This window comes from Nicotiana sylvestris, chromosome 1 (assembly GCF_000393655.2).
Source record: "Nicotiana sylvestris chromosome 1, ASM39365v2, whole genome shotgun sequence".
Classification (NCBI taxonomy): Eukaryota; Viridiplantae; Streptophyta; class Magnoliopsida; order Solanales; family Solanaceae; genus Nicotiana; species Nicotiana sylvestris.
Genome location: NC_091057.1, coordinates 138,391,789 through 138,463,337, shown reverse-complemented (window position 1 = coordinate 138,463,337; position 71,549 = coordinate 138,391,789). Strand labels below are relative to the sequence as shown.

Genomic DNA, 71,549 nt, shown 5'->3' with positions numbered 1-71,549 from the left:
GAATGGTGGCCGATGAGAAAGTTAATCCCGGAGCAGAGTTTTATTAATAGGGACTTGCTACCTCACAACCCCAACATGAGGAAGTAGTTTAGGACAAGAGTGGGCTGGGAACATTTTCTAGATAAGTTTGGGGATGCCAATGAACACTTGGTCAATGAATTTTACAGCAACGTAGCCCACATCAAAAAGGGCTCCAAAGTGACCAAGGCTCGAAATCTAAAGGCGTTGTTCGACGGGAAGACAATCAATGACTATATTGGGTTTAATGAGGAAGATGAGACCCTGCACATGGAAAAACTGGAAATGGGCGAGGAGGTTCATCCCTGGCTAGCACAATACCTGGCAATCCTAGGTACTACCCCCGACTGGTTGACTGCTGGAGTCAAGATCTTGAGACGGAGTTTGAAATTTGAGGCATGGGGGTGGGAGACCTTTGTATGTAGTAGGTTGGACCCAACGACACATGACAACTCCCTCCCTCTCCATCGGGCTGTGTTAGTGTCTTCGATCATGGTGGAGTACCCAATCAATGTGGGGAATGTGATGTCGTGAATTATTACTATTGTGGATGCCGAGCATGACAGAAACTACTCGTTCCCCAATTTTCTCACTATGTACTTCTGGTACCTGAAAGTGGAGAAGAGGTCATTTGACATCAAAGTCAAAGCGAAGGCCCCTTTCTCCTGGTACATCATGCAGGGGGATGACAACCCCAAGAGCAAGAACTTCAAGAGTACACTTACTGCTCCAACTGGCCAGTTTGGAGAGCCAGTTATGGTAGTTACTCCAGCTGAGCCTACATCTACTTCCACTGCTGCCCCTCCTAGTCCATCCACCTCAGCGGACCCGGAGATTTCATCTTCTCGGGCCCATCCTATTACTGCCCACCGACTGAGCCAGGCACTTCTGAGTATCAACAACTAGATGCAGACTGCCTCATCAAAGTTGTCCATTCTGACTACCACAGTAGAGGATCAGTCGGCACCTCCATCCCCACAAGTTTCCCAGTCGATAGAGGATGCTTTGAAAGAGATTTTAGACAACCAGAAGAAAATCCTCAACACTCAGAAGGTACTGACTGGGGCAGTTGATTCACATAGCAAAGCCCTCAAGGAGCTTGCTCGGGAACACAAAAAGCTGAGGAAGACACGGGCCTCCAAGGAGTCCTTGAAGGCGTTAAGAGCTGATGTTGACAGACTGAAGGCAGATCAGCTGCTTTTAGACTTACTGCTCCAGGACCCAGTACCCGCAGCTCATTCCCAGCCAGAGCAGTCACAGAAGCCTCCCAAGAGGAACAGGATGATTCCTAGAACGGATGATGCAGTCATCTAGTTGGCCGACCCACTAGAGGTCTCCTCCAGTCAGCCTTAGGATGCACTTCATGAGCCTGTCCAGGTCCAGTCCTAGGTCCCAGCAGCACATCAGCAGGCCACCGGGAACCAGTCTAAGGTTCCCGAGCATATTGAGGACCTTGGGACCACTCAAGAGCCTATGCAGACAGGCAAGCCATAGGGAGTCCCTATATCCTTTTTCCTTTCTCTTTTGATGTTTTATTTGGTTTAATTGGCATTAGGGACAATGCCAGCTTTTATTTGAGGGGGTAGGCCCTACATTCAGATGATTGTATATATTTGACATTTACATTTTTTATGCTTTCTTTATCTTTTCATCTTTAGGTTGTATATAATTTTAACATTTCGTTACATTTATCGCACTTTTACTTTACTTTGGGTCTGTATATAAAGTTATGCTACATTGTACATATTCATCTCATCTATTGTATATTCAAATCCCCTCTTGTATATAGTCATTCTACTTTTCTCAAATTTTTCGTTCTTAGCTTCTTATTTGTGATTCGTAGCTTCTTGTTTTGAAAGTTTTCTATAAGCCTTTGGTTTTCTTAATGCCACAATTCTTTCCAAAGGTGGAGTTTTATGTGAACCGGGTGGCTCTTCCCAATGATGGATAGCGTGACAACCTTCTTAAGGTTGAATCCGTTTCTCTTTTTGTTTGTTTAGTAGTTAGTAGTTAAGAGTGCCTCAAGCAAAGCTTCACTTGGGCCTAGCACATTTGCCTTTGATCTTATGGTCACAAACAAATTGTTGTGTTTAGGATGGTGAAAGTAGTGGCCTTGAGACTCTTGTGTTGACCGATAATCATCAAGTGGTTTTTCGGGACCATTGTGTGCTCAAATCTTATCTAAGGTCGTTGTGGCCCCCCGACTCTGTGTCTTTAGCAATCCCATAGCTTATGTGGTGAGTAATCGTATTGCAAGTCCATGTCCCGAGCCATTGGTCTAGAACTTGCCCTGAATGTTTGTTGAGGCAAAATCCTAAGTGAATTTTGACTTGAGACATGATTATAGGCTCTCCTTGGTCCAAATGATTGCTTGAACACTTCCATAACCTACCAATGATAAGATCCCTAGTCAACCCTTTTGAGCCTTAGACTTTCTTCCTTTAAGAAACATGATACAAGCCTATACCCATTCTAAAAGATACCCTCTCTTGGCACTCGATCTTTCTTTTAGTACTTGGCAAAAGTATAAGTTTGGGGGCAGAGACGAGGATTGCAACAAAGTGGTAAAGGCACAAAAATGAAGAAAAGAAAAGGTAATGAAAAAGAAAGAAAATCAAAAAAACAAAAAGAATGTTCAATGTGAAAAAGAATAAAAATGGATTCAAGAAAAGCAAAGAATGAAAGGTGTGGAAAGTTAAAAAAGGAGAAAAGGTTTGAAATGCATAAGAAAGAGTGACAGGGTGTCTCTCTAACCCCTTAGAAAGAAGTGAAATAACTCAAAGAGTCAAGTGAATGTGTACCAAATGAAACAAAAGAAGTGCTTAAGGGAAGATGGAACTTACTTAGACCAAAAAATTTCCTACCCCGAACCAAAAGCCTTCACAATGTCTCCAAAAAAGCCCTATATGATCTTGAGTTGAATGAAGTTTACATTAGTGGATACTCACATAAGGGGCAAGCATATGGTACCTAGAGCCGGACTTGTGGCTTTTTCTTGAGAGAGATGAGTGAACTTCCATTAACCTCGTTTTGAGTGCCACTATTCTAAAGGTGAGGTTTGCTTAGGGAGAGTTGAGGATGTGTGAGTTTGGGTTCCACAATGACCAAAGTAATAGAAAGAGTCCTTTTATGTGTTGAGGGAACTCTTGATACTCTTGTGTCGCACTTAATCCATGGTGTTTCAAAGAGTAAAAGTTGTTAATGATTCATTTGTATTGAGGGAAATTGTTAGTCCCAATTGATACTAGATGAGGTTACTTTAGGTCAGCTGAAAACTTCTTGGATTTTCCCTTAAGGGGTGGGTCTTATTTTGTTTACTTGAGGACAAGCAAAATCTTAAGTTTGGGGGAGTTGATAACTAGGAATTTTATTTTTATACTCCTTCTTGCTTATGCTTTGATTAGAAATTCATACAAAATAGTCCCAAAAGGCTAATAAGTTGTGCTTGATTGAAGGTTTGATCAACAAAGTGACGAGATGCCAAAGATCAGCTCAAAAGAAGTGAAACTTGCACAAGTACCAAGACAAGACAAAGCTCAGGCAAAGGAAGGCCAGTGCGGCCACACTACATTCTGTGCGGTCCGCACTGTGAGGTTCAGAGAGCATGACTTTCAAGGCACAAAGGAAATGCGGTCGCACTAGGATTTGTGCGTTCCACACTGAAGGCAATGCGGCCGCACTCAATTTAGTGCGATCCGCAGAACTCAAGATCAGAGAAGTGCCAGTTTCAAGGATTCAAGTCAATGCAGTCCGCATTTCATTTTGTGCGAACCACACTAGAAGCCTTCGCGGCCGCAGTCCATTCTCTAAGGTCCGCAGTGCCTGAGGTCAAAGAGTCAGATCTTCAGATTCAGAGCCCTAGTGCAGTCGCACACCATTTTGTGCGGTCCGCACTAACCCCGCATGGGCATTTTTGTCCAGAATTTTTAGGTTAGTATAAATAGCTTCTTTTTCCATTTTTTAAGTTATCAGATATTGTAATTAAGCAGTTGCACTTGTGGGTTCGAGATTCTTACCTATTTTGGGCAATTTTATCTACTTTTCATCATTGAATCTTATTATTTAGCTTAGCAGTTAATTAATATGAGTTGTTCTTCATCTATTTCTTGCTTTACTTCTTGAATTATAAGTATCTAGACCCATAAGTTAGGGTTGTGGATCAACCCTAGTATGGGAAATTGATGGGTCTTGTATTTTAGGGCTAAATTGACTGTGGGTGTTTGATATTTGGACCTATTTCATGGTTAATTTCTGAATTAGTGGTTGCAAACACTAGTTTGTGTTTAGTTGACTTGAGTTCTTCTTGAGAAAGAGAGCCTAAGTCTCCGAAATTGGTCTAACAAGGAATTGGAGCGTACTCAAGAGATTGATAGCCCCAATTAAAGGGTTAAACCTCGAGAGAGTAATACCCGACTTGAACCTTAGTTGCTTGTGCAAATTTGCATACCCAATTGGTCTTGAGAACTCGAACCACCGAGAGGTGTAGAGTGGGTAAAATAGTGCAATGGTTATATCATACTCCTCAATCATGTCAATTGTGCCCTAGACTCAAGTGCCCGTCAATTGACCACCTAGGTGGAAGTCACTACCCTAGTGCCTTTTAAACCATTTGAACAACCTGTAGCATTAACTCTTAGCTTAATGTAGTTGCATTTACCATTTGTAGTTTGATAATAGTAGAAGTAAAACGAAAATCCCAAAAATGATCAGAAGTGTAATTTGGAACACATACGCAATCCTAAACTAGATAGATACTCGATTCCAATTTCTAGCTCTCTGTGGAAATCGATCCCGATCCTAAATCGGGTAAAAGCTGCTCTGACCCTCTCTCGCTACTCAATAGTAGTGCGGAGTAGGCCGTGATCAGTAACTCATGAAACGACCGGTCGGGTCGTTACATAGAGTTGTGTTGAACTATTCCTATGAGATTCTTTACTATGCAAAACGTGAGTTAGCAATTACGAATTCTCAAAACATATGATTTTTCTTACTATTTGAAAATCGAATTCTTATTGGGAAAAAAATATAATTATTGTCAAATATTTCAAAATTAGAATAAGCTAATATATAGAAATTAAATTAATAAAAATTAAGTTATTTCTTTTAATGTTGAGAGTAACTAATTAATTTATTGAATTAACTAATTAGCAAATCCAATTCAATTATTTTACAAATTTATCATATAAGAAAATTTATTTTTTAAATTGACAAAACACTTAATTTATTTTTATAATTTTAAGAGTATCGATGGTGAAAGAAATCATAAAATATAGCAAAATATATTATAGTATAAAATTAAGATTTAAATCGGTAAAAGTACAAATTAGCAATAACATAAAATTGTAGAAGGCAACTAAATTATAAATGAGTTGTCATTTGTTTCTTTCTTGCATTTAATCCAACAAATGAAAACGTCTCGCTAAATATTTATACTAACTTTTTTCTTGTAAAATATTGGTTCAATATTAGTCATTATTCAAATTTAACATTGTCACTATCAAATTTTTCGAAGATATAATGCCAACTTTTTTTTTTATTTTTAATTTGTGGTATTTGTCAAATCTAAAAAAAAACTGTGATAAAAAATATTTTTATATTTTATTTTCAGTATTAGGTCACATAAAAACAACAATTATAAGTTTCGATATAAATCCGGTATTTATTATTTTAAAAAAATTCTTAAATTTTATTTTATAAAATAAATTATCTAATAATATGTATGTAATTCTAAAATTTGTATATTTAATGTATAGGTACACGTGCAAAGCGCGTACCCTAGCACTAGTATACAAAATTAATGCATACATTATTTTCTCTAATACACTCTATCAAACGAGGAAAAGACGAAGAAAAGAAGTAACAGAAAAGAGGAAAATAAAAAATAAAGGGGGGGAGGGGACTGTTGGTTTTGGGGGGGGGGGGTTCCTTCTTCCATTTGGAAACGTGGAGACAAGTTAACGTTAATTGGCCATTATTGTCTTTCCTTTTTGATAAGAAGTTCATTGGAGACTCTCTCTCTAATCTATTTCTTTCTCTTTCAGTTTGGTTTTTGCCTTCTTGGACACTGTTCCAAGTTCCACGTGCTTTATTTCTCCCATTATTTAATGCTTACAGTTACATATAGTACTCCATCCATTCATTTTTAATTGTTCATTTTGAACTTTTTACGCCCTTAACGAACAATAAATGAAATATGAATTTTATAATTTTACATATTTTCAAAAGTCTTGGGAAATGATTTGAAAAATGAATAGTTAATGATAAGGGTAAAACAGAAAAAAAAGATTGTCTTTCTCTTGATTTAGTATAATGGACAAGTACAAATAAAAATATATTTTTAGTATGATGGACAAGTAAAAGTAAACGAAGGCAGCAATACGCATAATATTAAGTTTGAGGAGGTCCATTGTCACAAAAAATGAAAATAAAAAGGTCGATTGTTTATGTCATTGTATAAAATTCTCATCTCTAATTGTTCTTTGTTACCTCTTTGCTATTACATAAACTTTTACATGAAGGTTAAACTGTGGACCAAACAAATCATAGATGTGAAAAGCCTACGGACCTAGGATTTGAAGGAACCGAAGGCAGATGAGTGGATTTCTCAATTATAATCTTCATCGGACTTTGATCTAAGAGTTCTAAGCAAAATGTATGATCGTTTTCAATATAAACGGACATATATATCCAAAAATTTACTGAGGTTAACAGGGTCCGATGATCCTGTCCTGGGTACATATAGGCCTCCGGAAACAATAAAGCTGAAAAATCCTTGATAATGTAGAAGAGAGTCACAAGGGGTTGGCAATCAGCCATGCAAAATTTGACAAGTAACTACAGCAGCATTAAATGTTGTAGCCTTTTGGGTGCCAACAATCAATATTTTCGGGAAGCGGCTGTTTGTGATCATACTCATATATGACATTAATAAGTAGCAACCGCTTTAGACCTCATAGTTGTGGGGGCCCTTTTTTGTTATACCTAATAGACTCTGTATAACTTTAAAGAAGAGTTATGTAAAGTGAAAAAGTTTGATTTCTTTTTTAACAAATATAGAGAAGAAGGATTTGCAACTGCTATAATTTCTATCAAGGAAATTGCACTTGAAATGAATATCGAACCCGAATTTCGTAAGAAATATATGATATATAGGAAGTAAAAATTTGATACGAATGTTGATAATAAAATCTCAAAATCTTTCTAATTGTCCATTAGAGTTGATTACTTTTATGCATAATAGACAAGACTATTTTTTCACTTCAAAATAGATTTGAACAATTCGAAGTATATGAAATTATCTATTTGACAGTAAAAACTAAGATCACTAGTTGTTGGAAATTTAAAAAAATATTGTCTTAATCTTGAATGTTCCTTAAAGCATAATAATCAATTCGATATTGATGATTTAGATTTATTTTCAAAATTAAAAAGTATTAAGGAAAATAGTACAATTAGAAGATAGCAGTTTAAATGATATACTGAATCAAATAAAAAGATTTAATGCTTTTTCAAATGCCTAATTTGCTTATGAAATAATGTTCATAACTCATGTTACCGTTTTTTCAGCGGAAAGAAGTTTTCAAAATTAAAATTGATAAAATCATACCTAAGAACAACAATGTCACAAGAAAGGTTAAATGGATTAGTTATATTGTCAATTGGGAAATACTTATTAGGAGTTATTGATTATAAAAAAATTATGAATAACTTTGCATATAAGAAAAGCTAAAAAAAAAAGACTTCAAATAAATAATAATAATAATAAATTTAAAAATTTAAGGTCACTCATAAAGTTTGATTTTAGGCCACAAAATTCATCGGGCCGCCCCTGCTTAGCCGCTTGCATTATGGTCGTCCTCGTCTTGCCTATTAAATTATGATCTTCGATTTTTCTAAACACCACCTATCATTATATATACTAACATTTACCTAATGCTTAAATTATCGTTTAAGCTTAATCCCAAAATAATTGAGGTTATCCATTGTCATTTACCTCTATTTGACAATTTCATACTATAATATAATTACTCATGAATAGTTTGTCTATTAGGACAAATTTTGAGTTCTCTAAAGCTGGAGATTCTTTAATCTCACACACTTATGCATACATTGACCTACAAATTTCTAACACAAACAACGAATCTAATGTAAGTTTATTAACAACGACTAAACTAATTCCCCCTAAGTGTAGTGTCGCTTGTATATATAGTTTGCTTGTGTTATATGTTATGTTCTTTGCTAGCTAAAATCCTCATGGAGGAATATAAGTTCTTTTTCTAGATTAATTAATTGCAACTTTACTCCATGTGATTTTAAGTCGACTTCTTTGCTCTTAATACCTTCAAGTTATCATCGTGGCGCACTTTATGCAGATGCATTGTATTTGGATGTTTATATAAGAGGTAGTCCAGCAATCTTGGGCCACATTCTCTCATTTTATCTTTTATGTATTACGTAGAGAACAAAGATATATATTTTTCTAAAAGATTATCGTATAATCCTTAAGTTTAATACCACGATGAATTAAGAATATCGCCTTTGTTCTTATATATTAGAATCGAGGTGCTCCTTCTCCACTCATTGGCATATTTCATCTCCTAATTAATATAACATTAACTAATAATCTCGGAGAGCCATACTATCTCAATCTTTCCAAGTTGCTTTTAATTAGACCTCTATTAATTATACTATTTGGAGTACAAATTTTGCTAAACCCTCATTTTTTTCATCATTTCATGATCCTTTATTTCCCTATATATAGTTCTATGCGTGCATGTAACGCTCCTGTCTTGCACAAATGTAAACGTGCAAATCTATATAATTAATCTCATAATTGAAAGTACACGTATTTCTACAAAATAGAATTGTTTCTAACTCTAGCAAAATTATAGATAGGAGAGTAACCCCTAATTCAGACTTATTTAATCAAAAGTTAGTCCATAGTTAGGTTCATAGGTTGGGTAGTGAAACTCGAATTGAGTGAACCATTACTTATAAGATTGTTATCCCTAAAAATGTCACTAGCAAATAGCAACGGGCAGAAGTATATCATGTATGGAAAGCTAGAAATTGGAAGGATTTCAAGGCGGCAACTCTAAGTATAGAGGTTATGATCACACAGATACAAAAGGAATTATAGGAAAGGATAGAGTTTAGTACTCTACTAGAAATTCGATAATTAGCGATCATAAAAACCGATCAACGTTGGTCGATTTTGGCAAATTACCGATCAAAATGCGTCCAAACACACTTGGTTGCTATTTTGGTGGTCGTTTTAGTATACCGACCAAGGTTGATCGCTAATACCGACCAAGGTTGGTCGCAAAGGTAAAAGACCAAGGTTGGTCGCAAAAAAAAAATCGACCAAAGTTGGTCGGTATTTTAATTATGTAATCAAAAGATTCACCATCTGGGAATCGAACCGGGGTGTGTACTGTGGCAGGATACTATTCTACCACTAAACCATTGGTGCATTTTGTTTTAAGATTGTCTTATTTTTTATTTATACTTTTTAATTGTATTTTCGCATGAAAATAACCGACCAAAGTTCATTAGTTTTATTAAAAAATAAAATTACCGACCAAAGTTGGTCGGTTTTTTTAATATTAATTTTTATTTATTTTAATTGCAAAAACCGACCAAAGTTGGTCGGTTTCTTGCAAAAATAAATTTCGCGGGACTCAAAAATAGTTTCCCGCATTTTTGCGCCAAAGAAAACCTTAAAAATTAAAATATTTTGAAAAACCAACCAAAGTTGGTCGGTTTTTGGCCTGTTTTTTGACCGACCAAAGTTGGTCGATTTTTCTTAGTCGATTCTTGCCGAATTTCTAGCGGTGGCAAGAGCTCCAAAAAAGCACGTAGGTGTAGGTTTTTTCTGCAAAGATTTTGTAATTAGCCGTTGAGGTTTTTGAGGCTGGAAGAGATCACACTTCAAGCCAGTGGTTGTAGTAATTCCAGTGCTCTTTAGGTGTATTATTTGTAAGTAATGGTAATATTTTACAGTTATTGCCAAAATAATAATAATAATAATAATAGCAATGGGCTCTACAATCATATCAAATAGTACGACACCTATCTTCTGGTGAAAATTGTTACGTAATTCATTATTCATCATTCAAGTAAAATTTAATGCTGAACTACTTATATTGAGATCCATCATTGACATCAACCGATTTTTCTATATATTTTACTACTCCGTACTATATATCTTTGACAAAGACTCCTGCATTTTTTTTTCTTATGAGTTATGGGCCCTTAAAATAATACTGCAACAAAAAGAAATAAGCAAAAGGTAGATAAGGATAGATGCACATATCTCATTAATGTGATATTGCGGAAAAAAAACTAAATCTTTCAAATGATATATCTTTATTATTTTTTTTCGTGTAAACATTAGCTGATGGTGAGTATTTTCATATGTTGTGTTCCACTACTCGTACCTTTATTTGGCCTGTGATTTTATGAAAGTCATTATCAACTCCTTAATTAAGGTAATAATCTTTTCTTTCGGCACAATAAATAAAAGGAAGATATATATAGAGAGCAAGTAAATATGGGAAGAAGGCCAATGTGCAATTTTCCAAAGAAGAACAAGCCTAGAGACAAAAGAAACCTAACTTTAAGAAGACTATGGAAGAAAAAAAAAGATAATTTAATCCAAATCTAGCAAAGTTATTAATAGTAATATTTAACATCATTTGAAAGTTCAAACTATCAATTATGATGATAACTTAGTCATTCGGATAAAGTCACTATATATGTCTAATCATAAAATTAACTATCGTGTTGAATTGTATTTACGTGCCAAAAGGAGTTTGACTTAAACTCCATATTCCCAACACGTTTTTCTGAATCCTTACCTCAACAACCTCTGCCCTCTCAAAATCCTCTACGAATAATAGAAACTACTTTCAACTCAAGATGTGTTCGCTTATGTACCATAGGTTATATATATATAATAATAAAATGGTATTGATATATTTGAATAATAAAAAAGAGAAGAGAAAGTAATTTGAAAAGAAAGGCAAAAAAATCCATAGAGGAATTGAACAGAAAAATTAAAATATTAGGATTCAAATCACTCCACTTGTTTGCTTGTGGGGAAGAATTTGTTGCGGAAGCCAAATGTATAGAGTGTGAATAAGTCACAACTACTATACCAAAATTTATGACAGCCACCAAATAATAAATAAGACAACAAAGCAACAATAAAGGGAACACCAGAATTTACGAGGTTCGGCTAATTTTGCCTACTCCTCGGACACAACCAATATTTTATTTCACTCCAAAAATACAAGTGAAATAATACTAAAGAGAAAAGATACAAATGCCTTAAACAGATGAGAAGGCAAATGAGAGGTGTGTTTAAAACCTAAACATTAAGTCTTCTTTTATAGGGGGAAAATCCCCCCAACTTTTGTTTTCCCACCGATATGGGACAAACATTTTGTCAAATTCAACAAATCTCCACCTTGGCAAAATTCCACATCTTCAATTTTCTCTCAATAACAAATTTTGGTTGTGTCTTCATCTTCAATCTTCAGTGTTCAACAATGTTGATCAAATCCAAACAATGTTGAAACTTGATCGCAGTCACCACCTTTGTCAGCATATCAGCAGGATTCTCCGTAGTATGAATTTTCTTCACTGTGACTCCACCTTCTTCTATGATTTCTCGTACAAAATGATATCGAACATCAATGTGCTTCGTCCTTGCATGATAAACTTGGTTCTTCGCTAATTGAATAGCACTTTGACTATCACAAAAAATTGTGATACCTTTTTGTTCAACACCAAGCTCCTTTAGCAATCCTTGAAGCCAAATTGCCTCTTTCACAGCCTCTGTAATAGCCATGTACTCTGCCTCTGTTGTAGACAAAGCAACTGTTGACTGCAAAGTAGACTTCCAACTAACTGGTGCCTTTGCAAAAGTAAACACATAACCAGTAGTTGATCTTCGTTTGTCCATATCACCCGCAAAATCTGAGTCACAATATCCAACTACAGACTGATTGTCTTCCTGCTCAAAAACTAACCCGACATCTACAGTATTATGAATATACCGTAGAATCCACTTCACAGCTTGCCAATGCTCCTTCCCTGGATTGTGCATATATCTGCTAATAACTCCAACAGCTTGTGAAATGTCAGGCCTTGTGCAAACCATTGCATACATCAAGCTACCAACAGCATTTGCGTATGGTACCTTTGACATATACTCTCGTTCAGCTTCATCCATTGGCGACATAATAGTACTTAGCTTAAAATGGGAAGCAAGTGGAGTACTAACTGGCTTAGTCTTGTCATCTATGCCAAAACGTTGAAGTACTCTCTTCAAATATTCCTTTTGAGATAAACAGAGTTTCTTTGAACGTCTATCTCTAATTATCTCCATGCCAAGAATTTTCTTTGCCTCACCCAAATCCTTCATCTCGAACTCCTTCTTCAGTTGAATCTTCAACTTATCAATTTCTTCCGAATTCTTGGAAGCTATCAACATATCATCAACATATAGGAGAAGATATACAAAGGAACCATCTTTAAGCTTGTGCAAATACACACAATGATCGTATTTGCTTCTCTTGTACCCTTGCCGCAACATAAACTCGTCAAATCGCTTGTACCATTGTCTAGAAGATTGTTTCAATCCGTACAACGATTTTTCAAGTTTGCACACCATATTTTCTTTTCCAGCAACTTTGAATCCTTCTGGCTGAGTCATGTAGATTTCCTCCTCCAAGTTTCCATGTAAAAACGCAGTTTTTACATCCATCTGAACTAGTTCCAAATCCAATTGTGCTACCAAAGCCAACATAATTCTAATGGAGGAATGTTTTACAACTGGAGAAAACACTTCATTGTAATCAATTCCCTCCTTTTGAGCATATCCTTTGGCCACCAATCTTGCTTTGTAGCGAACATTTACTTGGTTAGGAAATCCTTCTTTCTTTGCAAATACCCATTTGCACCCAATTGCTTTCTTTCCCTTCGGGAGATTGGCCAATCTCCATGTATGATTCTGATGAAGGGACTGTATTTCATCATTCATGGTAATCCTCCACTTATCTTCTTCTGAACTTTGGACAGCGTCTTTATAAGTGGTAGGAACATCATCAGCTACAATTGAGGTTGCACAAGCAACCGTCTCTATGAGACGAACAGGTTTCGTTATTGTTCTTTTTGGCCTGCTGGTTGCTATTGATTCAAGTTGTTGTTGAGGTTCCTGAGTTGGAATCTCCTCTACTGGCTCTCCTTCCAGAGGGTAATCTTCATTTGTTTCCTCCTCTGCTTCTTGTGTAGGAAAAATAAATTTTCCCTCAAACTCCACCTGCTTAGAAGCACCTTTATTTTGTTTGGTGTCTTCTGTTACCTTATTTACCATAGCAGATTCATCAAAGGTAACATCTCTGCTGAATATTACTTTCTTTGTCATAGGACACCATAAGCGATATCCTTTGACTCCAGAAGTAATTCCCATAAAAATAGCCTTCTTTGCCCTTGGATCCAATTTTGACTCCATCACATGATAATATGCAGTTGAGCCAAACACGTGCAAAGAGTTATAATCTACAGCAGGTTTTCCATACCATTTTTCAAATGGTGTCTTGCCATCAATAGCAGCAGATGGTAGACGATTAATGAGGTGGCATGCATATGTAATTGCCTCAGCCCAAAATTCTTTGCCCAAGCCAGCATTGGACAACATACACCGTACCTTCTCCAGCAAGGTCCGGTTCATACGTTCTGCCACTCCATTTTGTTGTGGTGTATGTCTAACAGTGAAGTGTCGGACGATGCCATCATTTTCACAGACCTTATTGAAATGATCATTTTTGTATTCACCTCCATTGTCTGTGCGAATACACTTGATCCTCTTGCCTGTTTGATTCTCCACCATCGTCTTCCATTTGAGAAAAATTCCCAACACTTCATCTTTGCTCTTCATTGTATACACCCATACTCTTCGGGAAAAATCATCAACAAAGGTTACAAAATAGTGCTTCCCACCCAATGAAGGTGTTTTGGAAGGACCCCAAACATCAGAGTGTACATAATCCAAAATGCCTTTAGTATTATGGATCGCTGTACCAAATTTAACCCTTGTCTGTTTCCCTTTAACACAATGCTCACAAAACTCCAAGTTGCAAGCCTTTACTCCTTTTAACAATCCTTGATCTGATAGAGTTTTCAAGGATTTTCCTCCAGCATGTCCCAAGCGCATGTGCCATAGCTTGGTTGCTTCTGCCTCTTTGTCGTCACTGGATGTCACTGTCGCTGTCCCAATAACTGTACTGCCACGATAGCGGTACATATTATTATTCTTCCGATTAGCCTTCATTACCACTAGTGCACCGGAGCATACTCTCATCACTCCATTTTCTGCAATGATTTTGAACCCTTTTGATTCCAGGGCTCCCACAGAGATGAGATTCTTCTTCAAATCCGGTACATATCGAACATCTGTTAATGTTCTGATCATTCCATCATGGTTCCTTAATCGTATTGAACCAATGCCATATGAGGTAAGAGGGCTGTTATCCGCTGTGTGGATGACTCCATATTCTCCTTCTTGAAATTCCACAAACCAGTCCCTGTTGGGACACATATGATGGCTACAAGCCGAGTCCATCAACCATATGTCTGATGATGTTGATGACTCTGTTGTAACTAATGAGAAGTCTGAATCATCACAATCAGCTACATTTGAATCCATAATGGCCTTTCCATTATTATATTTGGCCTTATTCTTCAACTTCGGACAGTCTTTCTTCCAGTGCCCTTTTTCTCGACAAAAGGCACATTCATCTTTGCTGGGTCTGGATCTTGACTTGGATCTTCCCTTCTTTGTCCTCGTTTGATTTTGAGGACGACCCCTCACAAATAGTGCTTCTCCTTCTCCGCCCTTCTGTTTTTCTCGCTTTCTTTGTTCATAGCTGTACAAAGCCGAACAAACTTCTCTGAGAGAAACTTCGTCATTTCCATGGAGTAGAGTAGTTTCAAGGTGCTCGTACTCATCAGGAAGTGACGCCAACAACATCAAGGCCAAGTCACCATCATCATAAGTTGTATCCATATTTTGCAAATCTGTGACCAACTTATTGAAACTGGTGATATGTTCATTCATCGTGGTACCAGGAACATAGGTGAAGTGAAACAGTCTCTTCTTCATGTACAATTTATTTTGACTGTTTTTCTTCAAAAATTTATCCTCCAGTGCTTTCCATAATCTACTTGCAGAAGTTTCCTTTGTGTATGGATATTTCTGCTCTCTAGCAAGGTAGGATCGAATGGTACCGCAAGCAACACGGTTGAGAATCTTCCAATCTTCTTCTCCAATAACATCTGGTTTCTTTTCTTCAATGGCCAGATCTAGCCCTTGTTGAAAAAGGACATCTAGAACCTCGCCTTGCCACATCCCAAAATGCCCGGACCCGTCAAAAATTTCTACCGCAAATTTCGCATTTGACACAATTCTTGTCATAAGCGAAGATGCCAATGATGACGTATTGTTGACACTTGATGTAGATTCTTCTTGTTTATTATCTCCCATATTTGACACAAATATTATTTAATAGCTGACGACACAAATCAAGATTATTTCCTTTCTGATGTAGAAGATCAGACTAAGCTGCAACTACAGAGCATACTCAGACAGAACCTTGACACAGTTACCAAGATAAATCTTTTCTGATGTGGAAGATCAGACTATGCTGCAACCACAGAGCATACTTAGACAGTACCTTGGCTCTGATACCAATTGTTGCGGAAGCCAAATGTATAGAGTGTGAATAAGTCACAACTACTATACCAAAATTTATGACAGCCACCAAATAATAAATAAGACAACAAAGCAACAATAAAGGGAACACCAGAATTTACGAGGTTCGGCTAATTTTGCCTACTCCTCGGACACAACCAATATTTTATTCCACTCCAAAAATACAAGTGAAATAATACTAAAGAGAAAATATACAAATGCCTTAAACAGATGAGAAGGCAAATGAGAGATGTGTTTAAAACCTAAACATTAAGCTTTCTTTTATAGGGGGAAAATCCCCCCAACATTTGTTTTCCCACTGATGTGGGACAAACATTTTGTCAAATTCAACAGAATTGACCACATAGACAACAAGAGAAAATAAATTTGAAATGCATTTAATTGGCTATGATCAGGTTCCTTACTCATATCCTACAAAAAAAGAGGAAAAAGTATAATTGGATAAAGGCTTTTCTTAGTTTGAAATTTCAGAAGACGATGGCAAATGACTTTTCCAAGTCAGAGTCGAACATATGACCAATTCCTAAAGCATTTTAATTTTTACTAAACATATATACAGTCAAACCTCTTTATACCATCCTGGTTTGTTTCAAATTTTTTTGGACAGCTGCTATAGTGAAGTGCTGTTATAACATAATATAATACTCGGTCTCAAGAAAAACTCGATTTTTAAAGTGAATGACTATTATATAGGGATATTGTTATAGAGAGATATGTACTAGCGTCGTACACTTAATCTAAACGATTTATGTGGGTAAATTTTGATGATAGACAAACTCAACGTCAAAAAAGTAATTAGAAAGGCAATACACGAGTCTTATTAGGTTTGAAAACATACTATAACTATTGAGGTAATCATCTGATTGAAATCACTATTATAAATTGTAATAATAGAACAACTATACGTAGCCAAAGTGTTTTTCTAAGAATGAGGGATTTACCTCATAAGAATGAGGGTTAATTACACGCACGCGGTGTTTATATCATACAAATGAAGAAGAGCAATGGATAAATGTTCAAAAATGACGTGTAGATTGACTCCAACTAAACATGAATAGCAGATAATGAATAAGTATTTTCAGAACCACTCCAACTAAGATTGACGTGTAGATTTTTAGAAAGGTAAAAGAAATATTCACTCGGGCCCTAAAATTATCCACGTAAATAAACGTGTGTAGACATTAATTACCGTAAAATTTTATCCGCATATATTATAGTTAAGTGAATTAATAAAACGAGAATACTTATTAATTAACTATAATTAAGTAAATAATATTATTTACAAACACATATTATGCATCTATTAATTGTTTAATTCAAACACCTAATGCAGATACTCTGGGCGCGTAGGCAAAAAAAGAATAGGAAGATGAAGAAGAAGGAGAAGAATGAAGAATTGGCCAAACTTTTCGAAGGCTTTTGACAATAGAAGGGGAAAATTGAATACGTTGCTACCCAACATGTGCTAAAAATAAATCTTTTTTTAGAAGGATAATAAAGACGGACAGCTAGACAGGAAAGTTGGAATATAGATATGGCTTTTGTCTTTTCTTTTTTCTTTTTTTCTTTATTCTCAACTACTAGTTCTTGCTATAAATATCAGACGTCCTAGTTAGAAACTGTACAACACAAACTCATCTAAGTTCTCTTTTCTTTTGTTTGAGAAAGTTATCAAATAGTATATCATGTTTCTGGGGAAGATTGTGGATGCAATTACAGGGAAAGATGATGGAAAAAAAGTCAAAGGAACAGTGGTTTTGATGAAGAAAAATGTATTGGATTTTACTGATATTAATGCCTCAGTTCTTGATGGAGTTCTTGAGTTCCTTGGTCGGAGGGTCTCTCTCGAGTTGATCAGTTCTGTTCATGCTGATCCTGGTGAGTTCTTCCTTTTATTAGTACTATATGTTTTTTAATTCCAAACTTTTAATCAAATAAAAGAAACTTATAATATAATATTCATAACTTCGCCAGGGATGATTGTATCGTCTCATATTAGCCAAAGATTTTGTAATAAAGAATATTTCACACGAAGGATTAACTCCATTAGTGAGTTTATTTAGAGTAAATCAAAATTAATGCAACACTTCAAATATTGAATATTTTAAAGAAAAAAAAATCTCAAATTCAGCACCCTCTAAGGTCACTTATACTTGTGATCATACGGTAAAGGGTATCCCGGTGTACTAAGCTCGCGCTTTGCGCAGAGTCCGGAGAACAGAGGTGAAGCTACACTATAGTAAGAATGGTCAATTTACCACCCTTTGTCGGCAAAATTACACTGCGTATATAGGTAAATTAACTGGTTTTTGAGACATATATACCATATATATGGAACACTCTTTATCAGGATTTTTTTTTACTTCTTACAAGTTTGAACACGTTGAGAAAATGTATGGCTTCGCCACTACCGGAGAAGGACCGGACCACAAGGGTCCATTGTACGCAATCTTACCCTGCATTTCTGCAAGAAACTGTTTTTACGGATCAACCCCGTCACCTACTTGTCACATGGCAGCAACTTTACTTGAGAGATTATTCTCAAAAGAATAAATTGATGCCTTGGGACATATCTAATTTAGATTTGGTTCTCGTGTGATCATAAAGTATTTTCAATGTGTATTAACTTTTGAAGCTGTCACTACTTTAGGGACTATCAATAAAGTACTCTCATTAAAGGTATGCCAAACAAAAAGTACCATATGATATTATGGATTACTTTATTGAGCTATTCTTTTTTATTTCAAAAACCTACCGTTTAACTAGGCCTAATGGTTGATTTAGTAACTTCAATAAGTATTGGAATCTTTACACAAATAGTCGATCATATTTATTATTTATTTTTTTCTAGTCATATATACGTAGATTGCTACCCAGTCCCATCATTTAGCTAGTCTTCTAGGGTGATTACGTAAAGACACAATTTATTATTGGTATCGAAGGACGTTGGTTCGGAATTATATGCATTTGAATTTGGAGTTTCTTTATTTTATTTGAAACAATTATTATACTTTGATATCATATCTTTTCTCTAAAATCTTGAAAATTTACTTAAAGTTATTAATCTATTTTGTACAGGATCCCTATATTGTGTGATGTCTTCTGTCCAGCAGTAACTTAATGCGTGGTGTTCGTTTGTGATACTACGTACATTTACTTATAAGAAAAAAAAACAATGACAAGTTAACGTAGAATATGCTATGAACACTTTCGTTGTTAAATGCGGTGCGTGTCTGTTTATGCATACATATGATAGTCTAAAATGAAAGTTTACTTAAGAGAAAAATTAGGGTGAAAAAGAGTATAAATTACTATTTAAAAAAAAGGTTTGCCTTGTTGAATTTGGTACGTGCTGTATTTATGCTGTTTCAGTTTTAGGCTATACATAATGAAAGTAGTTGAACTAAGTTTTCAAGAGTCCCTTTTTCCATTTCGTTGTCCTTTTTCTATTTGTGGGTTGATCTTAACCAAAAAGACATCATCCAGAGTAATGACGGAGTTTGAATTTGAAGTTTATAGGTTTTGAATTTATTATTGAATCATAGCTCGTCTTACGTAATTAAATATTAGTACATATTTAATAAAAAATTTAATACAAATACAAAATCTAAGCAAGAGTTACCGGATTCTTCTAAACCCGTATTGAATACTCTACCTCTGCCCCCTCATGTGGGGTTAAAATTAAAGTTATTGAGCATTTATTTTTACATCAACAAATCTTCTTAGTTTTTGAAAAATTATTATGGTCGAAAGATCTGAAGGGTTAAAAATATTTTTGCTGTTTAACTTCTTCTTTGATCACGAAAAGTATTTTGTGCAATTATTAAATATCATAGACTGTTTCTATAAAATAAATTAACTGATCTGTAAAATCAACCTAAAGGACTAAGTCATCAATACAACCTTTTAAATCGAACCAAATCTTTTTTTTCCCTTCTAATTTTTCAATTTAAAGAAGCCATTTCTACTCTTTGTTCATTTGAAATTCTTTACACTAAATCAAAACTTAGTGGAGAATCCAAACATATATACATGTGTACAGAAACCCTATTAATTGAGGAACATAATTTCTCAACCAGAAATAGAAACAAGTTATTTAATTTAAGGTGGTGAAGACCCCCACCAACCTATAAGCCCGTACAAATTAAGCTACATGAGTTACCAGTCTTAAAGTCTCTGTCTTTTATTTATTGAACTTTCAACTATAGGAGAAAGGGACAGTTTCATTTGTATTGTGTAGAAGAAATAATGAAAGAGAGAAGCATATGGTAAAGTGTTGTCAACTAGAATTAACGTGGCCTTAACTCAATCATACAGTCTAATGAACATATCTTCAAGAAAAGATTTATCACTGGTAAATTACTGATCACACACCTGGAACATTCTCTCTTTATACCGTTAGTTAGGGGCGATGCTAGAGTACAGATTACGGGTCAGTAGCTTTAGTTCAAACTTTATATTTATATTAGAAAATTCATTGAATATGACAAAATATTAATTTAAAATTCAGTAACTTAAGAATTACAATATCGAGCTCATAAGTTTCAAATCCCGACTCCATTGCTATCGTCACTGAGTTTGAAATAGACATTAATGTTATACATCTTCACGTTCTTTAAAATTTCTTGGATTTGTATGTGTGTGTATGTACATATATATTCGAATCTCATGTCAGTATAAATAATTAGGTATATGCTTTAATTTTCTGGAAGTAAATTTTACTGATCTGCATGGCCAGAATCACCAATTTATAGTTCCACGAAACGACCAAATATGAACCACTTACAGAGTTTTTGGTTATTATTTTTTCAAGATATGAAAAAGGCAGCCTACCAAATCTCAGACTATTGTAAAGTATTAAATTATTCTAGTTAGGACTACTATTATTTATTTGTTCAGCATTTCAGTCCGTAGGGATCCTCGGATGAGGTATTATATTTTATTTCTTGGCTTTTATATGTTCTATGACCACGAGTGGCAACTTGAGCCCAAACTCATTTGACCCGTCTAATCCGTTAAAGGTTGGATTGGTTATTGACCTGTCCATTTGTTGAACTCAGTCCATCTTGACGCAACTCATTTCAACCAATCAAAAATTGAACTGATTTTTAGCCCAAATTGATCCATGAGTAACTTTGCTAAAATATTTTTTTTGTTTGATATGTTATATACGACCATAACAAGAGAAAAAAAAGTCTTATTTCATAATTAAACAATTAAAAAAAATACATTAATTAAGGTTTGGTAAGAGTTGGACGGGTAGGGCTATGACCCAAATTTTAGCCCAACTTGACGCAGCCCATCTCAACCCAAATTATTTTTGGGCGGGTCATTATGACTCAACCCATTTTGACCCGCCCAAAATCAGTCCAACCTACCCATTTGACACTTCTAATTCTATCCTTCCTGTTTTCATGACTTCGATTAGCATATATTCTTGTTATTAACTTATAATATCATTTCTTAAGCCTAACCTAGATTGTAAGTTAATTATTACTACTTCACTATATAATGCATGTGTAATATGTGTATAATCCATGTATAAAAAGTGAATTTGTGTGTAACAATCCCTTCTTTATATCAATCCTAAAAGTAAAACTAATCTGTTTCTGAATTGGATTTATTTGCAGCAAATGGTTTACAAGGGAAACGCAGCAAAGCAGCATACTTGGAGAATTGGCTTACAAACAACACCCCAATAGCAGCAGGTGAATCAGCATTTAGAGTCACATTTGATTGGGATGATGAGGAATTTGGAGTTCCAGGAGCATTCATTATCAAGAACTTGCATTTTAGTGAGTTCTTTCTCAAGTCACTCACCCTTGAAGATGTTCCTAATCATGGCAAAGTTCATTTTGTCTGCAATTCTTGGGTTTATCCTGCTAAAAAATACAAGTCACCTCGCATCTTCTTCGCGAATCAGGTACAACTAATTCATTCATTAACAATATAATGTAACAAGTAACAACACCTTTTAAGTGTTTAAAAACTTACTTTGCATTGTTTTAATGATTGATTCAGGCCTATCTCCCAAGTGAAACACCAGAACCGTTGCGAAAATGCAGAGAAAATGAACTAGTAACATTAAGAGGAGATGGAACTGGAAAGCTTGAGGAATGGGATAGAGTTTATGACTATGCTTACTACAATGACTTGGGTGATCCAGACAAAGGCAAAGAGCTTTCCAGGCCTGTCTTAGGAGGATCTTCTGAGTATCCGTATCCTCGTAGAGGCAGGACAGGCCGCGAACCAACCAAAACAGGTTTAAGACATTCACTACATACATTTCATTTGTGTAATTCAACAAGTATAATAGTCTCAACTTTTACTATTATATACACTTGACATTAGCTATTTACTCTCTGCAGATCCTAATTCCGAGAGCAGGATTCCACTGCTTATGAGCTTAGACATATATGTGCCAAGGGACGAGCGATTTGGTCATATAAAGTTGTCAGACTTCTTGACATTTGCTTTAAAATCCATTGTGCAGTTGCTTCTCCCTGAGTTTAAGGCTTTGTTCGATAGCACGCCTAATGAGTTTGATAGTTTTGAGGATGTACTTAAACTCTACGAAGGCGGAATCAAGTTACCTCAAGGCCCTTTGTTGAAAGCCATTACTGATAGCATTCCTTTAGAGATACTAAAAGAACTCCTTCGAAGTGATGGCGAAGGCCTATTTAAGTACCCAACTCCTCAGGTTATTCAAGGTAATTTTCTATATGATCAAAAACATTTTCAAAGTATTATTTCTCACGCCTCACCTTTTGGTAATCTAACTATTGTTGGTGTAGAGGATAAAACTGCATGGAGGACGGATGAAGAGTTTGGGAGAGAAATGTTGGCCGGAGTCAATCCTGTCACAATCAGTAGACTCCAAGTAAGCTTTAATTCCTCCAAATTGCTACTCTTTTAGGATATCAAGAACTTGCTTAAGTTTATTTCTGTTTTCGTGATACTTCGTGTATTTTGAAGATGTTGGCTTATGTAATATCTACAGGAATTCCCTCCGAAAAGCAAGCTGGATCCTAAAACATATGGCAACCAAAACAGTACAATTACCAGAGAGCAGATAGAGGATAAGTTGGATGGACTAACAATTGATGAGGTAATTACTACTTTTATTTTGATACTAGCTACATTCTTCAGTCAAGTTTTCTGAGTAGACTATGGTGACAAGAGTTGGTACTATTATATAACAGGCAATCAAGACTAATAGACTATTCATATTGAACCACCATGACATCCTTATGCCATACTTGAGGAGAATTAACACGTCGACAGACACAAAAACCTATGCCTCAAGAACTCTGCTCTTCTTGCAAGATAATGGAACTTTGAAGCCATTAGCAATTGAACTAAGCTTGCCACATCCAGATGGAGATCAATTTGGCGCTATTAGCAAAGTATATACACCAGCTGATCACGGTGTTGAAGGTTCTATCTGGCAGTTGGCCAAAGCATATGCAGCAGTGAATGACTCGGGCGTTCATCAACTCATCAGTCACTGGTAAGTTGGGTAAAAACACAACTTACCCATAACCAAACTAAATGTATTGTTAAATAATACTAATCAGAATCATTTGTTGTTATCTTCTCAGGTTGAATACACATGCAGTGATAGAGCCATTCGTGATTGCAACAAATAGGCAACTAAGCGCGCTTCACCCTATTTATAAGCTTCTCCACCCTCATTTCCGTGAGACGATGAACATAAATGCTTTAGCAAGACAGATCTTGATCAATGGTGGTGGACTTCTTGAGTTGACAGTTTTTCCAGCCAAATATTCCATGGAAATGTCAGCAGTAGTTTACAAAGACTGGGTTTTCCCTGAACAAGCACTTCCTACTGATCTCATCAAAAGGTAAATAAAAACCCACAAAATCCTTATAGACTTTGTACTAAATACATAACATAAATTGATCACTAAAATAACATTTTTGGTGGTGTTTTCTTGCTAACATGACCATGATGTTACTCAATTTTAGAGGAGTAGCTGTTGAGGACTCGAGCTCCCCACATGGCATTCGCTTACTGATTCAGGACTATCCATATGCTGTTGATGGGTTGAAAATATGGTCAGCAATCAAAAGTTGGGTAACTGAATACTGCAACTATTATTACAAATCAGATGATGCGGTACAAAAAGACACTGAACTTCAAGCCTGGTGGAAGGAACTCCGCGAAGAGGGACACGGTGACAAGAAAGATGAGCCTTGGTGGCCTAAAATGCAGACAGTGCAAGAACTGATAGACTCTTGCACCATCACAATATGGATAGCTTCAGCACTTCATGCAGCAGTCAATTTCGGGCAATACCCTTATGCTGGTTATCTCCCTAATCGTCCTACATTAAGCCGAAATTTCATGCCAGAGCCAGGAAGTACCGAGTATGAAGAGCTCAAGACGAATCCGGACAAAGTGTTCCTCAAAACAATCACTCCACAGCTGCAGACACTGCTTGGAATTTCCCTCATAGAGATCTTGTCAAGGCATTCTTCGGATACACTTTACCTCGGGCAAAGGGAATCACCTGAATGGACAAAGGATCAAGAACCACTTTCAGCTTTTGAGAGGTTTGGAAAGAAGCTAAGTGATATCGAGGATCAGATAATGGAGATGAATGGTGATGAGAAATGGAAGAACAGGTCAGGGCCTGTTAAAGTTCCATATACCTTGCTCTTCCCCACAAGTGAAGGAGGACTTACTGGCAAAGGAATTCCTAACAGTGTGTCAATATAGAACTTTAATTCAATATAAAAGTATATATCAAATCCGCGTGTTGTTATTGTTTCTTTATATTCCTAATAATAATAGAAAATAAAATCTTTTATCTGTATTTCAAGGAAGTTCCATCTACAGCTAAAGGATGTAATGCTGTAGGCTCTTCTGTTGTGTAAGTAATGCATTTGTATCAACAAGTGCCCACTTCTAAATTGTGTACTATAAAGTACTGTATGCTATATATCCAGTTTTTGTTTCTTCTTGTTCAATTAAAGTGCAGCTGACTGTGGCAAAACTGCAAGAGAAGAATCTTGTTTTTCGAATTAATTCTTTCTTTAGGCATCTTCCCTTATCTAGATAAGCCTACATTAAAAGAACTTACTTTTCTTTTGCTTTTAGGTCTACTTAAAAACTTACATCTCACCTTAACAAGGGATAAATCTGATGTATTGACTTACATAAGATTTTAACAAATCAATAAGGACAAGTATGAAGGCAGCCTTGACGTAATTGATAAAGTTGTTGGCATATGACCAGGAGGTCGCGAGTTCGAGCTGTGGAAACAACCTCTTGCATAAAATGCAGGGTAAGGCGCATGCAATAGAACCTTGTGGTCCGGCCCTTCCCCGGACCCCACACATAATGGGAACTTAATATACCGAGTTGCCCGATAAGGTCAAGTATGTAATAAGTACTCCCTCCTCTCCACAATAAGTAACCAATTTGCTTTTTTATTTTGATCCAAAATAAGTGTACATTTATAAAATCAAGAAAAAATTCAATTTGTTTTTCCAAAATTATCTATTATGTACGTATCCCTAAAAAGTCATTTACTCATCACATTTGAGAAGAGAAGTAAGTGCTACTATAACTATGATGCAATATTTAATGAAAGTTAGTTTAATCACACTAACTATTTTCGTCTAGAATTTAGTATTTCCTTAATGGGTGTGTCCAAAGCAAATTGGTCACATTGTAGATAGGAGGGAGTAGTAGAGATCACACTGTATAGTTGAGTTCCACCCTCCGCAGAGTCATTTCGTTTTTATATCGGTAAGACTCACCTAATTAATGCTAGTACGCATTTGCGGATTTTCATGCATATTTTCGTTTTCATTTTTCTGGTTGTCTGTGGATTTTCTGCAATTTCACAAAAAGAAAAAATCCACGTACGTCGCGTTTTGTATATGCGACTTATAGTTGAAAAAATTCCGCATTTATTTTTTTTTTGGGAAAAGAAGCGGATCAATGCTAAGTATTATGGTTAAAAAGAAAACACAGTGTTCCATAGTTAGTCTAAGCATTTACGACGATTAAAAACAAACACCGGCACAAGGAGCAAACCACTTAAACCTATTAAAGATTCTTTAATTAAATTCAACTACTCTTCTTTGAGGCTAGAGTATTGCACTGTCCATGCACTACGTATCAGAAATTTGGACAAGTTGATTAGAAGAAAGTGCATTTTTTTTTAAACACCTTCTAAATATATAATACTGAATGATCATATACTTCAACTAAAAGAGAATTGCAGAAAAGGGTCCTAAATCTTTTACCCTCCCCTTCCCCTTCTTGAAGTGCTAGTTTATTTTTATTGTCTTGATTGGTTAGATAAAACTTATAATCCAATCGATCATAAAGGAAAGTTTATAAAAAGTTGCAAAAGAGAGACAAGTTTTCATACTTTTGGGTTCTTGGGAAGTGGTGATGCTAACTCTATTTAGTAGCATAATCTTTTTAATGGAAAAAAGGGTGTTTTAAGAAGGAATTCTATAAAATGGTTCTAACTTTCTAAGATTCCTTATACACAATTAAAGTAGAAAATTTCATTTGAAGAATGTAATCTCACCCATCTAGAGAGCTAGTAGACAAGTTCAGTGAGGAGTTGCAACTACCACAAAGAGTACCTACTTGTTGCAAATGGGATTTTGACTGTAATTTTTTGGCATTTATTTTCCTTGCTTTTATGGGATAAAGCCTTCTACTAGCTAGCATGTCACAGTCTTTCCCTTTTGAAGAAACAACGTTGTCATTGCTACGTCGTACACATAAAAAAAGTACTTTTGGATGGCAAAATGCAAGGCGCTACGCGCAAGGGTGTGGCTTAAGCGGTCAATGAAGTGAGTGAAGATCATGAAAAATCGGGGTTCACATTCTAGCAAAGACAAAAAAAAGGTGATTTTTTCTATCAGTCTAATCCTTAGTAGATAGAATTATTCGGTGTTTGTGCTAGTAGGAAATAGAATAGATGCACACAAACTAGCGACTAACACAACCATGACAAGGTTATTACTATTTACTAAGTAATCAGGAAGCTTTCAAGAATCTTTAGAAATTTAATTGATCTACCACCCCAGCGCTTTAGTTATAAAAGTAAAATTCCATTTGAAAGTGTAATTCGTTTCACTAACATTTGTCTATAATATAAAAAATAAATGAAGTGTCTTGATCATAACACAACCGTGTCCTTTGCCTATAAATTCAGAGTTTCTTTCATTTGGCCTAAACAACACAAAAGATCCTTAGTAGTCATCTTTTGCTGATTGCTTGTTCCCTTCATATACAAAGAGTCAAAGAGTTAATGGCATCAATTAGTAAACTTGAAAATAAAAAAATCAATGGCACTGTTGTACTGATTAAAAAGAGACCTTTAGACATTGCTCCATCTGAAGTTGTTCAACAGCAGGCTGTTTATGAGATTCTTGGGCATAAGGTCACCCTGCAGCTTATCAGTTCTTTTACTGGAGATTCAGGTGATTTCCTTTTTCAAAAAATTTCCACTTTTTATGCTTCATTGTATTTATCTTTTTGCGATTTGAAAATATAGTGAACTTCTAGTACTATATGTGTATATATATATTGTATAAATATTGGTCTGAGATGAACAAATGGAGCAACATGGTCAGTGAGGATGTGCATGGTCGCCTATAACTTGCATGGAACCAGGGCATACTTGTTGATATGTACCACTGGTCTAAGTTGATATATGAGTTTTTCTTGAATAATGTGATTTAAAAGTTGATAATTTTATTTTTGAAGGGAAAGAAATGAAAGGGAAACTTGGGAACCCTACACACTTGAGAGATGAGAATAACTCAGGCAATGAATCAAAGTTTAATGTCACATTTGATTGGGATGAAGAAGTTGGAGCTCCAGGAGCATTCATTATCAAGAACTTTAATCCTAGTGAGTTCTTCCTCAAGAAACTGACTCTTGAAGTTGATGATCCAAGTCATGACAGCATACATTTTGTCTGCAATTCTTGGGTTTATCCAGCTGAAAAGTACAAATCAGACCGCGTTTTCTTTGTCAATCAGGTCAAGTATAACATGAACAACATTGACTTTTCACAAAAGGAAAAGAAGAAGAGTCACTAGGCTATTGTTAGTGGTTTTATTTATGATGAGAGAACTTTGTTTACTTGATGCAGGCTTGGCTTCCAAGTGAAACTCCAGCACCGTTACGTTGGTATAGGGAAGAAGAGTTGCTGAACTTGAGAGGAAATGGAACTGGTAAGCTTGAGGAGTGGGATAGAGTTTATGACTATGCTTATTACAATGACCTTGGAGATCCAGAAAAGGGTTCGGATTATGTTAGGCCAATCCTAGGAGGATCTGAAAAGTATCCTTATCCGCGTAGAGGCAGAACCGGGAGACCACCAACCAAGACAGGTTATCATCTCTGCATCAAACTGATCATTATTATGAGCAGTATCTGATTGTTTTGCTGTAAAAAAAGGCTAATGTTATTCAGTATGTATAATTTCTTCAACTTTTGTGCAGATCCTAATTCGGAGAGCCGGCTGCCACTGCTAATGAGCTTTGGTATTTATGTTCCAAGGGATGAGAAATTTGCACCCCTAAAGATGACAGATTTTGTCGGTATAGCACTTAAGGTCATCGTTCAGCTCCTTGTTCCTGAGCTCGAGTCTTTAGCAAACATCAGCCTCAATGAGTTCAACAGCTTTGAAGAGATATTAAAAATCTATGAAGAAGGAATCAATCTTCCAAATGATCTTTTGGAGAGAAGTACTACACATATGCTCAAGGAATTTATTCAAAGTGCTGGTCAGGGGTTTCTTAAGTATCCAATGCCACAGGTTATTAAAGGTACTTTTGATTGAAAGAGTAACAGTAAGTCAATCCCCTTTGTGGGAATCTTTCTTTTTTGCTTTGTGCTTTCTCAAAGTTTTACATTGTTGCAACAGAGGATAAGTCAGCTTGGAGGACTGATGAAGAATTTGCAAGAGAGATGTTGGCTGGAATAAACCCTGTTTGCATTTGTGCCCTTAAGGTAAAACTCACTTTTCCATCTACTATTTCTGTCTTGTCTCAGTACAAAGCAAGGAAAAAGGAACCTTAGGTCCTACCTTTTAAACGAACTTCGCATTATCTCTATCTCTCATCACTATGGAGGAATGTGCAGTTATTTATTTTTTAGTTGAAAAATTATGAGCTGAAACTCTTTTTCTGCAGGAGTTCCCTCCAACTAGTAAGCTGGACCCAAAAGTCTATGGTGACCAAACTTGCAAAATAACCAGAGAACAAATACAAAATCAGTTAGATGGACTCATTATAGAAGAGGTTTTATGAGTTGATTTTATAATGCTTCTGATATAGGTGTTTTTAACTAAATTGGACCTGCATCTGATAAATTTGTACCTTACTAGGCGATCAAGGCGAATCAGCTTTTCATATTAGATCATCATGACACAATTATGCCATATGTGAGGCAGATCAATATGACAAGTACAAAAATTTATTCCTCAAGAACAATCCTTTTTCTACGGAAAGATGGGACTTTGAAGCCACTAGCCATTGAACTAAGCTTGCCTCATCCAGATGGAGATCAACTTGGTGCCATAAGCGAAGTTTTTACACCACATGAAGAAGGCATTGAGGCTTCCGTATGGCAATTGGCTAAAGCTTATGTCGCAGTCAATGACTCTGGAGTTCATCAGCTAATCAGCCACTGGTGCTTAAACTCGCAAAAGGCCTTTACATGGCAATGATCATCAATTTAGTTTGTTTTGTTATCAAGAAACTCTTGAACTATATATCTGTTTTTTTCTCAGGTTACACACTCATGCTGCAATTGAGCCATTTGTGATCGCGACAAACAGGCAGCTAAGTGTGCTTCATCCTATCTATAAGCTTTTGCATCCTCACTTCCGTGATACAATGCACATTAATGCCTTGGCTAGACAGACCCTACTTAATGCTGGAGGAATTCTTGAGCAAACAGTTTTCCCTACAAAATATGCTATGGAGATGACATCAGTAGCTTACAAGGATTGGACTTTTCCTGATCAAGCCCTTCCCGCTGATCTTATCAAGAGGTAATTCACTACTTAATCCTGGAATTTACTTAGAGGATTCAAAAAATTTACATTGAAATAAATACTCATGAAATACTTTTTCTTCTTATTATGTTGTAGAGGTGTGGCAATTGAGGATCCTGAATCGGAACAAGGTATCCGCCTACTAATTGAGGACTATCCATATGCTGTGGACGGTCTAGAAATATGGTCAGCAATCAAAAGTTGGGTTCAGGAGTATTGCAGCTACTATTACAAAACAGATGACATGATTAAGAAAGACACTGAACTTCAAGCCTGGTGGAAGGAAGTCCGAGAAGATGGACATGGCGACAGGAAATCTGAGCCCTGGTGGCCTAAAATGCAAACGCTCAAAGAGCTGATTGACTCATGCAATATAATTATCTGGATTGCTTCTGCTCTTCATGCAGCAATCAATTTTGGGCAGTATCCTTATGGTGGCTACCTACCAAATCGCCCTTCAATGAGCCGAAGGTTCATGCCTGAGCCAGGCAGTCCTGAGTATGAAGATCTGAAGACGAACCCTGAAAAGGGATATCTGAGGACAATTACACCCCAACTACAGACTCTAATTGGAATTTCTGCTATTGAGATTTTGTCGATACATTCTTCAGATGAAATTTACCTTGGCCAGAGAGACACTCCTGAGTGGACTAAGGACAAAGAACCATTACAAGCTTTAGAAAGATTCGGCAAAAAGCTGGCTGAAATTGAGGAAAAAATTATGAAGATGAACAATGACACAAAATTGAAGAACAGGATCGGGCCTGTTAAGATGCCATATACATTGCTCTATCCTACAAGTGAACCAGGACTTACTGGTAAAGGAATACCCAACAGTGTCTCAATATAAAGTTGTTATCTTACCATCATTTGGATAAGACAACTTTATTCGCACCAGGCTTCAATAATATGCTTCCTAATTATCTAGTTTGAAATTAAAAGAGAACCAGCACCAGTTTGTGACTTATATATTGAATTATCTAATGAAGTTTTATAACTATTTCTACTATAAACGAAAGCTGGTATTGTAATTTTGTCCATCAGTTTGTTTTCTCATATGGAAAATTTGCTAGCCACCAAATAGGGAGGAAATTATCGTCTATAAGTTCTTTATTTTTCAACGAGAAGTGTGTGCAGGCTCACATCAAACGGAAAAAGATAGTGATATATACCACTGTTCTAGTGCTAACAGCGGCAAAACTAAGCTAGAAACATGAATTCTTTAATTATTACGGTTTATTACTACGGTTCCTACAAGTTTATTTGCATGTATTTATATTTTGGAGTTGTGTAATGAATTCATTCAAAAGTTTAAACTTAGAACACCCTTGTATTTGATTATTTATATGTTCCATGCACCGTTCAGGTACGGACCTGGTTCTTTTTCATTGGTCAAATATGTGAAAATTCTTCTTTTATTATGGATGATGTTGAGACTTGAACTCAAGCTTATGTCTTCCGGTAAAAGGTATCTTAGACCTGACTCAACATCATAGGCGAGGTCAAGTGGTGGTAAAGATGGTCCTAAATCATATTAAGAGACTACAACCAATTCCCTTAAATACCTAGCATGTCTTCCTGTTTTTCCGATATGATATTTGCCCAGACATTGCAGGTGTAAAATTAGCTCTTATGGTGCTTGTATTGGGAAAAACTGAGTTTATATTAAAGATGACGTGGCATGACACGTGGTTTGGTTAAATGGTCAAAGCGCAACAATTGACTAAGAGGCACGGATGGAGACAGCCACAGGAAGAGGAATTTAAATAGGCACGAGACGAAGTGCAGATACGGGTCTCGTACCAATTCAAGTCATTTAAAGCCAGCGGATTAGAAGGCATTAAAGACAAAGATCTGATGACAGAAAGAAGTCCAAATTCATTATTAAATACCTGATACGTTAGAAAATTGGTATTTAATAAGAATGATTGTGTAACGGCTTATTTAGTATCATTTATTACCCATAATTATACCATTAAAGCTGAGGCTTCATTCCTTTACCTAGAATGACCTATAAAAGGAAGAAGTATCATCATTTGTAAGGACACGGAATACTATTGGGAACTCATTGACATACAAAATTATTCACTATTTTACCATCATTCTCAAAAGTATTTTAATTTCATCTCCTGATTATCAGTAACCCGAATTTATTTTTAGCTTTGACCAAAGACCTAAATTTTTGGTTAAACAAATTGGTTCTGTTACCGGGAAACTGATAATCTTTTCTTTTAAGCTATATCTTGTCGACTGTCGTCACCATGTCAAACAACAACACCGACAATAACAGTAATAATACATTGGGAAACCATGAAAATCAATTTCATCAAAATCAAGAGGACATGGTTCCCTCCCCTCTAGATTCACCACGGCAATCTCGTGAAGGCACTCCTATTACTGAATCCCGTGCTGATCAACAAGAACAATCTGAACATTTTGAAGGAGTTACAACTGAAGCTTTACAAAAGCTAATTGATGCACAGGTCGGCAAAGCTCTTCAGGCACTTGTTAGTCGATTGCCTGCTGCACCACCCACACCAACTCCTAATAATAATACATTGGAAAATCCTCGTTCTGGTCTTGATAATTCTGGAAACGGAGCAACCCCCAGTGAACCACATGAAGGGGGACCAGGTAATTCAAATAATTCATATTTGCAAAATTTAGTACTAACCTTGCAGAAACAGATTAAGGAACAAAATGAGCGTATTGAACAAATCCCTGGAGTTCCGCCTGTAATAAAAGGAGTAGACATGGACAAATATTCACAACAACCATGGAAGCCAAGTGCTGCTCCCCTTCCGATTCCGAAAATATTCAAAATGCCTGACATTCCAAAATATGATGGTACTACAGACCCACGTGACCACGTGACTGCATTTACAACGGGCGTGAAAGGCAACGACTTGACCAAACAAGAAATTGAATCAGTACTGGTCAAGAAATTTGGAGAAACACTCACTAAGGGTGCATTAACCTGGTATTCTCTTTTATCTGAAAATTCTATTAATTCTTTTGCTGAGCTTGCAGATTCTTTTATTAAAGTACATTCGGGAGCACAAAAGGTTGAGAAAAGAATGGAAGATATTTTCAAAATCAAACAAGGGGATTCGGAGTTGCTTAGAAATTTTGTTGATAGATTCCAGCGTGAAAGAATGACTCTACCTCGTGTGCCTGACAATTGGGCTGCAATAGCCTTTGCAAGTAATTTAAATGACAAAAGTTCTGAAGCCACGAGACGACTCAAAGAAAGCCTTCGAGAATTTCCTGCAACCACGTGGAATGATGTTTACAACAGGTATAGTACGAAGCTGCGAATTGAAGAAGATACCGTACCTAAGTTTCATCATGAAGAAAGGGGTGGTCCCCGAAGATCAGAAACCGAAAAAAGATCAGGTAAAAACAGGTACGATCCATATATGGGACCTGCAGGAAAAGACCCACGGTCGAAACAAGATAGCCAGCAATATGATCAAAAATCGAGGAACAGGGACTCTGGCTCTTCTTCAAAGTTCAGGAATGATCGGAACAGACAAGAATCACGAGATGATGACAGAAGTTTAAAGGCACGATTCGACGGATATAATTTTAATGTCTCTACCTCCGAGCTCGTAGCTGTTTTAAGAAGCATGGGAGATAAGGTACGGTGGCCAAAAGAGATGCGGTCAAATCCAAGTAGACGCAATCCATATCATTGGTGTGAATTCCACAATGATCACGGGCACAAAACTTCCGAATGTAGATTCTTGCAGAGTGAAGTAGATCATCTATTGAAGCAAGGATACCTCACTGAGTTATTTAGCGAGAAAGGAAAACAAGCTTATATGAAAAATAGGCAAGAGCCACCGCAACCTCCTTCACCCAAGAGGACAGTGAATGTCATAAGCGGGGAGAAGATATTCATGGCATAACCTACACAGCCTCCAACAAGGTTTCTAAGGTAACAATTACACACGGGAAACGGGTGCGGCAGGTCCTTGAAAATGAAAGTATTTCGTTCGATGACGCAGATACCGAAGGAGTGACAACTCCACATAATGACGCACTGGTAATATCTTTACTTGTACATGATACTAATGTAAAACGAGTTTTGATTGATCCAGGGAGTTCTGTAAATATTATATTACTAAGGGTACTACGGGAAATGCAAGCTGAAGACAAAATGATACCCAAGGTGCACACCTTGTCAGGCTTCGACAATTCAAGTGTAGTAACAAAAGGAGAGGTAATTCTAACAACTTTTACTACGGGTGTTGTTAAAGAAACTAAATTTCAGGTAGTTGATATGGAAATGGCCTACAATATGATCATGGGCAGACCATGGATACACGATATGGATGTTGTCCCATCAACTCTGCATCAGGTTATTAAATTCCCATCACCATGGGGAATTTGCCAAATTCGTGGGGATTAGCAGATGGCTAGAAGTGTCAACGCTGTAACAAGTACGAGCACCGTAAGTAAAGAAAAATAGCAATTACAGGAAACAGTTGAAGGTAAAAAAGATCAAACTTCAGCTGAACAAGAAAAAACAGATTTGGACTCAAGGCCTGACACAATTCAGGAACCTGAAGAAAATGAAAGCATCAAAACGACAATTGAAGAGCTTGAGGCAGTGATGTTATTTGAGCAATGGCCTGAACGAAAGGTTTATGTCGGGGCCAATTTAAGCTTAAACATGCGAGGTATGATAATCGAATTTTTAAAAGCTAACTTAGACTGCTTTGCTTGGTCCCACGCTGATATGACAGGGATACCACCGGATGTGATGACTCACAAACTCAATGAGGACCCTTCTTTCACACCAATAAAGCAAAAGAAAAGAAAGCAAGGTGCTTTCAAGAACCAGGTGATTCAGGATGAGGTCCAAAAATTATTAAAAATCGGATCGATCCGTGAGGTAAAGTATCCTAGTTGGTTGGCTAACACGGTGGTCGTACCCAAGAAAAATGGTAAGTGACGTGTTTGTGTGGATTATACCGATTTAAATAAAGCTTGTCCAAAAGATTCCTTTCCCTTACCGTATATAGACCAACTAATTGATGCAACCGCAGGTCATGAACTTTTAAGTTTTTTAGATGCATACTCGGGATATAACCAAATTAAAATGGATCCTGGTGATGAAGAAAAAACTTCTTTCATCACAGACAGGGGGACTTATTGTTATAAGGTAATGCCCTTTGGTCTCAAAAATGCTGGAGCAACCTATCAAAGGTTGGTCACCAAAATGTTCCAAGAACATTTAGGGAAAACAATGGAGGTATATATAGACGATATGCTCGTCAAAACCCAGCGAACTAATGATCATATTTCATATATGTCTGTTACATTTGAAATCTTGCGAAAATTTAATATGAAACTCAACCCAGAAAAATGTGCATTTGGAGTTGCATCAGGTAAGTTTTTGGGTTTTCTTGTTTCTAACCGTGGTATTGAAGTGAATCCTTCTCAGATCAAAGCAATAGAAGAAATCCCTGATATCCTTACTAATAAAAAGGAAGTACAAAGATTAACGGGAAGAATTGCAGCTTTGGGGAGATTTATTTCCAAATCCTCAGAAAGGTGTTTTAAGTTTTTCTCTGCACTCAAAAAGCAAGATCATTTTGAATGGAATGAAGATTGTCAACAAGCCCTTAGAAATTTGAAAGCTTATTTGTCAAAACCACCATTGTTGGCAAAACCAAAGGTGGGGGAAAAACTTCTCATCTATCTGGCCGTATCTGAAGTCGCGGTAAGTGTTGTTTTAGTCCGTGAGGACCAAGGTAAACAATCTCCTATTTATTATGTAAGTAAGTACTTATTGGAAGCTGAGACACGATACCCACAACTAGAAAAATTAGCATTAGCTTTGATCATGGCATCTAGAAAATTAAGACCTTATTTTCAGTGTCATCCCATTAATGTAGTTACTGCTTTTCCGCTTCGAAATATTTTGCATAAACACGAACTTTCAGGAAGATTAGCAAAATGGGCTATAGAACTAAGTGAATATGAAGTTGTTTATCAACCCAGGACCGCTATAAAGTCTCAAGTACTAGATGATTTCGTGGCTGATTTTAGCCGGGGGATGCATTTAGAAGCAGAAAAAGAATTACTAGTTTTTAATGGTGCAAACCCGGGGACTTGGGTTTTATTCACTGACGGTTCATCTAATGTAAAAGGGGCAGGCCTAGGAATAGTCCTTGTACCACCTGTGGGTGAGACTATAAGACAGGCTATAAAATGTCATTTTATAACTAACAATGAAGCAGAGTATGAGGCTGTAATTGCAGGTTTAGAATTGGCACGAGAACTCAGCATAACACAGATTATAATCAAGAGTGATTCTCAACTCGTGGTCAATCAAATTCTGGGGACTTATACAGCCAGAGAGACGCGAATGCAAGAGTACCTCGCAAAGGTACGGGAGTTAATAAAACAATTCCAAACTTGGAAAGTAGTGCAGATCCCAAGAGATGAGAATGTAGAGGCAGATGCTTTAGCAAATCTCGCATTTGCAGCAGACGTAGCAAACAGTACAAATGCTTCAGTCATACATCTATTTCATTCCATTCTCGAACCTGATAAAAACGAGGTAAATTTTAATCATTTAACATGGGATTGGGAAACAAAATTGTTGCTTTTTTACAGCACGGTACCGTGCCTAATGACAAAGGAAAGGCTCACGCGCTTCGCAAAAAAGCTGCTCGATATTGTTTATATCAAGGAAATATTTATCGAAAGATGTTCGGTGGACCACTAGCAAGGTGTCTCTGACCCTCTCAAACAGAATATGTGATGAGAGAAGTACACGAAGGACATTGTGGGAATCACGCAGGGGGACGGTCACTGGTAAGAACATTAATTCGCATAGGATATTATTGGCCTAAGATGGAAGAAGAAGCAACCAGTTTCGTGTCCAAATGTGATAAATGTCAAAGATACGGCAATAATATGCACAGACCAGCTGAGTTACTACATCCTGTTATAGCCCCGTGGCTCTTTATGAAATGGGGAATGGATATCGTAGGTCCACTTCCACAAGCAAAAGGTCAGGTAAAGTTTCTACTTGTACTTACAGATTACTTCACTAAATGGGTAGAAGCAGGGGCATTTAAACAGGTACGAGAGAAAGAAGTTAAAGACTTCATATGGCGAAATATAATATGCCGCTTTGGAGCACCAAAGGAGATCGTGTGTGACAATGGACCACAATTCATTGGAGCTCAAATCACAGAATTTCTTCAAAGTTGGCAGATTAAAAGGATAACATCTACGCCATACCATCCAGTAGGTAATGGACAAGCGGAATCCACAAACAAAGTCATTATCAACAACTTGAAGAAGAGGTTACAGGATTCAAAAGGTAATTGGCCTGAGGTGTTACCTGGAGTATTATGGTCTTATCGTACAACGACTAAAACAGGCACTGGAGAAACGCCATTTTCAATGGTTTATGGTGCGGAAGCCTTAATTCCAGTTGAAATAGGTGAGCCAAGCACACTGTACGATCACGCAACGGAGGAATCTAATGATGAAGATATGCGGATCAACCTTGATTTACTTGAAGGAAGAAGAGAAGCTGCATTGATAAGGATGGCAGCACAAAAGCAAGTAATTGAACGATATTACAATAGGAAAGCACGCCTCAGATTTTTCAAAATTGGGGACTTCGTGCTTAAAAAGGTGTTCCAATCTGCAAAGGCTGCTAACTCAGGAAAGCTAAGTCCAACATGGGAAGGACCGTACAAAGTCCGTGACATTGCGGGAAAAGGAGCATACCAGTTGGAGACAATGGACGGTAAAATTTTACCCTCACATTGGAATGCCGTCCACTTAAAAAGATATTACTTTTGAGAAAGTACTTACGGTCAGGTATCACCGTGTTAAAATTTCTCTCTTGGATTATTAATATTTTACTAACGATTTTAGATGCTAGGCAAAATACCCTAACTCGTGCCAAATGATGAGTCACAACCTGCAAGGCAAAATGGAGTATTCTTAAATTCCTAGCCCAGGGTTACAATTAATCTGATGGAAATACGCACGAGTTAGGCAGTCTTCATCTAAAATCGCACCTTCGAGTCCCGTATATCTTTCTGTTTCAGGGAAAGGGCCAAAGTAAAAGAAATAAACAAGTGCTCGAGGTTTCATACTTCACCGCTCAAACACTTGGGGGACTACAATATTGTACACAGATACGTGTAGAAATGCAGATACGAATTACAATATTGTACACAGATACGTGTAGAAATGCATATACGAATATCGAACAAAAGTCGTCCACAAAGAGACAAGTGTTGAGTAAAAGTTACGAAGTCTTCAGCATTCATGAGAATAACAGAGTCATCTCTCAAATATCATAAACAAAGTCACCTCTTAAACACTTCTTAATATATAAAGATAGAGTCATGACTATGTACAGAAACAGGTTATGAAGAAAAACCTTGTTTATTCTATGTTATGTACAAATCTGTTACAAGAAAAACAGTTACGAGAAATTTGTAGATGTATTGTAATACATGTAATAGTAAAACACTTGTTAAAGTTTATGAATAAAAACTTGCCAAAGTTATTTCATACAAAACGTGTGTATTCCTATTTCTTTCATCGTATTATAACACCATTATGAAGTTGAGACGTCTTCTTCATTAAGTGTCGATAAAATAAAAGGGTCCTCTTTTATAAGCCTCATGTTGATAATCCACGAGAAGAATCATAAAGCATTTTATAAGGATAAAAATGCTAAGCTATTCCATAAGTCCTAGATAAATAGGTAAGAATAAAATATACAGAAGTACCGATAAAACTTCTTAATATAAAAAAAAAACTAAGTACAAACTGAGTCAACAAAATATTTGTTTTATACAAATGCCCCATTATGATAACTGGGGACTTCATCAAAAGATCCCTTACAGCAATTTCATTTTCAGCTAGTCACTGAAGGGTTTGGAACATCAGAAGTTTCACCCTCAGGAGCAGGAATTGCAACCCCAATTGCTGCAGTAGCCACTTCTTCATTTAAAAGTTCTTCCGTTCCAGGAGCTTCAAGTATAGGAGAAGGAGTATCAGTAGATTGTTGACTTTTCTCGATAGTATCTACGACTTTGTCCAGTTCAGACTGCAAGTCAAAGCCTTCCTGAGCAGCTTCCATTAAAGCATCACGGCGAGATTTTAGGAAAGCCCAACTCACTTCTATGTTGAAGTTCTCTTCCAGAAGCCCATATTCCTTTTCCCACATAGCAAGATCGTTTTTCAAGATTTGGTGCTCAACTAAATGGGAATCAAGGGAAGCTTCAAGAGAGGCATGAGAACTCTTCAAGGCATGAATTTCGTCAGAGGAGGTTTGTAAGTCAGCTTGAGCTTGAGTCAAGCTTTGCACTAACTCTCCTGCATACTCTTCTTTCTTAGCCAAAAGTGCCTTAAGCTCCCTAACTTCTTCACTAGCCTTTGATAATTGTTCTGACAAAGAGCATTCCAAAAGCTCTTTGTCTCTTTTAAATTGGCTTGAAGAAGCCTTGGCAGTTGCCAGTTCAGAAGTCAAACCACGATTTTGCTGCTCCAGGAGGTTTTTATTTTCTTGCAACTCCTCTATGGTCCCTTGAGCATTCTCAAACTGTTCTTTCCAATTGGCTGCTTCAAGCTGGGCTCCCCTGGCTATTTCTTCGACCTCGTGGACAGTTTTTTCAGACTCACGGGCTTTTCTTTCCAGAAGGGAAATTCTTCCCATTAATTCCGTACCAATGAAGTTAGCCTACAGAGACAACTCATAGAAATGAGGGATTGAAGATAAAAAAAACTTGTTGGTAAGAAAAGGAAAAATACCTTCAAAGTAGAATGAACTATGTCATTCATCAAAGTCAAGCAGCTATGGCTCTCCATCTTCTTCTTCTCAATATCTCCAATTTGGGGCTCAAGCCAAACATCGGCTCTACCAGTCTTTCTCAAGAGGCTATGGTTGGCAGGAACTTCCAGAGTAACACTTCTCATAGTCATACTTCCACTGCTAGAACCCGTCTCTGTATGATGAACAGAGGGAAGAGGAGCAATGGAAGGAATGGAAGGAGAAGATGTAGAAACAGGAATGGAAGGAGAAGATGTAGAAACCAACGCAGGAACGGACATAGGAGCGGTAGAAACTGGCAAAAGAACGGAAGTCGTCACAACTGGTAAAGAAATACTTACGGTTGGCAGAGGAATGGAGGAAATAGGAACGAATGAGGAAAGAGGAGCTTCATCAAAAACAGGGCCGAGCTCGCCACTCCCGAAACCACTATCAAAAAGATGCTGAATTGACTCATTATTATCTCTTAGTTCGGTGTCCTCATCAGAATGAATCAAAACAGGCTCGGTGGTGGAGGTTCGAGCAGGAGTGTCTTCAATTTCATCATCAATGATAATTCGCCTCCTGACCCTTGGCCTGGTAATTAGGGAAGTACCCTCCTCTTCTTCAGAACTTTCTTTTATAGCTTTCCTTTTTGGCAGCAAGGCTCGAGCCTTATCCAAATCAAGAGCTGCATTCGCAAATATGCGAATGGCCATAGCTACTTCAGTCGTCATTCCTCTAACGCCAAATCCTGATTAAAGGATGGATATACATGATCAAAATTGAGGAAAAAATGCTTAACATGTAAAATATATATATATATATATATATATATATATATATATATATATATATATATATATATATAAAGGGGCATACCATGTGTTTTGACCTTCCAACCATGTAAGGAAGAAATCGATTTCCAAGTTCTTTACTCCCTAGAAGCAATCTTCAAAAGTGAGTCTACCCAACCACGAAAGTTGGGAATAGGTTCCACATCTCCCATGGTTGCTACAAAAAACCAAGAAGAGACGAGGTTAAAAACAAATTTCTTTTGAAATTCTCAAAAGTAGGTACGGTAAATAAAAGGAAACCTACGTTCAAAATTCCACTTCTCAGGGAAGGGAGTATTAGTTTCGCCAATCAAGTCCACCGTACGAACAACAATGTAACGGATATACCATCCATGATCTTTGTCATCTTCAGGATTTACCAGAACTTTTTTGCTCCTTGCAGTTAAGGTAAAAACCCCATGGCGTATTAAGTTAGGGTGGTATAAATGAATGAGGTGAGAGAAGGTGAAATTGACATTGGCTTTGGAGGATAAATATCTCAAACAAGCCACTGTTCTCCACACTAGTGGACCGATTTGGGCCAAACAAATTATAAAGAAACGGCAAAAATCAAGAATAACTGGGTCAATCGGAGGATTAAAACCTAAAGTGAAGGGGTAAGTATAAACAAAAGAATACCCATTTCTAAAGGAGGAAATTCTCTGATTTGGGGAAGGAATTGACATTCGAAGACTATCCTTCCAGTTACAATCTTTTCTTATGGTGGGAATTGTAAGCTCGGTTACTATTGTAGGGTACGTATCGGCTTTTTCCAAATTTGCAATTTGCTTTTGAAGAGACGTTTTGTCACTTTCAAAAGACAAATCGCTGGGAACTATCTCATCAACTGAGGGTTCTTGAGAAGAATCAAGAATTTCTCTACTTCTAGAAGAGGGGGCCTTTGGGATAGAACTCCTTGAAGAAGAACAAGAGGAGCCGCCTCGAGTAGATTCTAACCCTGTTCGAAGCCTACCTCCTCCGCCTCTTCAGTGTCTAACAGGGGCGTTGGGGAATTGGTCTAGAATTGGAACTTTTTTACGGTTAGGGTTTGAAGAAGACATTGTTAAGATGGATAAGTCGAAAGAAAGTAGAAATAAAGAAGAAAGTGTTTGCTGAAGATTTGTGAAGAAGGCAAAGGAAGAAAAAGTTATGTATATAATGGGAACCGTCACACTTAGAAGTGTAATGATGGAAAGCCTATAATAAAGGCAACTATCACTTCGTGAATAGTGAGAATGAAGAAGTCTTGAAAAAGGGTGTAAATAGCAGAATCAATCAGAAAATGACACATGGGCGGAGCATTAAGTGGAAAAGACTACTGAGGCGTTAATAATGTCATAGGCATTAATTGTGGCGAAAATTCCTTTTTTATGAAGATCCACTTCCCAATTATTTAATTGATAAATAAATGGAAAGTGGGAGACTATCTGTATTGGGAAAAAATTGAGTTTATATTAAAGATGACGTGGCATGACACGTGGTTTGGTTAAATGGTCAAAGCGCAACAATTGACTAAGAGGCACGGATGGAGACAGCCACGGGAAGAGGAATTTAAATAGGCACGAGCCGAAGTGCAGATACGAGTCTCGTACCAATTCAAGTCATTTAAAGCCAGCGGATTAGAAGGCATTAAAGACAAAGATCTGATGACAGAAAGGAGTCCAAATTCATTATTAAATACCTGATACATTAGAAAAATGGTATTTAATAGGAATAATTGTGTAACGGCTTATTTAGTATCATTTATTACTCATAATTATACCATTAAAGCTGAGGCTTCATTCCTTTACCTAGAATGACCTATAAAAGGAAGAAATATCATCATTTGTAAGGACACGGAATACTATTGGGAACTCATTGAAATACAAAATTATTCACTATTTTACCATCATTCTCAAAAGTATTTTAATTTCGTCTCCTGATTATCAGTAACCCGAATTTATTTTTAGCTTTGACCAAAGACCTAAATTTTTGGTTAAACAGTACTATGAACTGTAAAGCCCCGTTTATACCAAAATTATTATTTTTCTAAGAACTGTTATTAGAAAAAGTTTATTCACACTCAATGTTTACATCAAAATTAGTTTTTTTCCCATGAACCGAAAATACAACTAGAAACTGTATTTTTTTTAATTAATATTACAAGTTTTAAAACTTATTTTTATGAGTTATAGTCTAACTGTTCAACATGCATTAGCGGTTTTTACTAAAATTGCATTTCCTGCAAAGTCGGCTCGTTCCTTATTTGTATGTATTAAGATCATAATGGATAGTGAATTTAATAGAACATAAACTTCTTTTTATTGGTTCTGTTTTAATGTTGATTTTGTTTCTTACCTTTTTAATTATCATAAATATACTTACTATGAATTTTAAATGTTATATTTTAATATTAAAGTTCTTTTGTATTTTATTTAAATTAATCATACTCTGGTGTCGCTAAATTCTTTCCACTGTTATCATCCAATAGAGATACAATGTGGTGTCTATGGCCTTGGCCTTTTCCACTTCGATGGCTAGCTTTTGGGGGGTCAAATCCTAAATATACCCTGTATTAGGGGCTTTTAAATATACCCTGTCAAGCATTTACTAGAGTTTGTTTCCAATATGAATTAATTTTGTGTTTTCCAAAATAAATTCTAATATCGAGAATAAATATTTAATACATCTAATATTGAGTTTTGATACGTGTAAATTCTCTACTTGATATATTAGTCAACATTATACCGTTTGATGACTTTACGAGGGGCAATCGAATTGAGTGACATTGACTGCCATTCTTGGTGACAAAATGGAAGAGTAAACGGTCAAAAACAAAGTATTTCCAATGATTTTAGAAAATTGTGGGAATAAATGATTTCCAACGACTTTATCCAATTGGCTAAAGAAAAAATTTATCCAATTAATCAATTACGAAGCATTAGACTTCGTTAACTTGGTTCCTTGAGTCAGGTTGTCCTTATCAGAATCATAAGTTACAGCACCTATATAAGTCCAAGTATACTTATCAAAAACACAAATTCCAACACTTCCTAAAGAGATAAACACTCTACTTAAAATTCGCCTGTTGATCTCCCCATTAATTTAATATAAAGTTCCTATCTTAATCAGCTTTTTCTCATAAGTTCAAATTTTAGTTAAGGACCAAAGTGTTAATTATGGCATCCACTGTCAAATTCCTATACAGAATGATTAAAAATACTCTTTTGGGCAGTGGTTTACCAGAATTGGAAGAACATCAAACTCATGAGATTTTTGAGCAATTCGCTTTTGTTGATGGAAATCAAGGTAATTAAGAGGTTCCATTTCAAGTTTTCCTCCATTTCTAGTCACATTTTTTTTATATTTCTCCCTTGTAAATTCTTCATTATTCCATGCACGAGCAGTGTAAAGAACTTTGAGATAATACTTACACTGTTGGTCGTTCTGATCATGTGTAAACTTTAACTATTGTGCATGGCATGTCTGGCAAATTAAACAAAGTCTTTGACTCGTGTTTTCATTGAACTTTTAACTCAAGTAGAATTGATTCCACAGAAACAACAGGAGAAAATGAGCAGAATATACTATCATGCAAATGCTTACAAAAAAAAAAGTTTAATCCCGTCTGGGGAGGGTAGTGTGTACGCAAACTTTAACCTTACCTTGTAAAGGTGGAGAGGTTGTTTCCAATGGAGCCTCGGTTCATGCAAATGCTTATTTTTGCTAAAAATTCATTTGTTCCCTTGTCAACTGACATATGGTCTCCCTTTATTTTTCTCCTCCTTAGCCTCACTTTGGGACCTTGTTTTTTGTACAGGTATGTCTCGTAAGCTTTCCAATCCAAGTAAAAAGACAACAAATGTTAAGGGCACTGTTGTTTTGATGAAGAAGAATTTCCTGGATTTAGATGATGTCAAGGCATCTGTTGTCGACCGTGTCGATGAGGTACTTGGACATAAGGTCTCATTGCAGCTTATCGGTGCTGTCAATGCTGACCCTGGTACGTTATAGTTTCAACATTTATTAAGAGTAGTAAACTGAAATCAACAATTGGCTAACTCATTTTCAGTTTGTTGTTAGTAATTGTGGTTTGTTTAACTAGTTGTTTTTTTTTAGCTAACAAATGCAGAGGAAAACCTGGAAAACCAGCATTCCTGGAAAATTGGGAAGCCAAATTCACACCTTTGACAGCTACTGATGCTACATTTAGAGTCACATTTGAATGGGAGGAAGAGGCTGGAGTTCCAGGGGCTTTCCTTATTAAGAACTTTCACCAAAAGGAATTCTATCTAAAGAAACTGACTCTTGATGATGTTCCAGGCCACGGCCGAGTATGCTTCATTTGCAATTCATGGATTTACCCTTCTGAGTACTACAAGAAAGATCGTATTTTCTTCTCCAATCAGGTATAAATTAGCTTTCTATGTTCCTTTTTATTTTCAAAGAGCTACTGATGGATTTCACATGCTGATCATGTTTCTTTCTGTAGACTTACCTACCAAGCCAAACACCAGAAAATCTTCGTTCATATCGCGAAGAAGAGCTGGAAAACCTGAGAGGAAATGGAATTGGGAAGCTGGAGGAATGGGACAGGATCTATGACTATGATGTCTATAATGATTTAGGTGATCCTGATAAAGCTCCAAAGTACGAGCGCAAGATTCTTGGAGGATCAGCTGACTACCCTTATCCTCGTCGAGGGAGAACAGGTCGTTTGCCTACTTTGACAGGTAATTAAATACAGAACTTTTATCCAATTGTTATGCAATTCAGCAGCTACATGGAATTTCTTTTGCTGGACTCTAAATATACTATTGTGTCTGCAGATCCTAAAAGTGAAAGTCGGCTTCCAATGATTAAAAGCTTAGAGATTTATGTTCCCAGAGATGAGAGATTCAATCAGTTAAAGATGTCAGATTTTGCAGCATATGCCCTGAAGTTGTTATCTCAGTTCTTACTTGCTGAACTTGAGGCTTCTAACTTTACTGAGTTTGATACATTTGAGGATGAATTAAAAATATATGATGATGGATTTAAGTTTCCTTTTGAATCTCTTGTTCATAAAATAAGGGATCATGTTCCAATGGAACTGGTGAAAGAGTTATTGAGATCAGATGGTGAACACCTCTGTAAGTTCCCTATGCCACAAGTAATCAAAGGTAAGAAAAAACAAAATCACTTTCCTTACTTTAGCTTGATAATAAAGCAACATGTTTTGTTCAATTTTATTCTGATGTTGTATTTTGAGCTTATGCTATTCTATTTACCTTGAATTTATGGACATCAGATGATAAATCTGCTTGGAGAACTGATGAAGAGTTTGCAAGAGAAATGTTGGCTGGATTAAACCCTATTATCATCTGTTCTCTAAAAGTATGGTCAAGATTGCCCCCGTCTTTACTGTATGATCAGTTGAATACCATTTCAAATAAATGATCGTAATATTTTGCTGAATTATTTTACACACAGGAGTTTCCTCCGACAAGTAATCTGGATCCTAAAGTTTTCGGCGACCAGAAGAGTACAATTACAGTGGAACATATAAAGAACCATATAGATGGATTAACTGTAGAACATGTAATCCTGTATTAATCTTTGGTGTTTTTTTCATATGTAAAATGAAAGAAAAGTACTAAATTTCTTGCTCGTGCCATAAACCAGATTGGTTGATGAGTATTAGTTTCTTTTATAGGCAATCAAGGAGAACAGATTGTTCATATTGAATCACCATGATACTCTCATGCCTTACCTGAGATGCATAAACTCTACTACTACAAAGACCTATGCCACAAGAACTTTACTTTTTCTGAAAGAAGATGGAACACTGAAGCCAGTAGCAATTGAACTGAGCTTGCCACATCCTGATGGTGATCATCTTGGAGCTGTTAGCAATGTGTACACACCAGCAAATGATGGCCAGGAAGCAGTTGTTTGGCAACTAGCAAAAGCTTATGTTGCTGTAAATGATTCCGGCTATCATCAGCTTATTTCCCATTGGTATAATCTATAACTACATAGCCATTATTTCTTCAGTGCCTGATCTAGTTGCTATTTTATTTTTCATTCATGCTGATCTTTGATCACAGGTTGAATACTCATGCAATAGTTGAGCCGTTTGTGATTGCCACAAACAGGCAATTAAGTGTTCTCCATCCGATTTACAAGCTTCTGCATCCACACTTCCGCGACACCATGTTCATAAATGCATTTGCTAGGCAGACCCTCATTAATGCTTGTGGAATTGTTGAGATGACAGTTTTCCCCTCCAAATTTGCCATGGAAATGTCAGCTGTTATTTACAAGAATTGGGTGTTTCTTGATCAAGCACTTCCAGCTGATCTTATTAAAAGGTAAATATGAAGTTCCCTATAAATTATTCATTTATGCACTCGCCATGGTTCTGATACCTTGCTAACATGGTCTTATTGATTATACCATTCTATTTCAGAGGAATGGCGGTTGAGGATTCAAATGCACCACACGGTCTTCGCTTATTAATTCAAGACTATCCATTTGCTGTTGACGGGTTGGAAATTTGGGCAGCAATCAAAAGTTGGGTTGAAGAATACTGTCATTTCTATTACAAATCAGACGACATGATTCAGGGAGATGCAGAACTCCAAGCCTGGTGGAAGGAGCTGCGTGAAAAGGGACACGGTGACAAAAAGGATGAGCCCTGGTGGCCTAAAATGCAGACAGTCCTAGAACTAATAGACTCTTGCACCATTGTCATATGGATAGCTTCAGCACTACATGCAGCAGTCAATTTTGGGCAATATCCTTATGCTGGCTACCTCCCTAATCGTCCTACATTAAGCCGAAGATTCATGCCAGAGCCTGGAACTCCTGAATATGAGGAGCTCAACACAAATCCTGAGAAGGCTTTCCTGAAAACAATAACACCTCAGATGCAAACACTACTTGGGATTTCCCTCATAGAAATGTTGTCAAGACATACTGCAGATGAGGTTTACTTGGGACTAAGGGACACTCCTGAATGGACAAATGATCAAGAACCACTACAAGCTTTTGAAAGATTTGGTAAGAGGCTGAGAGAGATTGAGGAGAGAATTACACAAATGAATTGTGATGAGAAATGGAAAAATAGGTCCGGTCCTGTGAAGGTGCCTTACACTTCATTCTATCCCTCAAGTGAAATGGGATTAACTGGCAAAGGAATTCCTAACAGTGTGTCCATATAAAGCTTTTGATTCTATTGGCACTAATCTGTTGGTGTACTAAATGACAATATAAAATGTTGGATTAATGGCTAATGTGTTCTTGATATGACAAAGGTTAAATTAATGTCCTGTTTCACCTTTGTTTCTCAGTATTTTATGTAATAAAATTTTAATATTTAAAAAGAAGTGGACTATAAGTCAGCTGATTGTGTAATAAAGTCGTACTCCTTTATCATACTAAACCTGTTTTATTAACCCATTAGTTCAGCTAAGAACACGGGGACATCATATGAAAATTTTAACAAGACAGCTACTTAATGTCTTAATATTTAATCTTATCATCTAACATCATTATACTAAGTAATAGAAGACTATCCATATGCTGTAGACGGGCTCGAGATTTGGTCTGCAATCAAAACATGGGTGAGATCAGACTACTGCAACTTCTATTACAACACCAATGAAATGGTTCAGAAAGACACAGCTGCATGAAGTGCTGAAGCTGTCCATATTATGATTGTGCAAGAATCTATGAGCTCTTCGCGAATGCATGATGTTTACACTTAAAATTGGATAACAATTGAATTTGTATGCGATTTTAAGGATACGAGATATATTTTGATACAAATTAGGAAGACAGATTAATGTTGAAATTAACGATAAGAAAATAAATGCAAACCACAAAATTGAACAGCCTTAGCCTCTGAGTTCGATCACCCTCGAGCCAAAAAATGTCTGAACTAGTGTTAGAACTGAACAACAAGATGATAAAACCAGAAATGATCAGTATATTGCTTTCTTTGTGCGTGTTACAATGTGTGTTACAAAAGATCAGAACCCTCCTTTATATAGTAGGGGTGTCCTACTCTTGGTATAATTCTATACAAGGTAAAAAATCTCATGATTTGCTAATTAATCAGCCTCTTCTTGATACGTGCCAAGATTTTTGCCGTGATCCTCGACCGATTGCGGATATTTCGACTTTCCGTTATTTGGCTCGGTAAGTTTCCCTCGATCTTGCTTGGTCTCTGGGTCACGAGCTGAACGATCTAATTTTGCGCCTTGGTTCGATATAACCCGACCTCGAACTTTGACTTGCCATGTTTCAACCTCGATTGGTAAAATAATGGACGAACCCGATTTCGACCGTATACAGATAGCGCCCTAATTTTTCGGAGAGAAGATGACGAGAAATGATATGAATTCCTGAACCTCACTCTGATAGATCATGACGTAAGTGACAACAGATAACTGAAACGTCCCGTCGGTCCAGTCTCCAGGGCATTAAATATGTATCAGTGTTGGTCGACCACTACTGATTTTGAACTGTCATCAGCAAACTATAAATATCCCAACTTTCATTCATTCAAACTTTGTGTTTTAAAAGTTTCTTCTACTCTTGTTCTTTAAGAATCTCTTCACTCTCCAACTTTTGTACCCAGATTTCTTGAACCTTTTGCAACCACTAAGCGTACCTTCTTAATTTCCTCTTCTTCATCTCTGCTTAAAAATGGCGAAAACTTCTAAGAATGTTCCACGTAAAGAAACAACCTCTTTATCACGGTCTGCCGACGATGGGACTGCGGGCGGAGCCACACCCTGAAGAGTTCGTTGTAGGAAGGTGCCCGATTGGTGCTGATTTTAAGATCGAAAAAACCTCCTCGGTACCAGGTCGACTGGAGCCGGTCCCGGGATATATATGTACGATCACCTATGATCTTCTCCCCAAGGTCAAAGAGAATTGTAATTGGGCCGATAAACACATGATGGTTCCCTCGACTGAGGAATCAATTACTACCCACGTGGAGGATTTTTTAAGTGTTTACACTTACCCCTTTACGTTGGGTCCCTTAGACCCGATCATTATTTCCTTCTACAAAAGATACGAAGTGACCCTCGGTCAGATTCACCCTTCTTTCTAGAGGATAGTGATTCTTCTTCATTTTTTTCGTAAACAAAATCGAGGGGTGTGCCTTCACCCTCGATCATCTTATGTGCATGTACAGCCCCCGACTCTATCGAGGGGGATTAATCAAATTTGCTCGTCGGGACACTAGGGCCCCTTCTCGAATGTAGATGAGGATCGGGACCGAGGCTGGATGGACCGATTTGTTCATGTGAGGACCTCGAACTTGATCCCTGCTGAGGATATGTCATTTCCCGTGAAAGGGAACATGAAGCGTATGTATAACTTCTCCTTAAAGATTTCATTTATTGTTTCTTCCCTTTTCCTCCCCCTTATCGGTGTTTTTGTGGTGCAGCTGTGTCTCGGATGCCGAATGCAGTTCCTCAACTCAAAGAGTGGGTTAAGGTCCTGGTGTCACAGAGACTATATTTCGAGCGTGCACGTGAATTGTCAAAGGGTTGGTGGGAGGTCTGTAATCATGGTAAGCTTTCTTTTCTAATGTAATAATGTTTGATTTCCTCCTTGTATTGTTAAATTCTTATCGGTTCTGTTTTCTTTTGTAGGTCTTTCCAAAGATATTGCTATGAGGCCTCCATCCGGTGATGAGTATGTGTCTCTCGAGTCCCCTGCTCCGAGGCAAAGTGATGAAAAGAAGAGAAAAATGGCCCCGAGTTCCCTAACTCAGAATAACTCGGAAAAGAAAAAACCAAAGAAGAGGTCATGCAAGCCCAAGGGAAGCACTGACACTCTACCCACGGACTTAGTCCACCAGCTAAGGGAGGAGTCTGAAGAAGAAGAAGATAAATTCAAGCTGGTGGCCGGTGTGCAGGCAGGTGTCGTGATACAAGGGCCCTCCGAACCCGCAGGTGCTAAAATTGAACGGTCTCGACATGAGGAGGTCAATGAGGAAGTTTTAGCCGAAGAGGAGTTAACCCAACACGAGGCCGAAGTTCGAGTGCTTACTGAGAAGAGGGACACCTACAAGCTTCTCAGTAAGAAGCTTCAAGCCGAGTTAGAAGCAGCTCAGAGGGAACATGTCGCGATGGCCGAGCGAGTAATTTGAGTACTTTACGATAGTGAAGACGAATTGGACATAGTAGCTAATGATCCAATCCTGCAGGTACGACAAAGGCTTGAATAGATCGGGCAGCTCCAGGCACAGGTAGATACGATACAAGTTAAGGCTGAGGAGTTCAAGAAAAATATGGACCTCAGCACAAATGGAGCCGGTCGAGCCCCAACTCCGACTGCAAAAGAGAAAACCTTGGTACGGGCCAAGAAAATCGAGGAGCTTCAATCTCAATAGAACTCAGCTTTTTCGGTAAAGATAATCTGGCCAAGAAACTCAAGGCGGACAAATCTAAGGTGGTTAAGGCCAAGACCGAGGCTGACGCTAAAGTGGACCAGTTCAAGATTGACGTCGAGGCGATTCACGCGCAGGCTAAAAGTATGGTGGACTATGCAAAGTGGCAAGCTCGAAGGGAATCCCTCGAAGGAGTTCATGCTCAAAACTTTTACGTATTGGCTGAACTCGAGAGTGCCAAAGTAGAAGAAGCCAGGGCCCGGAAGCTGGCCTTTCCCGAAGAAGATTCCGAGAGCTTAAGCGAGTTTGAAGATGGCGAAGATCCCGAGGATGAAGATGTTGCCTCCGATGGGAACCAGGATACTTAGGCCTTTATATGTTTTTATTTTTTGCTTTTTTGCATCTTTTTGAGGTTGTTTCGATCGTTGTAGATTTTGTATTGGGCCACTCTGGCCTTTGTAAAAAGATTGTTGGATAAATATATATGAGGCTTTATTTCCCTTTCGGTTTCATATTTTTCCCTTTGCCTTATTACTTGTTTTCACGAAGGTCGGGATGCCTTAGCATAAAATAACTTAGGTTATGTTCGAAAGTTCAAACAAATCTTGTCTTTACATTACTCTATTTTAAGGCGTTTTGGGGGTTTGGTGTTACCGGAAAAAAAATCCCCAAAGTAGGTAGCCTAGATTATAGTTTACCAAGGGTAGCATTTAGAACCGGTTATGAAAAAATATTTTCTTTTTCGAAGGACTAGTTTTTGTTAAGGGTTTCGGACGTCTCTGAATCGTGTTAATATGACCATAACCTTTTAGTTCGGGAGCTGCCCATTGGACTTGCTTTCCCGAGCTATCTGAGCTTGCCCAAGATAATAGTCCTCGAGCGGGGTGGTCGTGCCCTTTAAAATTCGAGGGTTGCCTAATAGGTCTTATGCCCCCGAGGCCCAGTTACTTGGGCCGTTCGAGATTGTTTTTGGACGGCAATCCCCGAGTGAGGGAGTGACCATTCGAACTCCGATTAAAATTGGACCTTGATCTTGTTACCTTTAGGAGATCGGAAGTACGAAATTCTGTAAGGGATGTAAAGAGGAAAATTTTTTAAAACATAAGATGATTGCAGGGAAAGTACTTCTCTTTATTCTTGTGCAAAATAGTTATACATGCGTACATGTTTTATACCAAGGCTTGAGAAATCTATGTGGGCACGGTTTGTTTGACCGTTTGGCCCATCCTACCTATCGAGACCCTTCCTTTACATAGTAATTTCCTCGCTAAAGTTGATATTCGAAAGTAACGCGTATCCGAGGGTAATGCCCCCCCTCAAAGTATTCGAGGTTGATTGTAAAGGAACCTCAGATACTGTTAATGTGATCTTCTATACCGATTCATGATCGGTCTTTGATTCTAAGTTAGCACGATCCATTGTTGCCTCGTTAAAAACCTTACCGAAAACCCCATTTGGGACAAAACTGGTTCAAGGGAAAAAGAGTGCAATACATGCTTTCAGACCTAAAGACTTCGTGCCGCTCCTTGTCGACCACATGCGAGCGTTAGTACGAAAATAAAAAGAAATGGAAATGGGTCGTACCTTAGCAGTAATATCATTTTAGGTGAGTTACATTCCAATTGTTCGGTAGTTGTTCTCCGTTCATCATTCCGAGCTTATAGGATCCTTTCCCTGTGACTTTGAGAATTTGGAACAATCCTTCCGAGTTTAGACCCAATTTCCCTTTGTTCGGATTTCAGGTATTTAATGTGACCTTCCTTAGTACTAAGTCCCAATACTAAAGTATCAAAGGTTAGCCCTTCGATTATAATCGATTCGTTGCTTTTGGGTGGCCAATCGAATAAGTGCGGCATCACGACTTTCATCCAATAGCTCTAGGCTCGTATTCATGGCCTCGTCATTTGATTCCTTTGTTGCATATCAGAATCTGATACTTGGCTCCCCGACTTCGACCGGTATTAGAGCTTCAGCACCATAAACCAATAAGAACAGGATAGCCCCGGTACTAGACTTCGAAGTTGTGTGATATGCCCATAGAACTTCGGTCAGGATCTCCTTCTATTTTCCCTTGGCATCGGTCAACTTTTTCTTAAGGTTTTTTATTATGGTTTTGTTGGTCGATTCGGCTTGTCCATTCCCACTAGGGTGATAAGGTGTCGATAAAATCCTTTTGATCTTATGATCTTCGAGAAACTTGGTCACTTTGCTCCCGATAAACTGCTACCCATTGTCACATATAATTTCAGATGGCATCCCGAACCGACATATGATCTGGTCCCAAATAAAATCGGTGACTTCTTTCTTCCTGACTTCTCGTATTCATGTGTTTCAACCCACTTAGAAAAATAGTCAGTCATAAATAAAATAAATTGAGCCTTACCTAGTGCCCATGGAAGAGGGCCGGCAATGTCTATTCCCCACTTCATGAATGGCCATGGCGACAAGACCAATGCAACAGTTACCCGGGTTGGTGAACTATCGGAGCATATCTTTGGCACTTGTCACATTTTCGTACAAACTTTTTTGCATCTTTTTCCAAGTTGATCCAGTAATAGCCGGCTCTAATCACCTTTTGAACCAATTATTCGGTGCCTGAATGATTTCCAGAAGTGCCCTCGTGAACTTCCCTCAGAACATACTCGGTATCTGCCGGTCCCAGACATATTTCTAGCGGGCTATCGAACATTCTTCTAAACAAGGTTCCGTCCTCGGACAAGCTGAATCGGGCTACCTTTGTGCGCGGGGCCCTTGATTCTTATGGATCTGAGGGAAGTTTCTCGGTCTTCAAATGCTTTACATATTTATTTCTCTAATACCAGGTTAAACTTATGGAGTTTATTTTGGCGTGACCTTCTTCTATTACCGACCTCATGAGTTGTACGACTGCCCCCGAGTTGAGCTCGTCGTCTACGATCGACGACCCTATGTTTGCAAGGGCATCTGCCTCACTATTTTGATCTCGAGGCACGTGCTACAAAGTCTACTCTTTGAACCGATGTAATGTTACCTGTAACTTATCTTGGTACCTTTGCATTCGCTCTTCTCAAACTTCGAACGTTCAGTTAACTTGGTTCACCACAAGGAGGGAATTATACTTAGTTTCGATCACCTCCGCCCCCAATCCTTTGGACAATTCCAGACCTCCAATCATGGCCTTATATTCGGCATCATTGTCAGTCAACTTCATAGTTCTAATGGATAGTCTAACTACGTTGTTTGTGGGTGGCATTAGGACGATGCCAAGTTCAGGCCCCTTTGCGTTCGAGGTGTCGTCTATAAAGAGGGTCCAGATTCCCCAAGACGCCCCCGAGTTTACGAACAACTCTCTTTCGACTTAGGGTATTGTTAGTTTGTATGAGTCCACCAAACAATAGAGTACCTAGTCCTCTACGAGATTCTGCTGAGAATGCTAATAAACTGTAAGTAAATGAGGCACAGGATTTTTACGTGAAAAAATCCCACACAAGGGGACCAAAAACCACGACCTACACCAGTAGGCTTTCAACTTCACTAACTTGTAAAAACCTATTACAAGTCACTTTGTAATGACTCCATTATAAAGAATTCAATTCAACTAACTTGTGGTACTCTTACCACAAGCCACTTTGTGACTCCCTAGTTACAAAGACTTTTACTAACTTGTGATGCTCTCACCACAAGCCATTTTGTCACTCTAAAGTTACAAAGGCTTTTGCTTATGACTAAACCTAGTCACAACATAAACTGAAGGAGTTTTTTACAAGAGGATTCCTAATCAACACTTCTAGCTAAGCAATGTAGGAGATACAATAAGTACAATCACAAAGTTACAACTCAACGAAGTACAACAACATGCTAACTTTAGGAACTGGTTCGTAGTTGCGTTCAACTTTGTTCTTCAAGCTCATGAGGATTGATTTCTCTATTTTTGCCAAAGGCTTGAAATGCGAAACTGAAACATTCAAGTAATGTTTCAATATAAACTCATATTGGTACACCTTGATCACGTCACTTGAAATGATGTGAGCACTTTAGTTGGTCAAGAAGTAAGTGGGCGCTAGAAACAGTGCAGTGCGGCAGAAACAGTGCAGGCAGTCACTTCATTTCCAGCTGTGTCCAACTGACTTTGTATTGATATGAGGGAGCCACATGGGTAGCAGGTCCTTGTTTAGTTTCCTAGCTCCTAAAGCTGTAGCAGTTCACATTTAGACGGAATCCATTAAATGCAGTGTAGTCCAAGTGAGTCAAGTTCCCTATCTGGTCCTTGACATTAAGTTTGTTAGATCATCAAAACATAAGGCAAAAATATTGAAAACCTATCAATTTTCCCCTTTTTGATGATGACAAACTTAACTTTGATAACGAGGATTTAGAGCTAAGAGAACCAAATTAAGTAACAGGAGAACACAAGTTCCCCCTGACTTTGTGCCCTTTCGTACACATGTTCCCCCATATGTTCCCCCTGACTCTATGGTCATATTATACTATTATTTTCCCCCTTTTGGCATCATTAAAAAAACACAAACAGAAGAATATCACAAAGAAGTCCAGCCAAGCTAACCCATGCCACATATGTGCACACAAACATGATAGAGAATAGAAACACAGAAGTAAAGCACTGATATAATAAAAGAGGATAGAATTTATATTGATAAAACTTTAATATGCCTTTGCTTAAAAAGCAAGAGGCAATATTGGAGTGTTAAAACGGGAGAAGTAGTGTTTCATCCTAACCACATAAAAAAAAGAAACAAAACATCTGCCAAAACAACAAAAAAACTGAAGAACATTTCCATAATCTGGTCACTAAAGGGATACTTAAGGGGCACTATGAGTAGAAGGCTTGGAGGATGCATCAAGTTTTTGGAGAACAAGGTCTATTCGGGCATTGGCCGACTTTTGCTCATTGAGCAGTTCTGATTTCAAGTTCTCTACTTGCGCCCTGAGATCAGCATTCTCCTTTGCCAAACGAGCTACCTCATCATTTGATGCCAGAACCCCTTGGGCTTGTTGACCTTCCAGGATAGCATTCCTAGCCTTCAACTGACGAATTTCCTCAATTGCACTATTTTGAGCATTAATAAGTTGTAAGATGGTTGATGTACTTCCTACTCCCCCATTCTTTTCCAGACACTCGCATTCTTCCAATATAGTCTGTGAGTAAGTCTGCTTCTTAGTCCCCACCTTGCCTTGCCCCAATGGCACCTTAAAGAAATTAAACACTCTTGTAAGCCAAAACCCATAGGGAAGGCCATGATTGTCATCCTTGAAGGTGGCCACCTTTTGCATGTGCTCAATCATAATAGCATTCATGCTTACAGGGTTAAAACTGTCCAGTTGCTCCATCAAGAACAGGTCAGACTTAGAGGTCATGGACCTCCTCTCAGCTCGAGGCAATAGAACTTTGTTGACTAATTCAAAAAGCAGCTGATAGATAGGGAGTAACACCTTCTTATGGATCTGGTCCCCCTTCTGGTTTGCATTGTCCTTTACCACGGAATTTCAGAAGTTAAACTGACAAACATCCTTTATACTGGACACATCGGCTGTAGGAACTTTAAGAATTTCACCAAGCAGACTTACATCAAACACTATATCCACTCCATTTACCAAAGCACATATGTGGTCAGTCTCAACGGGAAAAAGGCTAGCAAAGAAGCTTTGCACCTCATCCTCATAAGCCTTAGGGCCATCTATTTGAAATAGATGCCCCCATTATTGAAACTCAACCATTTCAAGAATTTGTCGCATGCCTGCCATCTCAGAGATGGGGTTAAATGTACGACCCAGCAGAACCTTTTAGTGCCTCAGGCATTCTGAGCCAAGACTGACTTCACTCCTTAACCTCTTCACAGAACCAGGTTCCTGAACAATTTCAGACTTGTGTTTTCCTAACTTCTCACCACTTAATTTTCCTTTTCCCTTGGATTTGACTAGAACATCCTCATCAGACATCGAGAATTCACTCACACCCTCCTTAAATTTGGAGCTAGAAGGTGACCTCTTTTCTATTGAAGCAAGATTTTTCTTTTTTTGAGACCGTCTAACCAGAGAACCAGGTTCATCTAGTGTTTCTTCTTCCACCTATAGGGATCGCCTCATTACTTACGGGTACATTGTCTTTCACCAACTTCCTCCTTTTCTTCTTACTATTTTTCCTACTCTTTTGAAAGGCAGAATTGTAGGCCACCTTAGCTTGAAGCCTGGTAGCAGGTCGTTTGGTTTCAGACTTGGAAGTGGACACAACCCTCCGCTTAACTATGAATGCATCAAGAGCCACGTTATCCAGGTCCTCCTCATCACTGGACCTCATTTCAGGTACTTGTATTTCCAAGTCACAGCAGCAAATGCTAGAACAGAACTGTCCTGGGAATGAGAGCCCTGACCTGGGTCCTCCGGAGAGGGATCAGGTTCCTCATGTGAAGGCCCAGTAGTATCTGCTAGTGCATCACCTTCAACAGTTACAATGGCCCCTTCGTCCCCCACACTTTGTACCTCATTTTTCTAAGAGATGATCTCATACAGTACACCATCAACAGACACCACAAAGACGGTTACAACGTTCTCTTCCTCAATTGGTACTACTGCCACCACAGAATCGGTAGCAACAATGGCGGAACTCTCTATGACCTCAGGGTTTTGACCTTGTTCTCAACTTGGTCTTTGACTAGTGGGAACCTCAAAAGATGGAGAGGACAGAGCAACAATTTTAGGGGTTTTTGAAATAGAGAGAGACGGGGAATCTGGGTGAGGTGTGATTTTAGCGGGAAGAGTAAGAGTGGGTAAGGAAGGCTCAGTAGGAATGGAAGTCTCTATAGGTTTATCAGTAGTAGGTACGACTGAGACAGGGAGGTTAGAGTTTGTCTCAGCCATTGGAAAAATGGTGGGAAGATGCTTTTGGGAAATTCTAATGGAGGACTTATGGTTAGGGAGAACAGAAAAGGGGTTTTATGAGGAGAGGATAATTATGAAGAGGAAGGAATAGGCACCAGTTCTGAAACGGCGGTTAGGTGTGAAGAAGTGCAACGTTTCAGAGGGAGATGGAACGATTTGAAGTGAAGAGACGTGACAGCAGGATCTGAAAAGTTGAATGACATGGCAGTTGTATTTTGTACCCTTTTTTAAGACGTGTATTAAAGGATGCACAGAACTACTAACCTCTGGTACAAGAACCAGGTTCTTGACCTTTTATTTGAAAGAATCAATCCTCTTTTATCATTCATGCACTGCATCTACAGCTTCTATATTCATCATGCGTGTTTACCTGCAACGGTATTAAAGTGAGTTAGACATGGCAGAAAACACTTTAAGCCAGTTATTTCTTTAAGATGATTTTCATAGCAAGATAAAGAGGAATTAGGTTCTCAATTGGGCTTTAAAAGCCACAACTTCACTCTGTTTCTTTCAAATTGTTCCCTACTTAATGCCTTGGTGAAAATGACTGCAATTTGGTCTTCTGTGCTACATAACTTCATATATATAAGCTTTTTCTCCACATTGTCCCTCAGAAAGTGATGCCTCACATCAATATGCTTTGTCCTTTTGTGTTGAAGTGGATTCTTGGCCATGTTGAGTGCACTGGTATTGTCACATAGAAGGGGCACACTTTCAGTGAGTACCCCAAAGTCCTCTAGTTACTACTTAATCCAAAAAAGTTGAGCACAGCAGGATGCTATGGCTATATATTCTGCTTCAGCTGTTGAAAGAGCCACTGAATTTTGCTTCCTTGTGCCCCAAGAGATAAGACATGAACCTAGGAAGTGATCCATTCTAGAAGTGTTTTTCATGTCCACAAGATAACCTGCATAGTTTTGCATCAGCATAACCAATGAGATTAAAACTGTCATCTGAGGGATAATACAGAACCAGGTCGTGTGTTCCTTTGAGATATCTCAGTATTCTTTTGGCAGCCTTCAAATGAGATTCCTTGGGATTTGATTGAAACCTTGTACATAGTCTCACACTAAAGACAATATCAGGTCTGCTGGCAGTGAGATAGAGGAGAGACCCAATAATGCCTCTATACATGGTTTGATTCACAGGAGATCCAGTTTCATCCATGTCCAGTCGAGTGGCAGTAGCAATGGGAGTGTCTATTACCTTTGATGCTTCCATGTCAAACCTCTTCAAGAGCTCCCTGATGTACTTTTGCTGACAAATGGATATACCCTTTGGAGACTATTTTACTTAAAGACCCAAGAAGAAGTTCAATTCCCCCATCATGCTCATTTCAAATTCACTTCCCATGAGTTTTGCAAATTCTTCACATAGAGAATCAGTTGTTGCCCCAAAAATGATATCATCAACGTAGACCTGAACAATGAGCAGGTTCCTTCCCCGTTTCTTTAAGAACAAAGTGTTGTCAATTTTCCCTCTTTTAAAGCCATTTTCCAAGAGGAACTTTGACAGTCTTTCATACCAGGCTCGAGGAGCCTACTTCATCCCGTACAATGCCTTGTCCAGTTTAAAAACATATTCAGGGTGTTCATGACATTCAAACCCTGGAGGTTGCTTCACATAGACTTCTTCCTTAAGAAGTCCATTCAAAAATGCACTTTTAACATCCATTTGGAACAAGGTGAATTCCATATGAGATGCAAAAGCGATTAGAATTCTAATAGCTTCCATGTGAGCGACCGAAGCAAACGTTTCATCATAGTCAATCCCTTCCTCCTGATTGTTGCCTTGAACCACTAGGCTGACCTTGTTCTTTGTGATAATTCCATGTCCATCAAGCTTGTTTCTGAATACCCACCTGGTTCCTATAATGGTTCGATCTGAGGGTCTGGGTACCAGGTGCCAAATACTATTACTTTCAAATGGATGTAACTCATCTTGCATGGTTGTAATCCAATCTGCATCTTTCAAGGCCTCCTTGATATTCCTAGGTTCTATCTAGGAGAGAAAAGCTGAGAGGGCAAGTGAATTTCTGGCTCTTGACCTGGTTTGTACTCCGGAATCTAAAGGAGTAATAATGTTGTCCATCGGATGAGAGCTTCGGTGTCTCCAGTTAGAAGTCTGAGGTTCATTTTGAGAGGATGTGGGTGCATTTGGCTGGTTTTCTTGTGTTCTTCTCTCAGGTGCTAATGGAGTTCCCTAAATTGCATTAACCACTCTTTCTTCAGCTTCAGTGGTTTTAATTGAAGTACTTGGTTCCATTGGATATGAGGCATTATTGTCTTCACTCAGCTCTTTTACTTAACTCATCATATCTGCCTTTCCGTTGTCATGTCAATGACCTCACCAGGGACTAGTAAGGGTTCTCCATCTTGATCTTCTTCAGCACTCTTCTCATAGGATGGATAAGACTCATCAAAAATAACATGAACACTTTCCTCAACACATTGAGTCCGCTTATTATATATCATGTAAGACTTGCTTTGAGAAGAGTAGCCCAGAAATATTCCTTCATCACTCTTGGCATTGAATTTACCAAGCTGATCCTTTCCATTATTGAGAACATAGCATTTGCACCCAAATGTTCTTAGGTGAGTCAGCTTGGGCTTCCTTCCATTCAACAATTCATAAGGGTTTTTGTTCAAAAGTGAACTGATCATGCACCTATTCACCAAGTAGGAGGCAGTGTTGACAGCTTCAGCCCAGAAGTTCTTTGCAATTCCACTGTTGATTAGCATTGTTCTTGCCATCTCTTCCAGAGTTCTGTTCTTCCTTTCTACTACTCCATTTTGCTGGGGAGTTCTGGGAGCTAAGAAGTTGTGAGTGATGCCATTTTCATTGCAGAACTCATCAAATTTGACATTGTCAAATTCTGCCCCATGATCTGATCTAATGCATGTGACTCTAGACTCTATCTTCACCTGGATTTTCTTCACAAAAGCCACAAGCACTTCAACGGTTTCATCTTTAGTTCTGAGAAACAAAGTCCATGTGAATCTGGAGTAGTCATCCACTATCACAAAAATGTATCTTTTTCCTCCTCTACTTTGCACTCTCATAGGGCCACATAGATCCATATGCAGAAGCTCTAGTGGCTTTGAGGTGCTCATATCCCTTATAGACTTAAAGGAGGACTTCAGATGTTTTCCTCTAGCACAGGCATCACTGACCTTTTGCACCTTGAATTTTGACATGGGCAGACCATGGACCAGGTCCTTCTGAATTAGTTTGTTCAGAAGAGAAAAACTTGTGTGGCCTAGTCTTCTGTGTCATAGTTCAGCATCATCATTAACAGCTTTCAGACAACTCAGATACCCACTTTGTAAAGACTCGAAATCAGCAACATAGATGTTCTTGTACCTTTTGGCCATAAGTACCACTTCACTAGTTACCAGATCAGTGACTGTACATATTTTGGACAAGAATTCTACCTTATTCCTTTATCACAGATTTGAGAAATACTCAAGAGACTGTACTTAAGGCCATTGACATAATACACATTTTCAATAGAGTGAGTGAGAGACTTCCCGACTTTTCCAACTCCAAGAATGTACCCCTTTTTCCCGTTGCCAAAGGATACACTCCCTCCTTGCAGGGCTTTTAGTGAAAGAAAGTCCATGGTGTTCCCAGTCATGTGTTTGAACACCCACTATCCATAAACCATTGTTGACCGCTTCCTTTCATTGTTCCCTGCATAAGGAGATTAAGAGTTAGTTTTAGGAACCCAAGAAAGTTTGGGTCCCTTGTAGTAGGCAAGAGGATGAATAAGAGTTATCTTCGTCCATGCAGGTAATGTGTGTTTTTTGTGAGTGGAACCTGGTCCCTCTTTTGTAGTCATCATTTCAGCAAACACATTGTTTTTCTGAACAGATTGATCCCTGGCTAGGCAATTTTCTTAGAAGTGCCCATTGTTCCCACATTGGGTACAAGGCCAGTTACCAGAGACAATGATGTACTTGTTGTGAGGGTTGTAAGGAGTTTTCTCCCTTTGGAACCCTATTCCTTGCCTGTTTCCACCATTATTAGTGTGCATGGCAGTGGTAGCTTCTGAGGACCAGGTCCACTTTATGAATTTTCAAGATCATTTTTTACTCTTTCCAGATCAGTTTGGAGGTTCTTGTTATTTTTCAATTTCAGCACGCATACTAGTTCTCACAACGTTCAACTCAGTTTCAAGCCTAATGTGTTCCACACTAGCTATATCTTTTCCTTTTCTAGAATTTTAGGTTTTGACTTAGTCTCTGGTCTCTTTATTGATTCTTTTAGGTCTGCAATTACTGCCCTGAAATCACTTCTTTCTTCTTTGAATTTTTTAATAGTTTCTTTATGGTCAATGACTACAGCCACTAAGTCATCTCTAGTTTGTTCAGCTTCTCCTAGTTCTTCAAGGAATCCCTATTATCCACAAGACTATGATAGGCATCAATCAATACACTAGCTAAAGACATGAGTTTCTTAGGAGAGTAGGATTTCATATTTCTCTGAACATCCCTAAAATTTACCTCCTTATTGTCATCGCCTTCATCATCATCTGATTGGGCCATCAAAGCAAAGGTTGAGTCATATCCATTTTTCTCGCCTTTAACTGCCATCATGGAACTATCACCAGCATCAGTTTCATCTTCAGACTCACCAAAGGAATCTCCCCATGCTGCAAGAGCCTGTTTCATCACATTGTCAGCAGATCTTTTTCTTTTGAAGTCCTTGAAAGGAACTGGGTTCCTCTTAACTGCTTTTTCAGGGTTGTTCTTGGAGAATTCTTGCTTCAAGAGAGGACAGTCTCTGATGAAGTGTCCAGGCTTTCCACACTTATGACAGAGATCATAGTTTTTAGTTTGCTAGAGCTGCCCATTTTTAGTATTTCTCCATTTCTTCTAACCATCTTCTAAAACCTTTTGGTCAAGTAAGCTATGTCAATGTCTTCATCACTTGAGTCATTACTATCATCTTTGAGTACCAGGTTCTTTTCTTTCTTTGGTTCTCTTCTTTCACTGTATATCTTCTTCTTCATCTCGTAGGTCTTCATATTTCTAATAAGCTCTTTTGTGGTCAGCTCCTGCAAATCCTTAGATTCAGTAATAGCATTCACCTTGCTTTCCCATAGGCTAGGCAAAATACTGAGGATTTTCCTTACTAGCTTGTTTCTAGGAATGGTTTCGCCAAGTGAGTGTAACTCATTTATGATGGAAGTGAATCTTGTGTGCATATCTTGAATAGATTCATCGTCTTTCATCCTGAAGAGTTCATACTCGGTAGTGAGCATATCGATCGTAGACTATTTTACTTGGGTAGTTCCGTCATGAGCTGTTTGCAAAGCTTCCCATATCTCCTTGGTAGTGTCGCAGGCGGAGATTCTATTGTATTCTTCAGGTCCTATTCCACATACTAGAATCTTCTTGGCACGAAAATTCTTCTCCACAGCTTTCCTCTCTGCGTCAGTATATTCTTTACTCGTTTTTGCCATTGAAAATGTAAGTTCTTCCAGTATATTTGTTGGAACATAAGGGCTATCGCATATGATATCCCATAACTTAGAATCCTCAGCCATGATGAAATCATGCATTCTTGCTTTCCACCACCCATAGCATTGTCCATTAAACCTGGGTGGTCGGTATGTAGATTGACCTTCTTCAAAATTTGGTGGAGCAGCCATAAGGATCCTTCCTAGGTGTTAGCCTAATATGAGGAACCTGCTCCAATACCAATTGTTAGTTTGTATGAGTCCACTAAACAGTAGAGTACCTGGTCCTCTACGAGATTCTGCTGAGAATGCTAATAAACTATAAGTAAATGAGGCACAAGATTTTTACATGGAAAAATCCCACACAAGGGGACCAAAAACCACGACCTACACCAGTAGGCTTTCAACTTCACTAACTTGTAAAAACCTATTACAAGCCACTTTGTAATGACTCCATTACAAAGAATTCAATTTAACTAACTTGTGGTACTCTTACCACAAGCCACTTTGTGACTCCCTAGTTACAAAGACTTTTACTAACTCGTGATGCTCTCAACACAAGCCACTTTGTCACTCTACAGTTACAAAGGATTTTGCTTATGACTAAACCTAGTCACAATATAAACTCAAGAAGTTTACAGATTTTACAAGAGGATTCCTAATCAACGCTTCTAGCTAAGCAATTTAAGAGATACAATAAGTACAATCATAAAGTTATAACTCAACTAAGGACAACAACATGCTAACTTTAGGAACTGGTCCGTAGTTGCGTTCAACTTTGTTCTTCAAGCTCGTGAGGATTGATTTCTCTGTTTTTGCTAAAGGCTTGAAATGAGAAACTGAAACATTCAAGTAATGTTTCAATATAAACTCATGTTGGTACACCTTGATCACATCACTTGAAATAATGTAAGCACTTTAGTTGATCAAGAAGTGAGTAGGCACTGGAAACAGTGCATTGCGGCAGAAACAGTGTAGGTAGTCACTTCATTTCCAGTTGTGTCCAACTAACTTTGTACTGCTATGAGGGAACCACGAGGGTAGCAGGTCCTTGTTTAGTTTCCTAGCTCCTGAAGTTGTAGCAGTTTACATTTAGCTGGAATCCGTTAAATGCAGTGTAGTCCAAGTGAGTCAGGATCCCTATCTGGTCCTTGACATTAAGTTTGTTAGATCACCAAAACATAAGGCAAAGATATTTAAAACCCATCAGATATTAAGGTCGGCGTAAAGTTGGCCATGAAATCTGCAAAAATTTGAGATTTAATGGCTGTCCGGGGTTGATATTCGATATCGCACGCGCTGATTTCTATGGCTTATTTGGCCAATCGTCCCAAGAGTTCGAGTTTATGTATTATATTTCGTAATAGGTAGGTTGTCACAACACATATAGGATGGCACTGAAAATATGGTTTCAGTTTTCTAGAGGCACTTAGCAAAGCGAGCGCCAATTTTTCTAGGTGAAGATATCTAGTTTCGGCATCGCCTAAGGTCCTGCTAACATAATAAATTAGAAATTGCATACCTTGTTCTTCCTGAACTAGGACTCCACTTATCGTTATTTCTGATACTGCCAAATACAAGTATAGTCGTTCGTCCGCCCTCGGTGTATGAAGCAGTGGCAGGCTCAATAGATACCGCTTAAATTCTTCAAAGGCCCATTGGCATTCCGGGGTCCATGTGAAGTTGTTTTTCTTCTTCAGTAACTAGAAAAATCGATGGCTCTCATTGGAGGACCTCGAGATGAATCGCCCCAGGGTAGCAATGCGCCCAGTTAGCCTTTGTACAGCCTTCACATTTCCACTACTGTGATATCCTCGATAGCTTTGATCTTGTCGAGGTTGATCTCGATTCCTCGTTTGGACACCATGAACCTGAGAAATTTACCGGATCCGACTCCGAACACACACTTTTCTGGATTCAGCTTCATGTTGTACTTCTTTAATATACTGAAGGTTTCCTACAAATGCTTTAAATGGTCCTCTGCTCATAGGGACTTAACTAACATATCTCCAATGGAAACTTCCATGGATTTTCCTATTTGTTCTTCGAACATTAGGTTTACTAGGCATTGGTAAGTGGCACCGGTATTTTTTAATTCAAATGCATTACGTTATAGTAGTATGTGCCATACTTAGTGATGAAGAAGGTCTTTTCTTGATCATCCGAGTTCATCCGTATTTGGTTGTACCGGGAGCAGGCATCAAGAAAATTGAGGCTCTCGTGGCCGGCTGTAGCATCGATCAAGCAATCGATTTTAGGCAACAGGAAAGTGTCTTTGGGACATGCCTTATTTAAATCTTTATAATCCACGCACATTCTCACTTTGTTCCCTTTTTTAGGGACTACAACTACGTTTTCTAACCATTCCGAGTATTTGACCTCCTGGATAGACCCTATTTTAAAGAGTTTAGTTACATCGTCCTTGATGAAGGTGTGCTTTATCTCAGACTGGGGTCTCCTTTTCTGCTTCAGCAGATGGAATTTCGGGTCCAGACTCAGCTTGTGAGTAGTGATCTCTGGTGGGATCCCTGTCATATCGAGATGGGACCAAACAAAACAATCCATGTTAGCTATAAGAAATTGAATGAGCTTTTTCCTGAGCTTGGGAGTTAACCCCGTGCCCAGGTATACCTTTGTATCATGCAGATGTTCGATTAGCACGACCTGCTCTAGCTCTTCGACCGTTTATTTGGTAGCGTCGAGATTATCGGGAGCTATAAAGGATCAAGGAACCCCGTAATCATCGTCTTCATCAATCCCTAGTTAGGTCGAGGCTGGCATCGGTGATTGCTATTTGGCTTCCTGTTTTGCTTTCGAACCTGGATCATTTGTTGATGAGAGTGTTGATATCGGAATTACTTCATCGATAATAAACATCTCCTTTGCAGCGGGTTTTTCCTCGTAGATCATCTTGATCCCTTCTGATGTTTGAAATTTTAATACCTGGTGAAGGGTCAAAGGCACAACCCTTATGTTGTGGATCCATGGTCTCCCGAACAGGGCGTTGTACCTCATGTTCCCTTCGATTACGTAAAACTTGGTCTCATGGATGGTTCCGGCTACATTACTAGTAATACTATTTCTTCCTTAGTAGTTTCACAAGCCATGTTGAATCCGTTTAGCATTCGGGCCGTAGACACGATTTGGTCATATAGGCAGAGTTGTTCTACGACCCATGATTGAATGATGTTGGTCAAGCTACCTAGATCAATTAACACATGTTTACCTAGAGTTTTATTCATGAGTATAGATATTACCAGTGCATCATTATGGGTTTGCATGATTCCTTCTGCATCCTCATCTGTTAGTTTGTATGAGTCCACCAAACTATAGAGTACCTGGTCCTATATGAGATAATGCTGAGAATACTATAAAGACTGAAAGTAAAGAAGACAATGGATTTTTACGTGGAAAAATCCTACATAAGGGGATCAAAAAACCACGACCTACTCTTGTAGGCTTTTAACTTTACTAACTTGCAATCTCCCTATTACAAGCCACTTTGCAATAACCCTATTACAAAGACTTCAACTAACTTGTGATGATCTCACCACAAGCCACTTTATAACTCTCCTAGTTACAAAGGCTTTAAACTTATGACTATTCCTAGTCATAACATAAACTCGAAAGTTTATGGATTTTTGGTTTTTTTCCTAAGACAAAGCTTCTAAGAAAACAAACTAGGAAATACAATGAAGAACAAATGAAAAGATTACAACTCAATTATGAATGTACATAAACTCAATAAGAAATTGATCCTTAGTGGAGTTGTCTTCTTGTTCTTGACATACCAGTGACTTCATTGCAGGATAAACATTGTTATGCTTGAGAGAATATCATTGAATGCACAAAGATGTTGTGCCTTGCACCAGGTTGTTGTATCACAAAAGACATCACAATAGATAGTGATGTCAATTTTGGTACACGCTTCTTCCCAATGAGAAGTAACTGTTGTACTGTCTTCACAGCCACTTCTGTGCAGTTACGTTCCAGCTGGATAGTCAACTTGTACTTCTGTCAGAGAACACTGATGGACCAGGTCCTAGTTGTATTCCTCTTCTGTAACAGTTGCGAGATGGTTACTTTCTGCTGCTACGTCCCAACTGTACAGTTGACTTGTACTTCTGTCAGAGAACCCTAAGGGATCAGGTCCCTGTTGTGTTCCTCTTTATAATGATTGCGGACAGTCACTGACTTGTACTTGTGTCGGAGAACCCTAAGGGACCAGGTCACTAGGTCCATGTTGTGTTCCTCCCTGTGGTCGTTCATTCATTTGCTGATTTTCAGATTTCGACCAGGTCACATGAAATGTATACCCTGTGGGCCAGGTTCTCTATCTGGTTTTTCACAACAAGTTTGTTAGATCATCAAAACATAAGAAGCATAAGGCGAAGACATTGAAAACCCATCAATTTCCCTCTTTTTGATGATGACAAACTTAGGCATGGATAGTATTTGTTTAGAGCAGAAATAACCAGATAAGATACTAGAACTACACAAAGTTCTCCCTTAATCTCAGATCTCTTTTTCTTTTGATTTCCCCTTAATCTCAGAGTTGAGATTTCTTTTTTCTTTGATTTCCCCTTAATCTCAGAGTTGATATTCCAGGAACTACACAAAGGGAACTAGTTCCCCCTTAATCTCAGAGCTCCCACTCTGGCATTAGTTCCCCCTTAATCTCAGAGCTCCCTCTCTGGCATACCTTAACAATTTTTCCCCCTTTTGGCATCATTAAAAAGAGCACAAGTATGTAATTAGCATAAAAAAGTCTAACATAGCTAGATCATGCCACATATGTGCACACAACATGACAGAAAAGAAAATCTAGAGAAACACAGCAATGTACAAGCAAAAGGGAAGTTATTTTATTAATGTTTACAATGGACTAAGAAAGATAGGAGCAGTAATGGTAAATTCCAGCAGGTCATCATAAAAACAAAGGCAAACAGAAATAAAACAGCAGCCACAAAATATTAGAGCTAAAATAGCTGGACATTAAGAGGATCCTAGGGGACACTAGAAGAAGGAGGCTTGGAAGAGGAGACAGCAATGGTTTTGTGAACCAGGTCCAGTTGAGCATTTGCAGATAGTTGTTCTTCAAGCAATTGTGCCCGAAGTTTATCATTTTCCTTTGTCAATCATGCAACTTCTTCATTAACAGAATCAGGTCCATTAACAGCTTGACTGAGCTAAGTATCTAGTATGGCATTTCGAGCCCTCAACCTTCTAATCTCTTCAGAAGCTACATTTTGAGCGTTGATCAGCTGAGAAATGATCAAGATGCTTCCATCAACTCTTTCTACACATTCACATTCTTCTAAAGTGGTCTTAGAGAATGTTTGCTTGTGTGTGCCTATTCTGGGATTCCCCAAGGGGACCTTGTAGAATCTGGACACCTAAGTGAGAAGAAAGTTATATGATAGCCCATGATTCCCACCTTTTGCATATGATCTATCATGATTGCTGGCAAATTGATTGGGACAAACTCATCAAGTGCTTCCATTAAGACCATATCTGATTTTGTAGCAATAGATCGCCTCTCAGAATGAGGTAAGAGCACCTTATTGACCAGTTCAAAGAGAAGCTGATACTTAGGAAGCAATACTTTCTTATGCATTGTTCCCCTGTTGAATAGCTTGCTCCTTCATGATGACTCTCCTAAAGTTTACACCACAGACACCCTTGATAGAAAACAATCCTTCATATAGAATTCTGAGAACCTTTCCCAATGTTGAAGCGTTGAGTACAATGTCTACTCCATTTACTAGCGCACAAATGTGATCCCCCTCAACAGTGAAGAGATATGCATAAAAAGTTTGTACGGCATCTTCGTACACCAGAGGCATGCTCCCTTCAAATAAGTGTTCCCATTGTTGAAATTCCACAATCTACAGAATTTGTCTCAAACTGGCCATCTCTGAAATTGCTGGATCGAATGAGCGACCCCATAAGACTTTCTGAGTTCTTAATCTCTGCTGCCAAAGACCACTATCATAGGCCATGGTCCTTAGTGAACCAGGTTCTTTAGCAGTTTCCCACTTTTGTTTGCTAGACCCTTTAACAGACTTTCCTTTCCAGTTTACTATCTCTACAGTATCATCTTCAGACATGGCTTGCTCAGTTTGACTCCTTTTAAACTTGTTGCTGCCCTTTACGGCTAACCCTTTTTGTTGCTTAATAGTTTCATCGGAGGCTTTATCCTCGGACTTTTGAGCTTTCACAGATTGTTGTACTGAGGAACCAGGTTCCCTTGGAGCAATTTTGTCAACCCCACTTACTGGAGCACTCTTGTCAGTGACAAATTCCCTTTGGTTCATTATCCTCTTTTTCCTTTTCTTGACACTCCTTTTACTTTTCTGCAATGTGGACTCAAAACTATCTTGCTACTGTGACCTGATAGTGGGTGACTTGGAGGAGGATTCTACGAGCTTAGAATGATCAGGAGGTGCAGGAGTGGGTTTGCATGGAAGAGAATCAGGTTCTTCAGAAGGTTTTTCTGAGAACGTCTCATGAGCCAAAGACTCAAGGAGTACTGTGGTTCTTACATCTCCTAGGAATGGAGTTTCTTCCCTTTGATACCCAGATGAGAGATACACTCCTTAATTTATTAGACTCTCAGCAACGATAGCCATGATGTTATGCGCTGCTTCCTTTTCTGGTGACTCTAACTAAGTCCAGGATGGAGGAGTTCAGATATTGGTCAGGATCATCCTTAGGAACTTCTGACACTTGAGAGGTAAAACCTTCTGAGTGTACGTTGCTGAAATTAGAGGAATGGCTAGACATAGGCTTTTCAAAATGGGAGAGAACAAGGTTTATCAGAAAAGGGAAAACTGTAGGAAAGAAGGAGGAGCTAGGAGGGGGTAAAGTAGTAGAAGGAGTGAAATAATGAAGCTCTGGGATGATTTCAGGGATGATAGGGAAGAAGGAGTGGTGTTAATGGTGGGAGAAGGAGGCGATTGTTCAATTTCCATTATAGGAGTACTTAGAAGACGAGTAGAGTGAGAGAGAGAGAGAGATGAAGAGAGGATCACAGCTACACAAACGAAATGAAGGTTCATGACTTGCTGTGAAAGAGAAAGAATGTTTTATTAGAAGAAGGGCTAATGATGAGAGGAGAGAGAAACATGTCCTGAATAGTTCTGAAAACGGTGGTTGGTCTGTGGGAAAGCATTACCGTGCAGAGGAGATAGAGGGATTTGAAAGACAAGACAAGATATGCAGACTTTGAAAAGTCGGATGATGTGGCAGTTGAGTTAATTTTGTTTGAAGTTTTTTTTTGTTTTGCGATGGCATGCAGAATAAGCATATTACTACCAACCTGGAGTACAGGAACCTGATGCCAGACCATTTTTTTAAAGGTTTTAGCAGCTCCTCTCTTGTAGTTCATACTGTACCCTTAGCTTTTATGATCGTCATGCGTGTTTACCTGCAACGGTATTGATGTGAGTTAGGCTTGGTCAGAAAATACTTTAGCTAACCTTACTTGATGGTGTCTTGCATAGCTAGCTAATGGAGGATCAGGTTCTTTATTAGATTCTTATGACCCCATCTTCACCTTGTTTGATCAAGAATATTCTTTACTCAAGGCTTAGACAAATATATCTGGAATTTGGTCTTCTATTCTGGAAGACTTTCCACAAATCAACCCTTTCTTCATATTGACCCTTAGAAGATAATCCCACCCCTCAATGTGCTTGGTCCTCTTGTTTTGAGATTCTTTTTCAGTTGTTGGTGAGGCCATTGAGTTTTGCTTCCTTGTCCCCCAAGGGATGAGACATGATCATGGCAGATGAACTGTTCCAGAAGTGCTTTTCCTTTCCACAAAAAAAACCTGCACAGTTAACATCATCATACCTAATAGGATTAGGAACTTTGTCACCTGAGGGGTAATACGGGGACAGGTCTTGAGTTCCCTTAAGGTATCTCAAACTTCTATGGGCATCATTCAAGTAGGATTCCTACGGACTTTCACTTTGGATTCTATTTTGGAGTGGTGATATAGAAGGAACCAAAAATATATTTTTTTTCAAAAGAGAAAAAAAACTTATCTAACTTTAGAATAAGAGAAAGTGATTAGCTTGTCACACAGATGGGAGCTTTTGTGTTTCCAGTTTGGGACTGAAGTTTGATTGGTAGGGAAGATTTGGAAGAATTTGATTTCCCACACTCCGTATTTTGTTGTTTGATAGGTGCCATGAGCTGCATCTCCACTCTTTCTCCAGCTTTAGTGGTAGTAAGTGAAGTACTACGTTCCTCGTGAGAAGTGGAAGATGATGTTGCATTGTCTTTCACCAGTCTCCTTCATCTTACTCATTTTATCAGCCTCCTTATTTG

At 38.1% G+C, this 71,549-nt stretch overlaps 5 protein-coding genes across 5 annotated transcripts; 4 read left to right on the top strand and 1 right to left on the bottom strand.

Moving 5' to 3' along the window:
- The first annotated feature begins 17,365 nt into the window (after positions 1-17,365).
- Positions 17,366-24,778, top strand: LOC104224166 (probable linoleate 9S-lipoxygenase 5). The gene is made up of 9 exons (XM_009775751.2): positions 17,366-17,674; positions 21,427-21,719; positions 21,818-22,058; positions 22,165-22,506; positions 22,591-22,676; positions 22,797-22,904; positions 22,999-23,306; positions 23,398-23,661; positions 23,786-24,778. Exons 1-9 carry the CDS (start codon positions 17,482-17,484, stop codon positions 24,537-24,539), a joined length of 2,589 nt encoding a protein of 862 aa, XP_009774053.1. The 5' UTR covers positions 17,366-17,481; the 3' UTR covers positions 24,540-24,778.
- A 2,197-nt stretch (positions 24,779-26,975) lies between these two features.
- Positions 26,976-30,902, top strand: LOC104224167 (probable linoleate 9S-lipoxygenase 5). Its single transcript, XM_009775752.2, has 9 exons — positions 26,976-27,274; positions 27,561-27,838; positions 27,952-28,192; positions 28,304-28,630; positions 28,729-28,814; positions 28,997-29,104; positions 29,191-29,495; positions 29,596-29,859; positions 29,959-30,902. Exons 1-9 carry the CDS (start codon positions 27,103-27,105, stop codon positions 30,710-30,712), a joined length of 2,535 nt encoding a protein of 844 aa, XP_009774054.1. The 5' UTR covers positions 26,976-27,102; the 3' UTR covers positions 30,713-30,902.
- Positions 30,903-43,719: 12,817 nt separating this feature from the next.
- On the top strand, positions 43,720-47,684 carry LOC104238212 (probable linoleate 9S-lipoxygenase 5). Its single transcript, XM_009792508.2, has 10 exons — positions 43,720-43,788; positions 44,300-44,482; positions 44,599-44,888; positions 44,972-45,212; positions 45,309-45,641; positions 45,770-45,855; positions 45,952-46,059; positions 46,175-46,479; positions 46,569-46,832; positions 46,931-47,684. Exons 2-10 carry the CDS (start codon positions 44,302-44,304, stop codon positions 47,682-47,684), a joined length of 2,562 nt encoding a protein of 853 aa, XP_009790810.1. The 5' UTR covers positions 43,720-43,788; positions 44,300-44,301.
- A 1,489-nt stretch (positions 47,685-49,173) lies between these two features.
- LOC138875082 (uncharacterized) lies at positions 49,174-51,240 on the top strand. The gene is made up of 4 exons (XM_070153904.1): positions 49,174-49,201; positions 49,925-50,050; positions 50,133-50,623; positions 50,785-51,240. Exons 1-4 carry the CDS (start codon positions 49,174-49,176, stop codon positions 51,238-51,240), a joined length of 1,101 nt encoding a protein of 366 aa, XP_070010005.1.
- Positions 51,241-63,026: 11,786 nt separating this feature from the next.
- Positions 63,027-63,404, bottom strand: LOC138875078 (uncharacterized). The gene has a single exon (XM_070153897.1). It carries the CDS (start codon positions 63,402-63,404, stop codon positions 63,027-63,029), a length of 378 nt encoding a protein of 125 aa, XP_070009998.1.
- Between the last annotated feature and the right edge of the window lie 8,145 nt (positions 63,405-71,549).

Excerpts from the sequence above, each read along its gene's own strand:
- LOC104224166 (XM_009775751.2), top strand. The coding sequence starts at position 17,482 with ATGTTTCTGGGGAAGATTGTGGATGCAATTACAGGGAAAGATGATGGA. Across the intron at positions 22,677-22,796 it reads TCACAATCAGTAGACTCCAA|GAATTCCCTCCGAAAAGCAA; the intron begins GTAAGCTTTAAT and ends TAATATCTACAG. Across the intron at positions 23,307-23,397 it reads CATCAACTCATCAGTCACTG|GTTGAATACACATGCAGTGA; the intron begins GTAAGTTGGGTA and ends TTATCTTCTCAG.
- LOC104224167 (XM_009775752.2), top strand. The coding sequence starts at position 27,103 with ATGGCATCAATTAGTAAACTTGAAAATAAAAAAATCAATGGCACTGTT. Across the intron at positions 28,815-28,996 it reads TTTGCATTTGTGCCCTTAAG|GAGTTCCCTCCAACTAGTAA; the intron begins GTAAAACTCACT and ends CTTTTTCTGCAG. Across the intron at positions 29,105-29,190 it reads ATGGACTCATTATAGAAGAG|GCGATCAAGGCGAATCAGCT; the intron begins GTTTTATGAGTT and ends GTACCTTACTAG.
- LOC104238212 (XM_009792508.2), top strand. The coding sequence starts at position 44,302 with ATGTCTCGTAAGCTTTCCAATCCAAGTAAAAAGACAACAAATGTTAAG. Across the intron at positions 44,483-44,598 it reads TGCTGTCAATGCTGACCCTG|CTAACAAATGCAGAGGAAAA; the intron begins GTACGTTATAGT and ends GTTTTTTTTTAG. Across the intron at positions 46,480-46,568 it reads CATCAGCTTATTTCCCATTG|GTTGAATACTCATGCAATAG; the intron begins GTATAATCTATA and ends CTTTGATCACAG.
- LOC138875082 (XM_070153904.1), top strand. The coding sequence starts at position 49,174 with ATGGCGAAAACTTCTAAGAATGTTCCAC. Across the intron at positions 49,202-49,924 it reads AACTTCTAAGAATGTTCCAC|CTGTGTCTCGGATGCCGAAT; the intron begins GTAAAGAAACAA and ends TTTGTGGTGCAG. Across the intron at positions 50,624-50,784 it reads ATGTCGCGATGGCCGAGCGA|CACAAATGGAGCCGGTCGAG; the intron begins GTAATTTGAGTA and ends TATGGACCTCAG.
- LOC138875078 (XM_070153897.1), bottom strand. The coding sequence starts at position 63,404 with ATGGCTGCTCCACCAAATTTTGAAGAAGGTCAATCTACATACCGACCA.